Consider the following 56,087-nt stretch of genomic DNA (forward strand, 5'->3'; position numbering starts at 1 on the left):
GTCCTCTACTAATTTTATAAGACGAAAATTTAGAATGATTTCTATTAATTTCACTAAATTGGAAGTTAGAGCAATTGGTCGAATATTATCAAGCGTGTATCCGTCACCACTATTTTTAAAAATCGGAATAACTTTAGCGAGTTTCCAACTGGAAGGTACCCACGAAAATTGAATAGAATAATTTACTACGTCTAAAAGATCATCTGGGGACTCCTTGAATAAAATTTTTATCATTCTTGAAGTTACTCCGTCAACACCAGGGGCGGCATGTGGCATACTTTCCACTGCTGTGGCCAGCTCTAACATAGTGATCTCCGTAAAATCATCGGACCGTATGTGTAACTTGAAACATGGCGATAACAAGGACCCGAACCGGATTTCTAAACCCTTTACAATTTCTTCTACCATTTGCGTCATCTCTTCACTAGTGAAAACCATCGAGTCAATGTTACTCGGACGCAAAAGAATCTTTCTGCCACGAAGAAAAGTGCAAAGCGCTCGCTTGTTTTTAGATTTAGATAGATATTCGAAATGTTTGCAATCATAGTCGTATTTTGCTTTAGAAACTGCATGTTTAAATATAGTTATGTAGAATTTATAATCACTCCAATTTTTTGGACACCTGGTTATGTAACATTTTCAAGGCTGCTTCCCTTGCTTTATAATCGCGTGAACAGTCAGTATTCCACCAAGGGTTGTAAGAGTAACCATTATTAGATCGAATTCTGAATTCCGACTGCTTGCTAGATTTTTCGAGGGCTGAACAACTTCGTCTTTTCTTCACTGGACGCCTCAGAAAGTGACGAAATTACAGATCGCAAGGACTGCTTAAAGGTATACTATAGTTTACGAACGTTCGAGCTTGTTCATCCATTGTTGTGATAGAGTGGACTATTTCAAAGAGCAGCGGGATGTGATCACTTTTAGAGGCGCAATCAACAGTCCACCACGAAGACACAGAGACTACGGCTAGAGAATGTGAGATCAATTGCAGACTGATTTTGGCCACGCACAAATGTAGTTGCCCCAGAATTTACACAAGAAAGGTTATTATCTAATGACCAATTCCACAAGCGTTTACCGCATGAATCTGTCTTTAAACCCGATGAAACATGATGCGAATTGAAATCCCCAGTAAGTAAAACATCCCGCCCACACAGCTAGCTAGAACGCTGTCAAGAGAGCGAGCGTCCTGCACACCGGAAGGAAAATAAGTATTTACAATATAAAGAGGGAAACATCCAGGTAGAGTCAGTTCTATAGCCTGAATTTCGCACTCAGAATCCATCAATTCGAATAAAATTTTGGCTTTATGACATATTTTAGTCGAAATAAATATAATTAGTACACCCCCTCTTGTAGGGCAGTTTAGTCGAAAAGATCTGTAAAATTTTAAATGGAAATGTTTCTCCGTTGTCAACCAAGTTTCCTGTAATACTATTATATCTGGATTAAGTTGGTTTGCAAGAGAAAACAAATCTGCAGGCGCTGATAATAGTGATCGGCAGTTCCACTGAAGAACCTTTAACAATCCTATGATGAAGTTGCTGCTGTCGAAGGGGACTTCTTTGATGCACTATCCTCCAAGTGAAAGTTTGGTTTCACCCCGTTTGTTGCTTTTTCAGAATCACGAAAAGCTTACTGCAGCAGATCGGATTGCGAGTTTTGAATTCAATGAGATTTATCGAATTTACTGGATGTGGGCTCCATGCATCAGCTCTCTGCAGGAATCTCAGGTGTGTGAACGTCAACTATTTCGTGTTCAGCATACTTAGAGAGTAGCCATCGAGTAACTTAAAAAGTATACCTGATTTTAAGCATTGTCCAAATATCATGAAACAAGTGAACCCGCCACGTTGCATACTGACACCTCGAGCCAAGGCCCAAGTGCGTCAGCCTTCCAACGCGTTTTGCTAAAATATTTTAAACGCAATACTCAACCTTTCAGAAAAAGTACAATCGGAATTTGTTAAAGTTGCATGGTGTTAGAATTAAATATTTTATCGTGATAGCTTGTTGATGCAGTACCTTGGCGTAAACCATTCTTCGCAGAGCGCCTGAAAGGAATTTGTGAGTTGCTGGGATGGGGAAGTGAACATACGACGTCGGTAACATACATCACCGCTTTCTTTTTAAAAACATGTTTATTGCACAAGTCAATGCGCTCTTCTTTGCAGCGATATCAACCGCGAATTTTAACGTCGTGCACTGCGGCGCAACATTTAGTTGTCGAACTCAGCATGCACATGTTATACAATATCTTTTCTCGGTCGTATTTCTGGTCAGAGGAGAGCTTAGGCTTACGTAACGGGCACACGAAGTCCTCGAATTTGAACAAAATCAAACACTCAAAAATGTACATTATTACTAAAACACCGGCGGTTAAAATGTTCTGCAGTTTACTGCGCTGGAACACGTTCACAAACATGATAAAAACAGCTAAAAATCTGAGCGCGGTGAACAACTACCATTATATAATCGAGCGTAAAACGGGCATTGAATGAAGACAATTCTGCATTGCAAAACTAAAGGGCACGATTGTCACAACAAATTATCAGTCCACGAACAAAAGGCGGTAGAAAATGTCAGATTAAAACCTATAACAAACGGTAACGCCTAACAATGCCGAAGCAAGAAAAGATATCAACAATACATTGTGCATGCCGCGGACTTTAAGATGCCTCCCAGCTGCCAAAAATACAAATACACAAATACTAAAATTACATCTAACAGATAATATATCCAATCGGCCCAATGCCAAGTTCCTAAACCCGAGTGAACTTATAACATTTCATGCACATGCACAGTCCACAAACAATGTAGAAGCAATAAAATGTCATTTTTATATAAGAATAAAAGATCCGTGTTACATTCAGATCGGAAGTGTGAACTTTGCTGCAAGCCGCTAGCAGGCGTTCTCCAGCTTATAGATTTGAAAGGTGCTGAAGTAGTGATATGAAATAAGAAGCACTTCTCTACTGTCTTTACATCCCGATTGTTGGACACGTTCAACGTAAATTCAAGGAATACGTTTTTACAAGGCCAACCCCTGAATAACACCATGACACGCTTTATGAACCCTTGCTGAAGCCGGAAAAAGTGTGACCGCAAACGCATATAAAATATAGATATATACCTGCAGATTCTACATCTTGCTTTTCAATTTCATAAAAGAGTAGACATGAAACACTGCGCACAATCGCACCCGCACCGGTGTCATCAGTCCTTATACACATTGAAGAACTATTGTACAGAGAGCACACGACAGATGAGAATGCATATATTACACTGTAAAAGGCCACATCAAAACCACGCGCACACCTCTACTCAAGAATGTGCGAAAGGTTACCACTGGCCTACCGAAAGGGACCACTATTTCATTGCAAGTTCTTAGTCCGGTCTCTTTCGTGCACACATCACAGCCGAGATTTCTTCTCTTCGGACTCGGCGACCACATTTTGGAGCTCCAAGGGACCCTTGTTAGGCACCGCGGAGGCCCGAGCGTCCCCCTCGGCGGCCTTCGCCGGAAAAAGTCCGCTTTCCACTTCCTGTTCAGAGGAAGTGGATCCGGGAATCGGCTTCTCGTCCGGATGCATTCGCTTGGACACGCACGATTTGATCCGCTTAGCTGTGTACAGTACGTACAGGGGCACGCCCTGTAGGATCGTCTGGCAGACGACGGGCACGATAACGAGATCGGCGTCGGGAAGCGGAAGTGACGCGTACAGGATGACGACGGCGATGCCGCTGTTTTGGAAGGCAATCTCGATGGCCACGGCGATGATCTGCGCTCGACTGAGGCGGCCCACGAAAGCGGCCAGCGCGCCGAATACGTAAGCGCTCCAGGAGACGAGGGCGCCGCAGAGCAGGGCTTGCCACGTCATCAGCAGGAAAATGTACCTGAATACGGTGGAATACGATGTTCACTTAAGCATTGCCGTGGCGGTGTTCGAAAATATAACTCGCATTCTAACATTACACGCTACAAGTGAGTTCTGCATGAGCGCGCAAGTGTAGGCGAACTGGAAGGTGCAAGTAGCAACTCGTAAGCACTGCGGTAACGCCGAAAGCCCGTAAAACAAAACAAAGCGCGCTTTTTGCGTGCTTTGGCGGGCTTCTTTCAGCCTTGAAAGAAGTTTTACCTAGCACTTATGGAGCAACAGAAAGTTTGATTGGGAATTTTTCATGATGGCCTAGAATTTCTTATTGACAATCTTGTTGTGATTATATTTGAGAAGTTATTACTAAATAATTGTGCAATTAGTTAAAATACAAAGAATAGTCTGACCTGCTCCACGCGACGGCAAACAACATTACCTTGGTTCTGTTGAGCTACGTGGAACTCGCATATTTTTAAAATTTGGCACAAGTTACATGGGATACCCTGCATGTGGCCATGAGAACGAACAGCCACTAAGAGTACTAAGTAGGTGGTGTCCAAATCTCCGCCAACGTGACGACTGCCTCCGGGTAATAAAATCTGACCTCGAAGACGATGTTTTTGCTGGCTGTATGCGCCAGAAGCAATTGTAGGAACCGGAAATACGTCATGAATGTCATGTTTTGGGCGTTGTCAATTGAAATTGTTGGTTTGCGAATAGCATGGTGAACAGCACACACGACAGGATAAGAAATGTTGTTGTCTTTCATTTGAACAGCTTCAGATGTTGCTCTCCGTCCCAAGGCACTAGATAAATGGAACACAATTCATATACTTGCATAAGTAATGTAACGCCTGCCTATTACGCACAGACGCGTCTCATAAGTACCATATGGGGTGTCGGGGCGATCCTCCAAGAGGAAAATTCTGGCCGTTTTCGAGCGTATGTCTTTAGGCTACCTTACTATGTTCTCCCGAAAAACCTACTAACGGCATCAATACCCAACCGCAAGTGAGGCAAACCGCAGTATGAAGGAGAAAAATTAGAAATGACAATTCCGGCATTTTTTTTACTTACTAAACAACCACATAATGTAAATTTCACTATCCAAGAGCGGGCCTAGGCTTAAAGGGATATATCGCTGAACTAAACCAGTAATACTATTGCCTATAGCTTTCTGCGGCTTAATATATTCCGCGAGTTTCAGCGAAAAATATATCAAACCGCAAATAGACAAGAGCGAGGCAATGATAAATAGTACACCGCGTAGTTATAGGCCAGGCCAAAAAAGACATGGATACAAGCAATTTGCGCTTAACCCTTACCTGTTGACGGTGACGCTTAAGACGAGGATGGCGATCAAAACGACGATGGTAATGGGCTTGACGTACTTAGTCAACGCCAGGGCCCATTTAGGCTTGAACTTATGGATGGCCATGCCGATGGCCAAGGGTATGGCCAGACCCACAAGACTGGCAATGATGTTGGAGAAGGGTATGCTTAACACGCCTGTCTCAGGAGACATGTGCCGCCCCAGGAGGAACACCCACAAAGGCATCATTCCTGCGGATAGCATAATAATCACGCTATAGAGAAAGTGCAGAGAAATGCAAGCTTCATGCAAGACTTGTATAAGAACACTTTTAAGATATCTCGCGGCAAATAACAATTCATTGGAGCAGTTGTCCTATTTCAGGCCATTTCCGCTATGGAGCCCAATGGCGCTGAAATGTGCATGCGCGCGAACTACTGTCGAGAGTGGGTTAGTGGAAAAGCACGTCCGCTCCGCTCTCCTCGTGATCATTTATTAACCCTTAGAGACCCCTTGTAGGTGAGCATGCGTAAGAGAAAGTCGGAAACAGTCATGTGATGTGAAGTAATAAAAAATGTTACAACCCTTAACTGGATACAACTTGTAACATGCAGTAAAATAAACTGGAAACTACATACAAACTGCAAACAAATACAACACATACAAATACATACAACTACGTACAAAAATCGTGCCGTGCGAATACGTTATGGTGTACGAGCTCTGCGAGACTCGGCGGAGCCGTGGCACATTTTTCTATGCATGTGAATTAAATAAATATCCCATTGGTAAAATAACAGCGCGAAATGAAATTCTAAGTGATTGAACTGATTGCTCATAATCGGAATACATTGTTGTTGTTTTTATCACGGCGGTTTAACAATCGAGAGCTGGCCGAGTTGGCATGGATGCATGATTGCACGTAAATGGCGCGAGACACACGCGATGAAGAAAAAGACCGTCCATGCAAAGGCGCACTACCAATTGAAACTTTAATGAAAGCACACACAAGCTCTCGCACGGGACAGAAAATCATGTGAGCATGGTATTTTTTTTTTTTTCACAATGGTGTGTGTCCCTTCATTAAAGTTGCGCATTTGCCTGTACAATCTTGTTCTTCCGGTGCGTTTAATGTCATTTACAATTATACAGTGGTTTTATTGGTGACCACAATAATTGCAACAGGGTGATGCATGCGTCTACGGCCGAAAATACCCAGAGACGACTGAGAACATTGTAACTGAGTGACAAGATGGAATTACCTAGCCAGGACCGTATACCGGGAAATTCCATCTGCCGAAAATTCTGACGTTCAACTCTGATAGGAGCGTTAATTAGCCAGCGGTCCAGATAGTCAAGATACGTTTATAGCATTGGTATGAAGGAAACATAAGGAATGACATGTATCCGGATAGTTACTAGCAATGGTAACCTTACAAAATAAAGAGAGACAGGCAACATGTTATAGTGAAATAGATATAAAACCTGATTGGCCCGACACATGTTAGACTGCAGTATATATAATAAAACCTGATTGGCTCAAGCAGGCTACGTGACTATATTAGTCGCTACCCTGTTTTGAATGGGGATGCCATTAGAAATCGTCATCACAATTACTTCCTGCTTAACGTTGCGGTTAGCTAATTTGACTGGTATTTTGATAGCGCTTTCAAAACGCCACGTAAACCGCAGTGAAGCTTTATTGCGGAAACAAATTACTTTATAGCATTAATTATTCCGGATTGGTTAAAACACACACGCATATATAACCCTGCTCATTTTCATGATAAAGCTTAGTTACATTGTTAAACTACTTTTGAGTCTTCGCAGAAGCGCTCACAAATGACCACTCGAATGTGCCATCAGAAATATTCGGTGCATTCTTGCTCTGGAATCTGCTTGAAAGCGGAGAGGATTCGGAGGGAAAAACTGGGTACTAAAGACGTCTAGTCTCGCTAAAGCTCACCTATGCTGGCAATTGTGCTGACGAACGTCATGGTGACGCTGAGCGCAACATCGCCGTTGAAAATTAGAGTCCAGAGGTTACTCGAGTTTCCACCAGGCGAGCACCCAAGCATGAAGATTCCGAACCGCATGAGGCCATTTTCGAGCAAGAGCAGGCCCATGCCATAGGAAACCTGTAAGGTAGGAGAACACGCCCTCGTAGGTACAAGCCCTCCACATCTATCAGTCACTCATTAGCACGTGCGAAAAATGCTGAGTTGAAAGGACATATCGAGCACCCAGGCTTCTCGTCGTCCGCGTTATAGCTTGCTTAGGAAGAATCAAACACAGTCAGCAGACAATGGATCTAAAACTAATATAAACCAATTTGAATACCGCAGGAGCAACAATACAATATTAAGTGCACACGTACAAGTACGAGGAAACATGTTGAGCGTTAATAGATTAGTTGTGAGCTCAATACAATCCAATTGATACAAACATAAGTACAACAGTATACCTTACTAGGCAAAATATCCTGTGTTAGGTTAACTTAGGGTTCAAATGGCAATAACTTAGCTAACCCAGCGTTCGGATCCAGTTTTGTCTCGTGCTCCTGAACAATCTCACCTAAATGAGTGGAGTGCCGTTTGTTCGTTTCTGCGCAAGAAATACTATATAAATCATTATTGCTTTTCTAGTGACATTGTATGTAACTTATTATAATACATATATTTCTTGAAGGATTTGAATGCTCACTGATTCGTTTTGGTATTTTGCACAGCTGCAGGAATGTAAGAAAGAATGTGCACGATTGAACCGACACCTACTATACATTATTTAATATTCACAATAATCTTATTCCGCTTTCGCTTCCTTTTTTTCTTCTTTGGATTGGTTTGGAAGAGCCGGGAAAAAGGTACGTCAATGTTGTATTGTGACGAACAAAAACAGTGCCTTTATAGTAAACATTTAGAGTCCACCGAGCCAGAGAAAAACAAAGTTTGACAGCCTCCTGCAGGAAACTCCACGCCTGGTAAAATGGAGACCACTGGTGTTAGCAGGGGATTTTCCAAAGATGCCAACGCTAAGGGCAGAAACATTCTGGAATGATTGGAACAACTCGACGTTTCAATTATAACGGATGCGGCACTGCCCACCAGGCAGTGGAACAGTGTGAGTTCGGACATCAACTGACCTCACGATCACACAGAATTGCTAAGATGCGCAATCAATAAACACCCTACATTATTTCGAAAACGACCATTACATCATTAGCAGTACAATTTGGACTGGAAAAATGAACTGGCGAATAGGAATAGCCAAAATTGCCGATTGGGTGGCATACCGCCAGATGAAAGCCAGCAAAGCACCCCAATCGATTATTCAAACAAATGGTGTGAAAGTTTAACACAAACGGATAAAGTCACAAAAGAACCAGCCCGCATCTTTGACATACCTGAAATAGATTCTCACTTACTGCGTCTCTAGGAGCCACGCAGAGGACCAACGAAAACACTCAAGCGACAAAATCACAACCGGAAACTAAAATTACGCATCGCAGAAATCACCCGCAAAGCGGAAGAGTACTCAATGCAACTAGCTACGTGCAATTGGGGGCGCTTCTGTGACTCCCTTAACGACACACTGAGTACCGCAAAAACTTGGCACCATACTGAGAATAATCATGGAGCCAACCAAAACTAAGAACTAGGTTAACAGAGCGGTGGAACGGTTGATCCTTAAGTACCCAGGGACGATACAAAAACTCAAAGGAGATTTATGTAACAAGTGCTCCGGAACAGACCCGTCACCCCCACCCCGCGAGAGCAAATACGAAGAAGCACCTAACCTTGAACTCAATGAATCCATCTCCATCGAAAAAGTTAGAGCTGCCATAGCGAGAATGATCCTGAACACAGCGGCAGGCAGAAACCGGGTAACTAAACCCATGATTAGAAACCTAAGCGATGAGGCTTCGCAGGTATACACTACATTTATAAATTAACATTAGCAAAAGGGTGCTATTCCAGGGCAGTGGAAGCACGCTCCAATCGTTTTAATTCCCAAGCTTGGCAAGAAATTAGCAATCACTAACCTTAGACCAATCTCCCTAACCTCCTGTCTGGGGAAACAATTTGGAAGAGTAGTCCATTCTAGCTTACAGAACTACTTAGAGGACAATGAAATCATTCCAGACACCATGTTTGGAATCCTACCCAAGCTCTCAACTCAAGACATCCTCCTACAGTTGAAGGACGAAGAACTGACAAACATACCAAGATCAAGCGAACAAGTCGTCATGGCTATCGACATAAAGGGAGCTTTTGAAAACGAAAGCCACCAAGGAATACTCGATCGCCTGGCTGAAACAAACTACGGAGAGCGGGTATAGAACTATGCTCCCAACCTTTTCGTGGCATGAGCATCGAGTGACTTGTTTTTAAACCAACGAACCGCTCAGAATAAATTTGGCGCAATCGAAACTAAGACCGTCAATGCACCTAACAAGGGCTCTCACCATGGCGTAGTCATCTCGCCAACATTATTTAACGTGGCGATGATATGCCTTGCGAGGAAACTACAAGCCATCCCGGGTATCCACTTACTATACGTACACGCGGATCAGATTGCAATCTGGTGTGCCATCGGGTCACTACGTGAAAAAAAAAAAAATAACGATGACAAGCAGCTGCTTGTGAGATCGAGACATACATGCGAGCCAGAGGGCTGCAATGCGCGTCAAAGAAATCAGATTATACGAATCTGAAGAGGAAAACGGAATCGTAACGTCCCAATTGACCCCGCCTTTCAACTCGAAATCAGCCTTGCAAATGACAATACCTGAGAAAACCACAATCCGGGTACTAAGCATTTGACTGCAATCAAGTGAACACTGCCAACGCGGGCTTAACCTCATCATGACGGCAACACAACATGTCGCAGGAATGATAAAGCGAGTAACCACAAAAAGGACGAGGATGAAGGAATCAGACACTCTTCGCCTAATCAGAAGTGTAGTGGTTAGCCGCTTCATCTATAGCTTGCGGTATTACCCACTAACGAAAACAGATAGGGATGCGATAAATGCTCGCTCAAGGAAAGCATACAAGATGACCACCCTAAAAATTCCGCAATGCGCCTCAACCGAAAAACTCATGTCTCCTGGGATCCACAATACATTCAAGGAACTGGCAGAAGCTCAACTTATAACCTTAAGAAACAGACTGGCACAAATGACCACGGGTAGGAAACTCCTTGGCAGACTCGGGTATCACGCGCTCCTAGAAAAACACAACCAAGCTAAACCCATCCCCACAAGAATCAGAAACAGCCCTAAGTGGCGCACGTGCCCAGAAATATGAACCCAACTCTACATTCAGGCAGAAGAGAAGCCAGAGCTGCATACACTGAGAAAACGCACGGAGACAAACCAAACTCCTGCTTTGTGGACGCGGCAAGATACCCAAGCAGGCAGAAAAGAACGGTAGCTGCCGTCACAGACCACTTGGACAGAGAAATCTCGAGCGCCTCAAATCGCAACACCACTATCGTGGAAGCACACGAAATCGCCATAACTCTAGCTATCAAGTCGACAGAACTAAACCAACAACAAATAACCTGAAAGGGTCTGAAGGCCCTAGTGTAGAAGACAGGACAGCGTTCTTCCTGTGTTCTAACTGCTGTCCGTGTTTTTAGCGCTGTTTTTTACAGCATGGACAAATAACCATCCTATCGGATTGACAAGTGGCATGCAGAAGCTACAAAGGGGCCTTGTCTAGGGGCTCCACTCATTGAGCATTCATTCATAAATAAAGTTCTTACTTGTCATGAACCTAAGCACCCTACATTACTTTCCATTACATCTGAGAGAGAGGCAGAGAGATTAACCTGATGGGAACATCCGGTTTGCTACTCTACGCTGAAGAGAGAGGGGAGGGGGAGGTAATGTGACAGGAAAGTAGATATGGAGAAAGACAGGAAACACAGATACACAATCACAGTTGGTCACTGTCACCGCGCAGCACAGTAGCACTTGTAGCGCTCTAAATACCAGTTCAGGCTACAGCCGCTCGTCCAAGACTGTTGTCCTTAAAAACTGCAACAGTGCCCTCGTCGCCCTCCGCTGCGATGGCTTGTGATGTCGGCATTCTCAGAAGTATGAGAAGAAAACGAGCGCTTCCATTGGAGTAAATGTGATATGTGGAATAAGGGCAACTGCTATACCCTTATGTTGGTGCTTTATTCCGTAATGCACTTCTACTTATCTGAAGTGTGCCAGCTAGTCAAGGAACGCCTTTTAAGGTGCTGTTTTATTGTGATATGAAAAAAATTACTTCGCAGTTCTGCCCGAAAGGTGAAGTATCGATTGCGATAGCAAATTAGTAGACATGTAGCTATACGAAGTAAGAATATTAGTTTTATCGGCCGTATAATCTTTCAACCATTCGCTTACTAACTAAATTAACAAGCATGGTGTCACGCGCACACAGGTAAACATGAACACATTTCACTCGATCACGGCAACTCGCTGTAAAAACTCTGGAATGCGGAAGCGCGGCAGCAGTAGCGAGGGAATTGACCTTCATGCTGCCTCTCGCTTCAACGCGAACTAAGTGTCGAAAGCACAGCACATACGAAGCTACCAGCATTCGGCGCGCCTTTTCCGCGTCGCAGATCATTTTGAAGATGAGGAACGCGCGACCGCGCTCTTTGCCCCCATAGAAAATCGCTTTCAAGATACGGCGCCCGCGCGGCCGCGCCGTATACGCAGCAGCCGCCGCAGTAGAACGCCTCCCCCGTCCCTCCCCGTCCCTCCCCGTCCCTCCCCGTCCCTCCCCGTCCCTCCCCGTCCCTCCCCGTCCCTCCCCGTCCCTCCCCGTCCCTCCCCGTCCCTCCCCGTCCCTCCCCGTCCCTCCCCGTCCCTCGCGTGGGCGACGGAAGGCGCTTTCCTCCCTTGCACGCCTGAGATTTAGCCGCGATCGTCGGCCGACCCTCGCAAGCATACAGTCGCACACGCAGCATACGGGCCGCAGCGACGGTGTTATTGTGCTTGGACTTTATACGGAACAACATGGCGACACCGATGGCAGAAATTCGCCTGGAGTGCCCATATAATAAAACATGATTAATATAGACGTTGATGATTCAGCATATGACGCTAGCAACGGTTAAACAAGGATGCCGCTGGATACAATGTGAACAAAAAATTGGGCTTCAAGCCACGCTGTGGACAGCGAAGCTGTAAACGACACCTAGAACGATCGCCATATTCTTGGCTCGTCCGCCAACGCACGCACCCACAGAATGTGCAATGTTTGAGGCTCATCATAATCAGTACGGAAAGAGTTGTTGGTTTGGAGCGCCGCCCGAACAAACAGCTAAAGCCGAGCTGGCTAAATCACGCGTGCGCTATCAGTCCGGCAACGTTCACCGAACGCCGTGCAACAGAAGCCGTTTCGTACGCGGATGCCACGTGCTTCCTGGCAAGGTCGGAATACACAAAGGGCTTGCACCGGGTAGCCACAACCACTTCAAGGCGGCGCCGTCAGTTTTTCGCCGGTCAAAGATAAGCCAGGGTTCGACGATTACCGCTATAGCGAAAAACACGCGAAACAGCGTGCCAAAGGCTTCACGCGCGAGAAACTACTTTTTGACCGTTGGGACGACGGTTCGACTTCCCTGCGCTTGAGAAATGATTCCAGGGAAATGAGTTCACAAATGCATTGTTCGCTGAAACATACTATCTATAAACATCTAAAAAAATTACATTATGGGGTTTTACGTGCCAAAACCAGTTCTGATTATGACGCACGCCGTAGTGGGGGACTCCGGAAATTTGGACCACCTGGGGTTCTTTACCGTGCACCTAAATCTAAGTACACGGGTGTTTTCGCATTTCGCCCCCATCGAAATGCGGCCGCCGTGGCCGGGCGGGTTATAAACATCTCAGGTAAACTCATTACTGCGTGGTATTCACGATGAAAACAGATATAGCTTCTGAAACCGTCGTCCTGAAGGAAGAATGAAAGAAACTGGAAAATAATTTAAGATAATCAATGTCGCACAAAACATTCGCGATTATAAACTGACGTCAAGAAGCTCGGTGCAAGAGCGAAGGACGAAGTTTATACGAACTCGTGTACTACCCGTAAAAACATTTGCCATTGCTGTCAGACAACAAATTGTAGTACCCGCTACTACCGTGCTCTACCATCCACCACACGAGCACTATAACAGACACTAATGCCAGATTTACCTCTAGTAATTTTTTATTAAACTATGTGTGAAGACATATTATAGCCTCCGAGATCCGGTGGCGCGCGCGGGCCGCCCAATCTATGGGAACACGTTCCAATGCCTAGCGTACTTATCACTCTTGGTCTGATCACGTGTCGATTTGATGTAGATTGGCAGGAAAACAAAGCACTGCTACTCTCAATCATTCTTTGGCATCAAAAAAAAAAAAAAAAAGCCTGTTAGTTTAGGCTGTTCCGTAGACACATGGTTTACGCGATGACATCGAGCGCTGTCTATACCTGTGCACCTCGGGTATTTCAACGAGCTGATGTCGCCGATCTTTGACGGTCGTTCTTGGCTGGTGTTACAAAACCACTATCGCAACGCGCAGCTCTTTCACGCACCTCAGACCCACTTCAGAAAAAGCCCTTATCGTGCATAGCGTGCACGATTGATCAACATGTCCTTAAGATTATCATATATGCATATTCTCACACCGTCTATCTGAATACGTTATTCATTAGATAGCCCGAGTAAACAGGGCGCCACGGAGACTATGAGGCCGCGCTACAGGACGTGATGTTGGGCTAGGTTGTCCATGCTTGAAATGCGGTTCTGGCGCAGCAAAACTATAAGTGGAAACTACGTTTGCACTTAGTTTTGCTGCGCCAGAACCACATTTCATGCGCTGCAGGTCCTGCCGTCGTTTGCTTTTTGCTGTTTTTTTTTTTTTTCGTGGAATCCAGTTGAACTGTTTAGCTTCAGAGCAGAAACTAGAAAGTCACTGAAACTAGTTCGAGCAATAGTGTTTCATGATCAATTGGGATCACCTGCAGATAAAACAGTTATTAATCTGGTGTCAGCAGAAAAAAAAAGTTACCACGCAGTCGATCACGCCAGTCTTCATTACGCCTGCTTGTTTGGGGAACCATACACTAACACGTCGAACTTGTTTTTAATATAAAAAAGGGTCGTATGTTTTATGAAACTGCTACATGTCGGAATCATACTACCACTCTATTCATATATATATATATATATATATATATATAAAGCAGATGGTAGATGTAAATATTTCATGAAGCAGTTTGTTGACAAGTATAAAAACCGAATCAGACGAATTTTTAAGTAGTTACCTTCAAAGCTACGATTTGCGACACACTAATTGGCTGACGCAGAAACTGCGGGCAAACTATGGTGCTAGGAAACTCAATCACCAAATCCTTAACCTTCCTGTCAACCTTATAATTAAGTAAATATAACTATGCAACGGAGTTGTTTCTTCTACCCAGCTGGAGTTACATTGCGCGTTCGGTCGCGCCACGATGGCGTACACACACGTATACTTTGAACACTGTCCGATGAGTCCAAGCACACGCTATACCTTGCTTTCGCTGTGAACGCTTCACCCTTCGGTCGAGGCTGCCAGTTTTAATGCGGCAGCGTTAAGGGCCCCGTGTCGCAGTTAGATGTCCGGTGTCGGCGTCGGCGCCAGCTTCCCGTGGGCGAAGATTCCCGTATATATTTAAGGTAGGTATATGTATATGCCACACCTTGCTATATGACATGCGGTATCATCATCAGCAGCAGCAGCATCATCATCAGCCTATATTTCATATCTTGTGCTAACCGATTCCAATTTGCGCCTGTAAATTTCCAAACCTCATCACCCCACCTAGTTTTCTGCCGTCCTCGACTGCGCTTGCCTTCTTTTGGTATCGATGCGGTATGTGCCGGTTATATTGCCACACCAATCTAAAGCTTGAGTTGCTCATACCTTGTCTTACATTCTTGACAAAGTTATTCCTCGAAATTTGGAGAACGACAGCCCACAAACAAATGTCACGAAAGAAAAAAACCAGCAGCGCTTGCCCTTTATGTTAAATCTTCTCAGACTGAAATATTAAAAGTGCGAAACAATAACAGAAACCTGAAAATGATTTTTTTTTTTTTTTTTTTTTTTTTTTGCGAGGCTGTGCACTACCTCCGGGATCAACCCACGCAAGAGGCCGCGTTTCTACCTGAAAGCTCGCCTTCGTGCATAGCGTTCACCGCCAGTGTTTCTCGGTAAACATTACGGTTACATAAGCTTCAGTTGCCGGGAAGCGTGAGCAGCAGTCAGGCATCTTTGAATGCTATCGTTTGCCCTCGTAAAGGCGAAGTTTAAGCGTCCTCAATTTTTTTTTTTAACAGCGGAGTTCTTGGTCGACGCTGCACCATCATGCTGCTTGGCGTCACGCGGCTCACGTGACCTGGGAGCGAGAGGGGTGAGAGTGAGACAGGCAGCTGCGCCGCGCCGAGAAGGGGGCGAGTTAGTCAGGCAGCCAATGCGTGTTTGCGAAAAGTAGGTCAGGGAGATGCTCGGTGAGGTATAAACAAAAGAAGTCAGTTCTTACTCCGAGTTTGTTCTTCGAGAACTGGCCAAGACTACTCCGGAGGGATAAGCCATCCGACGTGAGCGCCAGCGAGAGCTCGCGCAGGAAATTTGGATTAGCGTATTTTAGCAATGCCTGGCGCAAGCAGCCAACTACGATTAAGGGCCTTCGCGAACGTGACTGACCTACAGCCGAAAGCTGCGCCGCTCGCTGTATACCACAGCGATCACAAACCCGTGGTCATGAGGTGTAAGCGGCGACAACGGCGTCAGTAGCCCACGCAACACCCAGCAACACAAGCTGCAATGGCGAGTCGAGACCAAGCAACGCAAACGGAACGCCCCGATAACGAATGTGGTACAACGCTGACTTAAAATAAAGGCTACGGCCAGTGTTCCACTCCAGGAAAACGCTAAGAACAGCTCCGCTGTTCCAACAGTTTTCACAGAGTGGAACTGGCCGTAGGTTTTCTCTCTCTCTTACGAATCGGCGAAGCCCTCATGCGTAAACATTCCCGTGTACAGCTGCCTTCGTTGTTCTTGCGCACAGCTAACTCGCATCTCATGTTTGAATAAATATGGTTTATACTAAGTTAAATGGTCCACGCTTTCACCAAAATCCATTACCGCTGTTACTTTTCAGCGCACGTTTCGGCGGTATTGAGGATAAACGCGGTTGATAGCTTTGCTGATGAGCAAGGCAACTAAGGACGCCTTGCAGTATGAGTTACTTGCGGTAGGGCGCGGGGTGACCGAACGAAAGAAGTCGGTAAAGTAGACGGGCGACTGAAGCATAAACGGCGAGGTTGAGTTGCTGCAGCACTGGTCCTGCCCACTTGTTGTTCCAACGGATTGAAATGTTAGACGTTCTGTGTTCTAATTTGTTTGGGATAAGGGGCCGAACAGCAGCTAGCTACCTTTTGATGTCGGTGTTAACAACACCCGTGTCTCTTTGTGAACTGCTTGCGTGCACTTGGTACAGTTGGGAAAGTGTGTAATGGTTTTCGGCTGTAGGAGTGCAGAATAGGCCTGCCAGTGTACGACCTTTACACCAACGTTGCTCTCAGTGCTGTACGAGTCCGCTGTATTGACTTTGGTTTTCGGAAATAATCGTGTCCGCTCACTGTAATAACATTCCGGTAGACATAACGCTTAAGAAAAGAAACCTTGTTCGAAAATACAGAGGCTAGAGCATTTCCTTCAGCATTTGAGGCACGTTAGCGCCGCAGGCGTCCGCGTCGCTGTAATGTCCCAATATCGACAGAGCATGCGCCACTCGTGCTCTGGAGACGCGGAGTGCGTTTGGCTGTAAAAAAACTTCACCGACGATTACGCCATTCAATAATGCGAAATTTGAGCGCAGCTCTATACGCGTTTTCATTTCGCGATATAACGACTGGCGCCTACAATGTCTCGTGCGGCACGTGGCAAACGGGGCGAAGTGTGGCACGACTGCCTCGCTAGTCGGTAGAACGAGAGACGCAGCGCGTGGGGCACGAGTGGGCGCGATTCGCAGCAGCCGCCGCAGACCGACCTCCGCTCATGCAGCGCTTTGTTTCCATATATGGTATCGTTGGACGCTCTCGCGCATGCCATCGGTGAACAGACGACGGCGCGCTACTCTGACGCCATCTCGTAGCAATAGTCGCCCGTCTTGCGCGGCACTACGCTTCTCTTCTCACGCTTTCGCCATACCCGCCTGCTCCGTTTCCGCCTCATGGTTCCGCTGCAGCCTTCTCCTCCGCTTCTCTCATCACGCTCTCTTCGCTATCGCCGTCTTTCATCGCCTGCTGCGCTCCGCGTTCGCTTTCATTCCTCGCTGTGCTCGTTCGCTCGGTTACGCCGACGGACGATGCCGACGCTCAACGTAGGAAAGGGCGCCTAAGAGCCGCGCTCTAAAACGACAAAGCGAAGTGGACGCACCCTAAAGGCTCCATTCAATCGGCTCGGCGATGGAGGCAGGCGAGCGTTGTGCCTTCTGATGCTGGCATGACCGTCGTGCGCATACATATTATTAGCCCCCTAGCGATCCTACCGACCTGCAGTGTGTATCCACTGATGTGATTGAAACGGACAGTGAGCGCCTGGCTGATTAACGTTATCTGTTATTTCACTGGCTATACTGACCTTGTCTAGATACTGACCTACGAGGATATAAAAAAATTGCTCGAGTGGAAGCCGCCTATACCTACCCATAGAGGACAGTGAAGCCACCGTCGGAGATTGTGTGGTGGGCAAGAAACCGGCCGCGTAGCATATCGTGCGCTTTCATCGCCGTTTTTTCCCTCAAATGCACACCATTCCTTAAGTGAAATTTGGGAATGGCCCAACTGAAATTTGAGAATGGGCAATTTTTGCAATAGGGGGTGGGCCAACTTTGCAATTGGGGATGGGCCAGCAGAAATTTGGGGATTGGCCAACTGAAATTTGGGGGCGGCGAGCATGGTTCGTACGTACAACACGCAGAATTGAACTATGCTCGTTGCAATCGGGCTACATGCATACGAAGGTGCTGCAGAGGCACCTTTGTCCAGGAGAGATCTGCAGTCGCTGCACCGCTGTCGCCGCACACAGTCCGGCGGCCGCCGAGCTTTCTGCACACCACAATATGGCGCCGCCGGCTTCACTTGAAAAGCGTGCCTTCAACTCCGGCATTTTTATTGCGATATCAATTATATGGACACTCAAAGCCGATTTCTACCATCGGTGTTTCCGTCGCCGTGAGGTTCCGTATGACTTCAACGGCAATGAAATCGTCGCCTCGTTCCGGACGTGTACGTGCGAGTGAAAGGGCGCGAGGGACGCGCGCTTTCACGGGGAGCGAACGCACGTCGGAGAGCAAACGCGCGTTCTGCGCCGTGCTCTCTGAATGGCTGCAGAATTAAGCGTTTCCTTCCTCCTTTCCATATATAGAGAGCAAACGCGACATTTCCGTCGCGCGAAAGGTCGTGGGGGGACGGGAGGGAGGGAGGGGAGGCGACGTTAAGCTGCGGCACCAATGTGTATTTGATTTATTTTTAAAAACGCATTCTGAGGCGAGAAGGTGGTTAAAGACTTCGGACGCTGCTCGACGAGTGTGCCATTCTTATCTCGTCGAAAAGCTCCGAGCCGCCCCTAGACACACCAGCAACAGTCATCAACGCCGCGCGCGTTCGGAGCGAACGCGGGCAAAACGCTGACGGCATCGACAACAGTTCTGCGCGTTGCTGGTGCTGCTGCATGTTCAAGTTTATACAGCTGATAAAACTACTGTCCTTACTCCCTATAGCTCTCTCCTAATTTGCTATCGCAATTGATGCTTCGAATTTCGGGTGAAACTGCGACATTTTTTTATATCCTCCTAGATACTGACTAACGTTAACGGTTTACTGTCGGTGTCATCTCGTGCACCACGAGGTGCGATGCCTAAAACGCCATTGGTGGCGCTCATTATGACTACAGAGTTGCGAGATTCCACGGTAGCGGCCAGGGTGCTGTTTCTTCTGTCAACGCCAAACAGTAGTTGCCTTTCGTGCTGCGTCGCACCAACACCGTTTGAGGACTACGACCTCAACGCTATCTCTTTCAATATTTCGCCCTTCGAGCGAAACTTTTTTTATGTGAAAGCTTCAAATGGCTCATTGAGCGAAAAAGCCTCGCGGCGGCCGTCTGTAGCAGAGAGACGGCCCCTAAGCTATCATTGCCATTGGCTGCGACGCCACGTCACGAGCCCGTCTCTAAGGAGCAGAGCGGGTGAAAGGGCACACCTGCTGCCTTGTTAGCGCGCCAGATGTTGCGTGAGGGGAGAGGGCGTCACCGCTACGCCAAATCACCCACGCTCTCGCTCTTGAAAGCCCATGTTATCCGCGCGTTCCTTGTCCCCGCAAGCTGTGGCCTACATTCTTAGAGCGCCACGTTAACGTCAAATCAAAACGCGCCGAGCGTCTCAACGCGCTTGCTTGTCCGCGAGGAGTTTTAACTCGAAGAACTACTCAGCGGTGCTCAATTGGGCTTTAATGTTTTGGCTGGATCCTACACTGAGGCTGCAGGTTCCATGGAACTTCCTCCGCCGTGATGCAACTTTGCTTTGTCGCCTCTGGTTATAGGGTGGCTGTTACGAAAGCGTACTCATTTCTTATGGGCATGTCCGACACACCAATCTGACTCGTGCAACTGTGAGGAGACGATCGAACACGTGTTGTGTTTTAGGGGCGAAGCTCCTTAGGGTGTGGGTCTGTCCCTCCTCTGTAGTATGTAGTAGTAGTAGTCGTCGTCGTAGTAGGTAGCCACGTCTACTTTTATGGAAAAAAAAATTCCGAAAGTTGTGTCCGTAGCGCGGAATCGAACCAGGGACCCCTCGCTTCCGAACGCGCGGCGCTAACCACTACGCCACGAAGCGCACATGGACACACGCACCACGATGATAATAAATACCCGACATTAACGAAAGACCGCGTTTCTAACGCGTTTGTGCTAGCGCGTTACGGCCCGTGTAAGAAGCTGGTGTAAGACGCTGTGGCCTCTCCGCCTTACCTCTGTATTCATAAACGCTGATTGCGTCGGCAAACGTGGTGCACGTTCCGGCATGTGTAAACGGCTGCGTAAGACGCTGTGGCCTCTCCCCCTTGCCAGAGAGTACTGCACGTTTCTAACGAGTTTGTGCTAGCGTCCCCTTAAGCGGGAGATGGTGCAATTATAATGAAGGGCGCTGTTATAAAATAGGAATGACGTCACATATGGCGCGTGTCATTGGTGGAAGTCAATCGTTCGATTTAGTGCGGCGTGACTGGGCGAATTACACGGAAGATTCTACGGCCCGTGTAAGAAGCTGGTGTAAGACGCTGTGGCCTCTCCGCCTTACCTCTGTATTCATAAACGCTGATTGCGTCGGCAAACGTGGTGCACGTTCCGGCATGTGTAAACGGCTGCGTAAGACGCTGTGGCCTCTCCCCCTTGCTAGAGAGTACTGCACGTTTCTAACGAGTTTGTGCTAGCGTCCCCTTAAGCGGGAGATGGCGCAATTATAATGAAGGGCGCTGTTATAAAATAGGAATGACGTCACATATGGCGCGTGTCATTGGTGGAAGTCAATCGTTCGATTTAGTGCGGCGTGACTGGGCGAATTACACGGAAGATTCACGGTTTACCGATGATTCCCTCCGGAGCTTCGCCCACTCATCATCATTCACCCCGTGTTTATGCGGTGTTTTTTTGTCATATTTATGACATTAAACACGACATTCTTCGGAGTGTGCTAAACCGATTAGACAGCAGACCGTTTTCAGAGACAAATATTCTTGGACCATGGCCCCACGTGTCGCAGGCTTGCAAAGCGACACGGGCATTGTTACAGTTCATGAAGTCGACTGGCCTCAGTGACCGATTGTGAAGTGTCGGAAAACCGCACGTGTTCATACTGAGAGTACTTTCTTTCCTCTATCTCCTTTCTTTTTATCCCTTTAAACCCATTCCCTCGTGTAGGTTAGCAAATCGGACGTGCGTCTGGTTATAACCTCCCTTCCTTTCCTTCTTTTTCCTCCTCCTCCTCGCCGCTTTCACAACTCATAAGATTGTTAAAGCACTTTATATGTCGAGGCGAAATCGTATACGGCTAGGCGAAATCGCCTGTGTACAGAAAACTATCATCATTAGCATTAGTTCGAGCGTCGCCACTGCTCCTGCGTTCGTCGTGATCGTCTTCTTCCACAGCTGGCTGCGTTGCTGCTCATCATTCCAGCGTAGAATTTCACTTCTGTTCTGTCGTCGTAACGGGGAGGCTGCGTTTACCGGGGTATGAGCCATTGCTTAAGGTGGTATGAGCCATTCATTGTCTTACGTAACGGACAGATTTATATTGAGGCAATAAAATCGCAAGCGGCAATGGGGGGCGAATGCTGCTAACCACAGAATAGTGTTGGCCTGAGCTCCACGCCGCCGAGCTAACTCGAGGCATCGAACGCAAGCGACAACGGTGGACTGCGGGCAAACTGTCAGTGATGTTCTCTCCGTCGCAGCCGAACGTGTGTGTAACATCATAATTGAGAAATACTTTTATGAACCCTCGGTATTGACCCAGTGATAAATTCCGGGGCTGCACGTGTCAGCTTCGCTGGTTAACTTCACGGAGTGGAAGGGCCGACGAATTGTTTTATAATTCTTCCTATGCAGTGCGCCTAACGCGTCAAGCGTCTCATAGCGCTGATTTGCACTACATAAAAAATCCTTAAAGGTGTGTTGTTTCGTCTTTTCAGACTTGTGTGCGTGACCTACTGATCAGGTTTTTGTTTTTTTTTTTTTTTTTTTTTGCTTTTGCTTTCGTTTAAGGCCCTCGGCAATGGTTTCTTCTTTAGGTTGTCTGTGTCAGACTTGTCATCTCGTGTTATAAATGAGTCGTTTAAATTAACCGCCTACTTCATGACCTAGAAACCTGGTCGCAAATGAAATGACACTTCTCTATACGTAACTGGGAAAGATTCGCATGCATTTGGCCAACCGACAAGGCCGCACGAGTAAACATTCATGCTTTATCTCACAAAGGGATGTCCTCACACCACACCGCCCACCGATGCGTACACGGAAACTGCATGTGGCCAAACAGTTGAGCCACAGTCCGGGTTTGTTCTGCAAACAAATGACGACATGCAATCGCCCCGGAAAGGAGCAGTTTGCTCGAAACAATGAAACGCTGCGGGCCGTGCATGTGGTAAGCACCGGTGCCAAGCGAGTCCTCCTGTAATCTCAACTGAGGCTGTCACTGACGGTTTCTAGCGTGCTTGAGTCAAGTTAACTAAAGCAAGCGGTGTTTCGTTTAGAACTCGTAACCGATTGAACGCCAAAGCACAGGAAACAAGATGGGTAGACATTAGTCAGCGCTAGCTGTGTGTCTTTCTTGTCCGAACGCGTAAAATGGCGAGTTGGTATGGAATTGCATGGTTAATCGGAGTGCAAACTACTGGAACACAAGCTAAGGTACGAGAAAGACAGGACACAGCGCTATGCGCCATCTTTTTTTCAACAGTTTCAATAACTAATGGTGCGTGGGAAAAAGGGTTATTTGAATGAGTCATTTCTGTCAGAAAATACGGAGTTGGGTAGGCTGGCATGCTGCCGTATGCTCACTCTTTTATCCGGAGCCGTCCACTACAGCGGCCCTCGTAAGACATTGTGCAGTTCCGTGACGTCAAACCCCATAATTTATTTGTTAAGTTAGTACAATAAAAGAGTGACTAGACTGATTTTTTTTAAGAACGCAGATTCTTCGGAGCAAGGCCTAGAAATTACATGGCGGCGCACGGAGGGCACTCCCACGCACGCAGACGTCAACGTTTGGGGCGGCCGCCTCTGTGCACGGTAGGCAACAAGTCTGTTTCGGTAGCATCTGTGCTGCTCTGCTCACTGCGAGCGTTGAAGCACGTCTGACGTTCCTGCCGCTACTGTGCACAAGCACTTTGCATGCGTGTGGCAGGCCGGCAGGCAGTACGGGATTGAGATGGTCGTAAGCGTTCGCAGAACTCGCATTGCCTCAGCCTTTGCTCAAAGATGGACACCGATGTGCATGTTTGTGCACCTTGTCGGTTTCGTACGAAATAAGGCGTTCTGCGTGCGCTCCAGCCTGTCTGAGCTGCCACTGGAATATCTAGCTTTGTATTCATGACAGACTTTCAAAACGCCGTCCCCTACCACCCTACATCGTGCGCGGTTTGTTTGTGCTTGTCTCTCTCTCCTCTCTCTCTCTCTCTCTCTCTCTCTCTCTCTCTCTCTCGCTCCCCCTACCGCTCTCTTCCTCTTTTTATCCCCCTACTCCTTCCCTCCCGGGCCGGGTAGCCAACCGAAACTACCTCTGGGTAACCTCCTTGCCTTTATTTGCATACTTTCTCTCTCTCTCTCTGTGTACGCGCACGCAGTCGAGTCGACTTTCACCACTGCGAAGACTCAAGATACGTTTCATAACGACAACAAAGAAATAACTCTCAGCTCAGGAGGAACCTCGCGCTTCTGACAAGAACCAAAAGCCTCGAGGTGTTTGAGCAAGGGTTACTCGCGACAGTATGTGTTCGCTCGAAAGAGTACTCGACACGGAGAAGCAAATGTGTAGCTTCTAAGAATATGCCAGATTAGATTATTCACAAGCTACTTGAGGTTCACTGAAGCCCTTTCGCAGCGAATTGAGAAGCTTGACAACCACTTAACAAACAATGCAAGTTCGCGCACGAAGTACTGAACATTGCCGATAACATCACGCGAAAACGTTTACTATAGAAGGCACTCCTGTAGTTTGCGTTAGACTGCACATCAAGAGCTGCGCCATCAAAGGGGCTGCTGTGGACATCGCATGTTCGCCGTATTTTCTTCGCTGTCAAACATAAATACACATACATACACACGCGGTATTGAAGCGTGTCTACCTGTGCTCTCGAGTTTTACTGACACAGCAGCATTATGCCAATCAGCCCTAGCGACAAAGGTGGTATAGCCTCTGCTCGAGCGAGTCCTGCGGGCGCGGTTTGACGAGGAATGCAATCAATCTCGTGTTGTGCAGCGTGTATACTACTGCTGGAAATAAACGGCTAGACAAATAAAAACCCAGACTCCAGAACTGATTCTCTTCATTATTTCCAGATTTTTGTTCTCTTTCTTTTAGCAAGAAGTCTGCAGCATTATTTAAAAAAACTGCAGGAAACTTCAAGAAATGCAGTATACGCTCATCCGATGCACTTTCCAGCTGGTAACCGCTGCTTCGTTCCACGCTTTTGCGGTAGCACCATCTGGAATTTTGAAAGAGCACGTATCCGCTCCCTCGGCCATCTATCTCGTTACCATACACCGCTTCGGCTACTGCGCAGCCCGGAAATGAACTTGGCGGGTAGCGACAGGCCATTGACGTCACCAGCCTCGGCCTGGTGGCCAGATAAATGGAGTAATTGTTACCAACTGACAAATGTTCCAGTCGATACAAGTCCTTAAGTTATAACTCCCAGTGCAACTAAATGTGGGTCGCCGACCTTCCTTTGCGTTACGTCTTCAGCTGAATAGAGTGTCTTGATAAGGTGAACACGCGAGAATGCGGATCTCCTGGACATCGCAGGTCTGCAAGATTTAAATCTCACTATCGCTCAGACGAAGTGAAACACCATGATGTCAGTTATCGTCCAGGGCTCAATATATCTCTTTCATAACGCTACGCGGCAGACAAGGGGCTCAGTTGGTCCGCTCAAAAGTCCGAACTCCTGCTGGTGCACCCTACGACCGGGAAACAATATGGAGGAACACCGAACGTTAACATCAAGGTGAACGGGGGCCCAATACCTAACATAGATCAAATCAAAGTCCTAGGACTCCGGTTGCATACGGAAGGCAGAAACCTCGGTACCATCAAGGCGCTAGAGAACAGCGCACAGCAAACACTGAGGCTAATCAAGAGGATTGCCAATAGACACTACGGCATGACGGAGGACAGCCTAATTCGTTTAGGGCACGCCTTCGTCATCAGCCGCGTCGTCTATATGGCACCGTACCTAGCATTTGGAGTGGCAGAAAAACACAATATGGAATGCATCATCAGACGAGCTTTCAAACAGGCAAATGGCGTCCCGGTCACAACATCCAACGACAAACCCTTATAGTTGGGGCTACACAACACGCTTGACGAACTAATCGAGGCGCACACTACCGCCCAATATGAAAGAAACACACAAACCCCAACGGGGCGACATATTCTACGGAAACTCAAAATTCGATATGAAGCGCAACACGGCACGAAACTAAGCATTCAACTAGAGATGAGGAGGGAACTTAAAAGTCCTCCACTGCCCAAGAACATGCACCTGGAGGCGCAGCTCATTTTCCAGGGCAGCTGGGACCTCGGGCTGTGGCGCCGTTGCACGGGAGAACGTGAACCACGGCGGCGCCTCGGATCTGTTTGTGCCCCGGTGCCGCAGCGGAAGCCGCGGTGCCGGGCGTCGACGCGAATCGGCGCTCGTCGGGGTGTTGCAGAGCGCTGCGTAGCAACACCACAAATAAAAACATACTGCTCCAGTCAGGTAGACTGCTCCCTCCCTGATAATGAGATTATATTTGGATCATCAAAAGTGATGCGTTTATTTAGGAATAGCATCGATTCCTTAACAGCAGCCACAGTTGTGCCTACAAGTCTGACAGGTGACAGTGGTCTGCCGTTTTCCCGTCCTTCGGCTATTCCTAAATAAACGCATCACTGTTTTGATGAACGACCGCCGCTTTGCGTCGGCGCCCGACACCGCGGCCACCGGGGCACAAACAGATCCGAGGCAGCGCCGCCGTGGTTCACGTTCTCCCGTGCGGCGGCGCTACAGTCTGAGGGCCCAGCTGCCCTGTAAAATGAATTACGCTACCTGGAGCTCCACAAGGAGCGATGAGAGGCAAGAGCGTGCCACATTGAGCGCAAATAGCATGAAAACCGGCAGCAGTCGGTAGACCCTGCTGCTCAGCTCGGACCAGCAAGGTCCAGGTCTGGGCCGTCCAGCTAGCCGAGGTAGCCGCTGAGACCCAGGGGATCTCGGCCGTCTGCTAGGCGGAGGGAGGCTGCGTCCGCCCTCGTGATTGCTGGCACCAATAAAGTTGAATCTCTATCTCTCTGTCTTTCATAATACTCAGTATACGAGGACACAGGTGTAAGTTCCGGTTATATTCCGATGCATTTTATGAAAGAAAAAAAATTCTTGACAAACAACAAAGATTGAATAGCCCGCTAGAGTATGTAGCGGATACGTCTATGGCTTAATTGCATAACGAACAAACCTAAAATCAGCCACTGGGTTGACATCCTACACACCTTTCGATCTATCGTTCACTTCATCCATCAAAAGACACTGAAAACAACTTTTTGGCTAACATCCGTAACCATATTCAATGAGGGCTCACATTTCCTATTCCTGGGGTTCACCGTACTAAGAGATTGTACACGATAACAGCGATCGCTCCCTCCGTGGCACTCGTCGATCCTAGATTAGGCTTACGCGCAACACAAACATCCCTTCACTGGACTGGCGCCTAAAGCATGGCGCGAGAGATAAGTGCCACGGCGATGTCGAGATAAGAAATTGCGGATTTGGCGGAAAGATAGGAAATTACCCTACTTGGCCCTCCACTGTTTCCTCCCGCACAGTAGTCACTAGGATGTAGAGATGGAAATAAACACCTAGCACGTGACCTCAATCGACTGATAGGGCCCAATCTTGACCCGGCAACCTTCGTTTAAATCGGTGAAGCAACGCATTGCTTTGGCAAGAGCAGTCGGCGGCTACGTATATTTCGTATCAACACTTCTGCATCACAGTGCGTGAGGGAGCAGTATGTATCTCATTGTCACTCGCTTGCTCAATCTCGCGAACACGCACGACGCACCAAATCTAGTAGTACCCTTGTCACTAGCAAAACAACCTCCCGAACTCTCTTTGCCCGGAACATTTGATATGTGACATACTTATTCGGAGAAAAATAAGGCGAACCGCGAGGCTCAAGTTCTCGTCAGCGACAACGCCATGAGGCCAACACTCAGTGAAACCATGGAACGTACAGGGAAAATTAACTTCTTTTAATTGAAACGTAGGTAGAAATAATTTTGGAAGAGGAATACGAAATTGGACGAAAAGACAGCTGGCCGCAGGTGGGAGCCGAACCCACATGTTCTGCATTAGACGTGCGATGCTCTACCATAGAGCTACAGCGACGTCTGTCCCTGCCAGAGCTAATCCACGGAGTGTTAGCCAGCGCCAATCAAGCCAAAGGCGGCGTACGCGGAACATCCTTGCAACCACAGACACCATGTAGTGCATTAACCTAGGAGCAGGCAACTGGCCAACAGACCATTATATGCTACCTCATGAAACAAGGCTGTCAAAATCGAGGCAATCGCCACTCAATGAGCAAGAAAAATAAGGGGAACGGAGAGACTCGATTTTATTCTTTGTTAGTTACAACCATATTGAACCAACAATTAAGCAAAGGGAAACACAGGAGCAATAACTGTTCTCTTAGTTCAATAATTAAACTAAGTAGACATTTTTTAGTTATTGTGCCAAAATACCTTAGCTGACCATCTATTTTTCTTTATACTCCTCAGTAGTGATTTGTTTTTGTTTTGTTTTTTCGAGGCACATTTTGTACAGAGCCCTTCGCTCATAATGCGTGCGGCGTTGGTGACTGTTGCCGGAGCCTCTTATATAAATAGGCACTTGGTGCCGCAGCTAAACGTCGCCTCCCTTCCCTTCCCTCCCCCTCCCCCACGGCCTCTCGCGCGTCAGAAGAAGGCGCGTTTGCTCTACATATATGGTGATTGTAAAGGAGGAAAGAGACGCTTACTTCTGCAGCCCTTAAGCGAGCACGGCGCAGAACGCGCGTTTGTTCTCCGCCGTGCGTTCACTCCCCGTGAAAGCGCGCGCCCCTCGCGCCCTTTTACTCGCACATACAGCGTTCGGCGCGCGGCGACGATTTCATCTCCATTGACGTCATACGGAAACGGAACCTCACGGCGACGGCGACGCCGACGGCAGAAATCTGCTTTTGAGTGTCCATATAATTGCTATCGCAATAAAAGAGAAGTACTGCATTATGACACTAACGCGCACCGACAGTGAACGCTTCGGTGGTCTCAGCACTACGACGCCTCGATGCCAGCATTCGAAGGGACGCTGGCATCAAGAAGCACTACCAACGCCACCTAGGTGGCGTTCACCGTACTCAGCACAGCGGAGCGTGGCCTCCGCAATTAGCTCTGAAAATGTTTCTGAAGTTGATCGCGGAGGCTGCAATTACGACGCGCTGTACGCGCTGATTTGACTCGGTGACGATTCAGTTACGTGCTTTGTCTTGCGCGTTGTATTAGTGTGTCAGTTACGTGCTTTGTCTTTCGCGTTGTGCTAGCGTGTGCAGCGTAGTGCAGCTTCGCACGACGGTTGCTCACATCGACGTTGCCGTGCCACCAGTCAGCGTGGGTGCATCAACGCCTTTTAGCTAGGTGTGCAATGTGAAGACACGTTTGTGTTCTATTGTGTCGAGGCACATATCGCGCACATTGATGCTCATGATATTTATAGTGCTAGTACTTTCTTATTGCCTTCTTTTGTAATTAGTGCGAATTATTTTTTTCCTGATGTTCTTTTCGACTATGCCTTGCTTTACATATTGCTTTTTCTTTTAATGCGAAAGCACTATATGCCCCAGGAAGCGGGAAATCCGGCGTCTGGTGTCAAAATCCGATGGTACCAAAACCCACGTGACCAAGTCATGCCGTCACGTACGTTTCAATGTCAATGAAAACCGACCTGACCCACACCCAAAATTTGGGTGGCCCACCCCCAAAATTAACGTTGCCCAATTCGAAAATTGAGTTGACCCACGGTCAAAACCGACCTCAAATGGCTCAACCTCACTTGGCTCAACCTCACTTGGCTCAACCTCACTTGGCTCAACCTCACTTGGCTCAACCTCACTTGGCTCAACCTCAAAATTGACATGGCCCAATTCGAGCACATGACTAAGTGATCACGTCATGGGACATATTCACGTGACCAAGTAAGAACCTTAAGTTGCAAGGTCACATGACCAAGTGATGACGTCATGTGACAATGTCACGCGACATGGACATCGATATAGTCACTACGCCGATAGTGCTTTCGCATTCAATGCACGTAAGGAGACTTGCGTGCCTCCTTTCCTCTTTGCTTCTCTTCTCCGTATCTTTAACTTCCTTTTCTGTCACCTCCTTCCGAAAGAGTAGACAGGCTTTGCGCCCCTCTCGGTGGAAGTTGCCAGCCTGCTCCTTCGTTCTTTCCCTCTCTCTGCATGCGTGTGTTTTCATATCAATTAATAACTGCAGGCAAGCGCGAAAACAAACGTTCTGCGGTACTTGAGTACTAGTGCGGTGTTCAACATGTACTACTAGTTCAACAAACCAGAATTTGTTTCTGTAGCCCACACAAGGGGGCCACACTGTACAAACGTAACTATGGTTCTCACCAGGGGCATGAAGAGGAACTGGCAGGCGCAGCCAAGGAGCGGAGGCAGCGGTTTCTTCAGCGTATCGACGATGAGCTTCAGATCTATCTGGCAGCCCATGCTGACGTAGTTGATGGACACGATGATCGCGATCAGGTACGGGAAGGACTTGCTGAAGAACCGTGGGGTTGCGAAGCACGGCGACCAGGTAGCTGCTCTCCGTGCAGTTCGTCTCCACGTCGTCCTCCAGCAGGCACGTCTGCGTAGGTACCCAGATTAGGTCAAAACATTTGCCGTGGTTGAACGTGGTTAAACCAACTTTCTCGAGCGATAGCACGGTTTCGCTTGCTTTGAGAAACGGCACAGACGCTGTTCGGCGCCAGTCAGCCTCTACCGCATCTACAACTGCACCACAAGACAACGCACAATACAGACGCTGCTCGGCACGGCAGCGCAGCGAGTGAATTGACCTTCATGCTGCGTCTCGCTTCAACGCAAACTAAGCGTCGAAAGCTCAGCGCATACGAAGCTACCAGCACTCGACGCACTTTGTACACAACGCTGATTGCTTTGAAGATGAGGCCCGCGCGACCGCGCACTTTGTCCACATCGCAAATCACTTTCAAGATAGGGGCGCCCACGAGGCATACGCAGAAGCCTCCGGTAGTGGCAGGCTAAGTCCCAGTTTGACCTTGGCTGAGCTTGAAGGTCGCATTTACGGAACCAAGCGTTTTCTAGGTTTGTACCTGGAGTAGCAGAGCTATCGCTCAAACATTATTTGACGGGAGAGAGGAAAGAGTGACTAAACGTTGTGCAGTTGCCTACCCTACACGTGGAGAGGGGGACAACAGGGCAAGTGTAAGAAAGAGGAAACTGGGCAAGTGTTTTCATCATAAGCGATGTGCACTAGACAAGACGCATCACAGTCAGACGAACAAGACAGTCTATTTGTCCATTTTGTTTGTTTTTTGTTAGTGTTGTTGGAACAACGCTAGTGAATTATTCTCGTTTATTTCATATATCGGCGATTTCTTTCCTATTATGCTGTTATATACTACCTTGCTACCATGAGATATGCTATGTTTTTTTTTGTAATCAGCTCGGTATGTTGTTAAATTCGTGTTTTTTTTTTAATATGTACTGCTTCATTGCTATGCTACTGCTGCTTGACTTGTTATCTATGATAATTGTTTTGTGCACGAGGTGACCTCACTCTACGTACTAAGTATCTGTAGCATTACGAAGCCTTCAGTAATAAATTCTGATTTTGATTCTATAGACGGACACTCAAATTTGTTGTGTTCACTGTTCCGGTAGTACGGAAGGGCTATCTATGGTTAGAAACAAATAGCATGAGACCGCGATATTCAACATTGATTCACATGTCCTTTCACAAGTCGCTGCATATCCTGTCGTACTTTTATGTCGCAGATGTCAATACATGTATTAAAGACTGCCACGAGGGACTGCTACCACTGATTCGGAGTTCTGGTCCTCAAGTGGGTGGTATATTTCTGTCGCTCCAAACCGCGGCACCATGCGGTCAAGAGGCCACATATATACAACTTTTTTTGTACTACCCTGGCACAAGTGTCCCGTGTTATCAACCGGCCCCGGCGCAGAACATCGCGGAGCTCGTACTGACAGGCGCTTGCCTCCGATATCACCGGCCTGCTGATTCCAGCATGTGGGTTCAGGCGGAGTGTCACGGCAGAGCCCTATGAATGTTCCAGCATGACACCGTAAGTGGTTGTACCATTGCTTTCTTTTCCTTTCTGTTTTGAACTACATACTTGATGGCAGCCCTCTTGGAATTGGTTGACAGGTCGGTTGACAAGGTTCTCGCGGTTTGCTGCGGCTTCAGCTCTCCTCACCTCGCTCTCCCAGATTCTGTTGTATCCTCAAGTGCAACTTGCCAGATCGCGAGAGCCTCGACATCAAGATCTCTTTCTCTGGATTTCCTTGGGAAACTACACACTGGCGCTTTGTTTTGAGCCGCGCGTAGATTGCGTAAGATAAAAGTGTCCTCGAGTCGCGCGCTTGCAAACACTCCACAGATACGCAGGTGGGAGAGTGCCTTCTCCGTGACCTGTGCCACGGGCGCGCTACCGATCCCAGGCCGCGTGTACTCCGAGAGAGTTTGTTCCTCCTCGGCAAGGTCGGGTTCGTTCGCACAGCTTTTTCGCTAGCCACTGCGCGGTGTTATCTCGCTTTTCTTGGAACGTACAATAAGCGGCCGGATTCGCCCCCTTGAAGACAGCAGCTCCGGCCAGGTCGCTCACGCGAGTGAGCGACGCCTCTTTTTTTTTTCTTTTTTTTTGTTAAGGAGGCACGCGAGAACCAAAGGCAGGATGTTGCTCATTTCTGTCATAAAATGACAAGCCGTGGATAGATTTCCGTAGGCAACACCGTGGCGATACTTCGTTTCTGTTTTCTATAAAGCAAAATATTAATAGTTAAGAGTTAACCCTCTCCTAGTCTAGAGTAGCAAAGTAGAAGCCTCTTTTCCAGTTAACCTCGCTGCCTTTCGAATTTCATTTCTTTTATATGCACCCGACGGGTATATGTAACGCGCGGCTCATATCATAACTTTTTTTAATGTTTCAAGAACTCTCCGGTACCGTCTACTGGTGCCCGCACCGCCTTGTTTATTCACGTCGATAAAACACGAGATAACACACAAGGTTCAAACAGCACCACTTCAAACACAATTCATTACCCACAACATTAAAAGTATAGTGCCATACAACAAAATATGGCACCGTTTATTACAGTACCTCCACAGCTATCTTGGTTCTCCACAAGAAAAGTAGAAAGTTACATATTAAGAAAGGGTCCAGGCAAGGAGACACAATCTCCAATCCTATTCACTGCATGCTTAGAAGCATTCAAGCAGTTAGACTGGGAAGGCTTAGGAGTGAGGATCAGTGGCGAATATCTCAGCAACCTTCGGTTCGCAGATGACATTGTCCTATTCAGCAACAATGGGGACGAATAACAACAAATGATTGAGGACCTTAACCGAGAAAGTGTAAGAGTGGGATTGAAGATTAATATGCGGAAGACAAAGATAATGTTCAATAGCCCGGCAAGGGAACAAGAATTCAGAATCACCAGTCAGCCTACAGAGTCTGTAAATGAGTACGTCCATCTAGAACTCACAGGGGACCTTGATCATGAGAAGGAAATCTACAGAAGAATAAAACTGGGTTGGAGTGCATACGGCAGGCATTGCCAAATTCTGACTGGGAGCTTAACACTATCGTTGAAAAGTGTACAATCATTGCATTCTACCGGTGCTAACATATGGGGCAGAAACTTAGAGGTTAACAGATTATCGAGAACAAGTTAAGGACTGCACAAAGAGCGATGGAACGAAAAATGTTAGGCCTAACGTTAAGCGACAGGAAGAGAGCGGTTGGATCAGAGAACAAACGGGGATAGCAGATATTCTGGTTGACATTAAGAGGGGAAAATTGAACTGGGCACTCCATGTAACACGTAGGATGGACAACCGGAGTTACAGAATGGATACCAAGAGAGGGGAAGCGCAGTCGAGGACAGCAGAAAACTAGGTGGGGTGATGAAGTTAGGAAATTTGCAGGCGCAACTTGGAATCAAATCAGCTAGCGCAAGACAGGGATAATTGGAGATCGGAGGAATCGAGACGCCTTCGACCTGCAGTGGACGATGCAGGATGATGGATGATTATTATTACAGTAACTTACGAGACCTTTATGAACTTCGGTTTTCGCAGCACCTCATCTATCGGTCACGTTACAGGTTTGTACATTAATGTGTATCTTGTCTTAACAGAATGGCCGGGCAAATAAGACCAGAAATGGAGACCATGAATTATCCTTCGCACCCGTATTGGTACTTGGCGTTTCAGTGAACGCGTAGCGTAAAAAGAAGATCGCATTAGCCACTTTTTGCACCGGCCTAAAAGCTACTTCCTGAGCTTTATCTCTTATGCCCCCACGTATGACGACAACGGGAAGGCTGTCACCGAAATGGCTGCCACACCTGCTCTCGACTCTCGAGTTCGCCGGTCGCCCCGCGTGCCGATATCGGTTGGTCGATAAGGACAACATAGGACGCGCTGCTTCTTGAACATGTCATCGCGGCCGCAAGACTGCGACACTTGTCTTGAATCTGCGAGTGGTTCGCTGGGTGTCCGACTCCCCCTCCCCCTTTGAGATGCACGCTTTTGCATCGCTGATAGCGGATATCTTTCTCAGGCCTCCAATGTTTCTTGGGACGCGACTACGTCGGTATCGAGCCCACTGTTCATGTAACAATTGGTGGGTGGATAAACTATCTCACGGAGGGCTCAATATACGAGTAGGGGGGCGGATTTCGCGGGTGAGGGCCATAAACAATCGTGAAAAGGAAACAGTCCTGCCGTCAAGCCAGCCTTGTGTACGCCAACTCCTCAAGAGACTGTAGAGTCTGCAGGGCGTCGGTATGGCGGAGTATGACGTACGTGGGTTTAACTCCCAGAGTCTGAACTATTGGCTACGAAACGCTGTAGTCGACGGCTGCGGATAAATTTATACACGCGTGACGTTCCGTAACCTGCACCCAAATCGAAATACGGGAGCACTTTTTGCACTGCTGTACAGTCAGAGCGCAGCCACCGCTTGCGGGAATCGAACCAGCAACCTTGTATTGACCAGCAGCCATGAATTTGGGGGTGACATAGTCCATGTTTCCACGTAGCGATACGTTCGTTGAGAATGTTATTTAATGAGCGATGCCTTTTTTGAAACGGCGGGTGGATGTTTACTAAGATAGCGATGTTTTCGTAGGCTGTTTTGAGAAGGGGTTGAGCGGAAAGAATTAACTGGGCCAGTGGAACTTGGCCGCGGTCACAGGGCTATAGAGTCTGCGTACGAGGCCGCTGGTTGCGAGTTCTAAAAATAAAAAGAACGCCTTAAAATTAATTTTAAACTGGATCGTTTATATTATATGTTAAATCATTTTATACGAATAAATGGTCAAATCTTTAAAACCCACACGAGGAATATTTTTGCTTCAGCCGCTGGAACACATATTGGTATGTTGCAAGAAAGAAAGAACGATATTCAATAAATATTTCAATAAGAAATATGAGTTATATAAGAAGTATAAGTCGCGCCGAACTGCTACTTTGTTGGATATGCCTCTTCGAGAATATACTTTGGTGAGCAATTACCAATTTCGGCGTAGAAGCTGCGACGTCTTTTGATATCGAGTGCCTGCCAGCGTGTCACGCCGTTTTCGGTGAGGTACGCTTCCTTAACCTGGCACGCGCAGCGGTTGCGGGGTTCTCGAATTCCGTGCTAAGCAGCAAGCCACCTCAAAAGAACTACGAATGAAACGTCACTCCTATTACTAGCAAGCCTCAGAGCGCCCTAAAATTATCATAATGGCTTTCCGAGAGATGCGTGCGTCATACACTTATGACGCAGAACGGTGGGAGCATATTAAGCAGAACATTGCGATGTCTTTGGCGCTCGCATCGCACAGACAACCGGGTAATCCAGAGCGACGGTCAAAACGTCGCGATGTCCTGCGCACACGTGACCACCTTCTGGATAATGACGTAACAACACACACACTTCCTGGGAAATGACTGCGAAACTGCTTCCATTGGAAAGCTTATAAAGTAAATTATCTACGACGCTGGTCATTCTTTTTTCTAGGGTTCCCGAGGTCCGAAACCTTCATTAAACGCCAAGTGTGAACAGTAAAAAATGTCGTCTCAGTACATCTTTATTGCCATGGTCACTGCGAGTATGGCTCATGCCATTAAAATATTCACTGCCCCTGTGCTCGCCAAAGCGCCACGACTACAACGTTGAGAAAAGGCCCAGTGGCATATTTGCTGCGAACTTTTTAAACATCATCTCCAATCAACCAAAAATCAGCTGCAATTAGTGCGCAACGCCGTTTCTCGTCTGAAGCAGCTGTAGCCGTTTCTCTGACAAGAGTTTGCTAGAGAAACAACCGTCCACCCACCAGCTGTATACACGAGATTTTTTTTTTTTTTTTTTTTTGTAAGGAGACGTTGACGTCTTTTAGAGGCGCCGGCTCCTCATCTGCTATGACGTAGATGTAAAAAAAAACACTCATCGAGAAATAAAATATGGCGGCACAGAAAATCACCTAATCCGGCAAATCGTCTCTGCGGAAGTACGCAAGAAGTTTCATCAAAGGAAGCAGGTAAAGAGAGTTCGTGGGAATATTTCGCAAGCTCTCAGTTTCACAAGACGAGTCGCCGAGTCCCGACACAAATAAACTTCAGCCACAGTAAGGAGGGGAAAAAAAAGGGCACGCAGGAGCACCTTCGCTTGACAAACGGCAGCGCCCACAGGACACTCGTCGCACCTCTTAATGAACACTCATGAACACGTCTCTGCAATCATGGACTTCGGGTATTTAATACAAGTAGAACAAAAGTAGACGCACACGCTTGAATGAGTATTCTTTTTGTCCCTGTTTTCATTGTTCCACCTACAGTCAGACTTTTCTTAAGCAGCCAAGAAAGCTCTTTCGGGATCTGCTCGTTCCGGAAAGGGACTCTCGAAATACTGTGGTTACAGTAGAACTGAAAGTTGGGAGAGTTGGTAATGTTTCATTGTTTAATTGAGCGCGCACATAGGAGGAGGGAAATGGTAGAGTTAAACAAGCGCTGACCCTCTCTGTTCACACTCTTTTTCGGCGCTTGTTGACTCTCATGTGTCCCTTCCTCTCTTGTGCGTGCTCAGTTCAGCAAATAAAATGCTGAGTTATGTGAGTAACAAACGTAGCAAATATTTTCGGAGTAAAATACTTTCGGATTCAGCGTCAGAGGACTCGCTGAAATCTGCCAATTTCGTTCCATCCTTTGATTTCAAGTCTCACGAGACTCCCTAAGTCCCCTTGTCGAAACGTTGGCTGCAGGCGGAAAGCTTGTATTCTTCCCCCTCCGTCGTACTGTTCGAGTAACATACAATCATCATCATCGTCAGCCTATACATATGTCCACTGCAGGACGAAGGCATCCCCCTGCAATCTCCAATTGCCCCTGTCTTGCGTTGGCCGATTCCAACTTGCGCCTGCAAATTTCCCAACTTCATCATACCATCTAGTTTTCAGCCGTCCTCGACTGCACTTCCCTTCTCTTGGTATCCATTCTGTAACTCTAATGGTCCACCGGTTATCCATCCTACGCATCATATGGCCTGCTCAGCTCCATTTCTTGCTCTTAGTGTACATTATGATATACAATAGAAACCGGTTATAACGAGCATGCTTATGTACCCACGACATTTCGATAGATCAGTTGATATTATGCACCCCAATTCGCTTATAACGAACGTAAGCGAACTTTTGCGATGCGTTCGTTATATAAGAATTTGCTGTGTTCAGTGCGGAAAAGAAGCAAGAAAGGAATCCGTTTCTAGAAAACAAGACTGCGCGTAGTGTAGGCCGTAATTTCTGCGTGTGCCTTGAACTGTTTCCCAGCGTCGCTAAAAAAGCCACTCTCGATGAGCGATACTGGCTAGACCTGGATCCAATTGGCTTCCTTCAATGTCGGCAAAATGCCGGCGCAGAACGTCCAGCGCAGAAGTGCGCCCCGAAACCGTCGGCTGAGTAGGCTCTTCACCTATAGCCGCGGACGCCCCGAATTCGATACATCCAATGTACAGTTTCCTAATGATGGCGTTATCTTACACGAGTATACGTCAGCAAGTTTCGCGTGTTCGTAATAAAGAATAATTCGCTTTGTCCGGGTTTAACAGTAAACTTAAAGAAAGGCGCGGCTTTTTTTTTTTTTTTTTTTGCGTGTGTGTATGCGAAGGTAAACTTTGTATTCGACCTGCGCGCTTGGCAACAAGCTTTCGTGAACCAAGTACAAATGAACCACGGCAAGTCCGAAGCCAAGAATCGCACGTTTCATTTTTTTTTTTTTCGCTCTCGTACCGGTTGTTTTGAATGTTATCGGTTAGCGAGCCCCCTTTGTCTGTGGTCGCTATCTATTCCTCGACTTCCATTTTTATCGCCTTAATCTATGTCGTTACGGACACCCTGCTTGCGCAACCTTTGTTACCGCTCTGGAAGTTTTACTTTCGTCTCTCTTGAAGAGGCGTAACTGGCGAGAAACGGCCGGGTTTTTATCTGCGGTACGCCTGAGGCAGCGCATTGTTTGAATGGTGAGATACAGGACAGGAAATATCGTTTTTTTTTTTTTTGCTGCACCATAGTTGCTTTGAAACGTTAGTTAGGATGTCGAAGCAATAACCGCGAGGTTCACAGGACGACGGAAGCTCGAAATGCTCAACAACGGTTGATCAAGTGATGCGTCAGGCTCGAGCCAACGCTTCGACAGGGAGACGTGTCTTGCTCAGGAAGTGTTCCCTTCAGGTGGCCAGGTAATTCTGTCTATCTGACATTTAGTTTTTGCCCCATGTCACGCATCTTCGGAATCATGAAAAAGCGCGGACCTGCAGAACAGGTTAAGAGCAGTCATACGGCGCCTGAGTACACTTGATAAAAGGTGAAAAAAAATAAAAGTGTGGCTATGTTATGCAAAGCGCTAATAGTGCGGGCTGTAGGATCTACGCAACCCCGTCGCTAATGTATTGGTACTCCTTTCTTCAAAAAGCAAGGGTGCAAGTTGTTTACTTATGCAAAAGATTTATGTCCAGGGCCCCGTGAAGGAATTAAAGGTGAATCCACGGTAGCCTAGGACTATTTCGGAGACCCTTGCCCTCCTGAAAACTGAGAGGCACACGTTCTCTCTCTCTCTCTTCTCTCTCTCTCTCTCAGCCACATATACGGATTTTTTTTTATTATGAATATGGATAATGGGATTTTTAACGTAATGGGCTGTAAGCCTGTGAGGAACGCCGTTATGGAGCGCTCGGCATTAGATTTGTCAACCCAGAAGTTTTTTGACGTGCACCGGAGGGCACGTTACTCGGGCGTCCTTGTATTCCGCCGCCGTCAGAATGCGGCTGCCGCTGCCGGGAGTCGACCCCGCGACCTCGTGATCAGCAGCTCAACGCCATAGCCACGCAGTCACTGCGGCGGGTGGTAGTTTTTTTTTTTTTTTTTTTTTTTATGAGCGAGTTACATTACTACCCTCACTCGCCCCATGTTTGTCACCTCAGCATCGGGGGCGGTGAAGGGGGGGGGGGGGGGCAAAAACTGATCGTCCGGTCTTGAGATATTTTACGGGGATCATCAGCACTTGACCCTAACATGTGTGCCCCACTCCTGATCAACGCTCTAAGGGATCAAACAAAAAAAAAAGTGCTGAAACCATCGAAGATGATTGTCAGTGTAAGCGAACAGCGTGAACGAACGAACGATTTTCTTTGCCGAGTTCGTCCACCAATCATCGACCCCCGACCAACCAACAAAACGGGCGAAAGAGGCAATAAAACCTATTCGATTTTTATTTTTATTTTTTTAATGGCGGGAGCCTTTCGTTGTTCACAGCGCACACGGACTTAAGAAAAGAAGAGACAGGCAGAGCAAAAGAGCGCCGACTTTCAACTTCTTTCATTTGTATGAAGAACTGTATACGTTGGAAAAGAAACGCAAAGGAGAACGACTGGTGTCATTAATGAACGGTCTTTTCTTTTTTTAGGAACCTGCTGACAACTGCCTCAAAACCGAGCGATATAATCAAATTCGTGTTATTAGCGTGGAACGGAAAGTGCATTTTGAAAACTTTAAAGCGCAACGATAGACAGTACTGGACAGAAAGAACAGGACAAGGCGGTGACGTCAGGTGCACTGACGCGCATATCAGCAAGGTTACTTATGGCAGCTTCGATTACTTCACGACTTTTCCGCGATGACTGGGTTGCTTTAGCGAGGTAACTGGGTAACTTACGAAAGCGACGCTTTCGCAAGTTAGCGAGCGTTCCGCAAAATAAGAATCGCATCGGTAGCATTAGCCCGGCTTTGTTAGGAGCGGTATGGAATTACAATCCGGTATGCCAAGTCTACGCGTACTTTACGAAATGCTCGAGGCTGCCTTTGTCTATCGGTGTTAGCCATTGTGGCACAAACGAGACGGATCTAAAGCTCCATTGCGAAAAAAAAAAGAAATTATCAGACATTGTAAGCGGCAGTTAAGAAAAAGGTATCGCGCAAAAAACAGACGCGCACGAGAGGGTATCGACACGGACAAACGCAACCTGCAATTGAGGCTCTGTGACAGGATGAGGCAAGACAGTTTTTGACGTGCTCCTCTATTGTCTCCTTCTAGTAAAAGAAACTTATTTCGCCACAGTACTGCCACCCATAAACGTTATTTTAGCGTGTAGCTTGCGGCGCTTCAGCTGCTCTGCGTGGGCGGCCGCAATAAGAAAACGAGTCGTGTCATAAACGACGGAGTTTAACGTCCCGAGACTAAATCTACTACAGTGATTTACGAGGCGCGCCGTAGTGGAATTAACTCCGGATTAACTTAGATCACTTGAGGTTGTTTTACGTGGACCTAGATCACGGTATACAAGCATTTTTCATTCCGCCCCGATCGATAAGGTGCCGAAAGTTGAATCCGCGCTCTACAGCGCTCTGCAGCGCCATACAGAAACACCACTCAAGACAACGTGCCATAGGCGCCGTGTAAAGGGCTTGTCCTGTTTGCATAGCGAATAAATGTTTGGCAGAGACACCTAAGACCGCAGTGGGAATGCGACAGCATTGTAGTCGCTTTGGGGAAATGTTTTCACTTAGGTATTCATCCGCATGTCGTCGTGCGAATGCCCGGCGTTCCTTTTTTCATTTACACCTCATTTTATGCACTGATGTTTTGGCGCCGAGAGTCCCATTGTTGTCGTTTCCTGTCCGGCACGTGGCTCCTACCCACTATGGGGGCATAGCCAAGAAATGGCTACGCCGATCGTGGCGGTTCCATTTCGTATTGAAAGGTCGTTAGCGCTTGATCGAAGATGATGGCGACGGTGACCCGCACACCATAAAAAGTGTTGCCCGATCTTTTGAACAGTGGGAAGACAAGATGCAGGGTTGTGTAGAAAGGCACTCAGAAATTTTACGCGAGCCCGAACATTTCATGACTTTTTTTATATATACTCTTCGAAAAGATACTCCGATATCCTGAGTCATTACAGACTGGGCAGGAGGATCTACCCACCCCCGCATCCCAAGCTAACAAGAGAAGAGGCAGTGATCTTCCGCAAACTACAGACAGGCACATTCCCGCACGGCACCCTGCTACACGCCATGTACTACCCTACGAGCTATACTCACAAAGGCGCCTTCTGCTCTGCGCCCAATACCCTCTACCACATGATATGGGAATGTCAACAAAACCCATCGACACCACCCATCACCGGACCAACCGTCGAGCAGTGGGAGGCCCAGCTGACAAGCCCGAGCCCTGAAGACCAGCATCGCCTGGCGAGCAGGGCCAAGATATCGGCTCAGGCCCACGGCATCCTGGACTAGGGACGCCGCCCACCTCGGACGATTTTAGCGTCTGCTCATTTCCCTAAATAAAGTTTATTCCTCCTCCTCCTACTCTTTGCGTCGTCGGCCACTTTTGGTACCATGCTTTGGTCACGTCGCCGCCGGACTGTCGCGAGATTAGGCATGTAACACTTTCGCATTATTATCAGCGTAATTTTATAGCTTTCTTCGCCTTTTCCCCCGGGGCTTGTCGTTTATAGTCGTTCCGTGGCCGGATATAGTGTTTCGAAATATTTGTAGACACCTTGGGTCGCTGGGTACGCGTACCACTGCGCATACCCCCGAGCAGACAACTTCGGCACTGCGTTTGTAAAACTGGGTATGCACCCATTCTTGTCCAATCCACCAGTATGGATTTACCACTGTGACACGCGAGGGGTAAGAAGTCCCAAATGTATTTAGATATGTGCCGAACTTCTTTGCGCACGCGCCTCCCATCTACATTTTTCCACGGCAAAGCATCACAGGTCACCTCCGTCCTCGTAACGCATACAGCTAGCAGCTTCAGGCGGCGAGTCTGCGCTCGTGACATCCGCTGTATTGCTGCTGCCGCGCCAACAAGCTTCGCGTCACTTCGATTTCAACGTCGCGTTGGATGTGCGTGTTTATTTTTTTAGCGCGATTAGGCATTCTTACGACGCTTCACGCACTTTCCGGTATCTGTCAACCTATCTATATACGCCTCTAACCGATTTCCCGCCCACCTGGGTTGTTGGGTATATCGGTGGTGTAATGGGTCGGCCTGCTGTGCTCAGGTCACGGGGTTCGAAACCAACCCTCTGACCAACTTGGGTCACTGTGTGTGTGCCACGGGACATACGCCGCAATTCAGTGACGAAAAATACTTCAACATTTCTCTGGTGCTGGGCGGAACGAACCCGCGTGCCATATATATTCAGGCTATCTTGTTTAAATATACGTTCTCGTGCACACCGCGTGCGGGCATTACCGCGGCCGAGCTGAATGGCGCAGCGCGGTCTCGGCTGTGAGAGAGGGGCCTGACTGCATGCAAGCCTCATACGTGAATCGTTTCGGCTGTGGCACTGTGGTGTGTCCCTACAATTCTTCAATGCTAATCGCATTAACGTAGAAAATTCGTCGTAAGATGACTGCTCACGGATTTTATTTTCCTTAGTGTCACGCGGTCGTTTCCCTGGGGCTATGAGAAATGCCCCGTTAAGATTCGTGCAGGCGACGACATGAATATGCAGTGACCCATTTGAAGTGAAACTGCAGCAGAGCGCTCAAATCCGCAACGGTGGAGATTTGCGCAACCAGGTGAAGTGCGGGCGTCTGTATGCAAAACGGGAAGCCATACTTCAATGATGCGATTACCGTGCACTCGATATCTACGAGCTCGGCCGCGGGTCGCCACATTTCGCCTGTCAAACAGCGGCTGAATGCAGCAGAATTAAATTGTGGGGTTTAACGCATGGAAGCAACACAGTGGATATCAGGGATGCCATAGCGGTGGACTCCGGGATTATCTGGACCATCTGTATGTTCTTTAACCTGGTACTAAAGCTAACTACAAGAACAATATTGCTGGCCGTCCCTTCAGGAACGAGACCATCGCGGAGGGGAATCGACCCCACGACTTAGTTCTGCACGGGACATGGCCATATAACGGTCCGTCATAATACCTGCTTCGCACTGCGGTTTCTGTTCTCGTCGGCTACGGTCATTGCGGTCACAGTCAAGTGTATATACGATCAGCATCTTTCTTGTGTTATCTCGTTGACATTTTTACCGGTGCTTTACCGTATTTTACCGCTGCTTCACCATATGCTTCTTAGTTTTATTTTCTTCAAACAAAGACCATTTTATTTTTGTTCCGCGCAACTTTGCGTGGCATTTCACTTGACAACGCGACAATTCGTAACGAAACGCCCATTTGTGCCGTGCTCACCTTGAAAAAGATCTTGGTGTAACTGACGAAGACTCCGCGGACGGTGAAGTTGAAGCCGGTGCCGTTGGCCTCGGCCTGCACGTACACCTGCGAAACGTCCACCGTGGCGACGCTTGTGTCGGCGCTGGTCACCGATATCGTGCGATTGCCGGGTGTCGTGAAGGACACCCGCACGACGACTTCTTCTTCTTCCTGTACGTCGATGCGGCCCGGAGGCGTGAATACCAAGGCCTCGGTGTCGTTCGAAACACGGTCCCTGTCGTGCACGGCCCCGCCCGTAAAGTCCTGTCCTGTGGCAGAGGTGTAGGTTGAATTCTTTGCCGCGTCGCTCTTGAGATTTGTGTTGCCGTCCTGACTAGAGGCCAAGCCCAGGACGAGCGTCCAGGACAGGCCGCACAGGACCAAAGCGACGGACCGGTGGACGTGCATCGTGAAAGAAAAAAAGAGCTGCTTGACCCTCCGGCACCCGGAGGGGAACTGGTTGCACGATGCGACGTTGGCGTCTGAAAAGGACGATTAGGCGGCGAAACGTGTCGATATCGCCGATTCGCTTTATCGGCAGCGCGATAACGACGGCCACGGAGGGGGGAAACCCACCAAGAAGGCGTACCGTCGGCTTGGGAGATTGCTAAGTTGGTCTTAGCCCTCTTAGCCGGTAGCACGTGTCTTTACGTAACATCGAATTCAAAGAAAAAAAAACTGCAAGATTGCTTGCCGTCGCGAGCTATAGCTTTTGATAGCTAAGGTAGCTGCCCCGTCTGTCGGCGACGTTTTCAAGTTAGCGTGCTGTTATGTAAACGCATCTAACCTCTCGCGTAGCGAATAAACAGTCATGAAATAATCGACGCGAGGCTTCTGTAGTGACAGTTTTGCCCGAGTGCAATGCTGCTAAGCACGAGGACGCGAGTCGGACAAAGAGCGACCGCAGGCGTAATTTTTTGGGAGCGAAATGCAAGAAACGCTGGTGTTCTTAGATTTAAATGCACATTAAAAAAAGCCAGGTGGTCAAAATTATACCGGAAGAAGAATGCTTATTTTGCAGTGCAGAAATGGAAAGAGGGTCGAAAAATATTGGAAGGCAGTTCAACAGGTTGAACGTCTAATTGAAGTCGATGAAAGACGTCTTCCTGTGCGAGCTGTGGGTGAGAATGGGGTGTCCTAAACAGTGTAATTGATTGTTATAGCTACGCTGGAGCGACAGCGTTTGATCGACGTCAACTGGAGGACAACTTTATTGACATCAGTTATCATCATCATCACCATAATTATCATCATCATCGTCATCATCAGCACCACAACCATCATCCCCGCCTCCGTAATACTCATCATCATCATCATTATTGCCACCATCAGCGCGCCTCTAAAATAAATTATATGGTTCATCATCATCAGTTTTGAAACATTCTTTAGACTGCAGTATCTTCGGGATCGGCCTACGAAAGAGGCTAGAGGCTAGAAACAGGCATTCCCGATACGGAAAAGTGGTGGTAACTCAGCAAGGAAGACGTTGCCTTCAACAAACGCGAAAGCACTTCGCTATTGGAGTTATAGTGCCCTTCACAAGACAGTTGGGCATGCAACAAGTTGTTTAAACCATAAATTCTGCCCAGCAGGCCCTCCAATGTGACGTCACTCGAAGCCCTATTTGTTGTTTTGGGATCCCATAAATCAATCAATCTTCTCGAGTAAAGTGGGTTGGCTTTTTCTGTTCTTTCGTTTCTCTTTATTTTTTCTAGCTGCTGCTATTGACGACAGAAACCAAGTTCATCAAAACGCGTTCAACACAGCCAGAAATCGAATCGAACCTGTCACAACGACATAGTCGCTTAGTAAAAAAAATCACAGCATATCCACGAAGTGAATGATGATGAGTGGGCGAAGCACCGGGGGATCATTCGGGTAAACCACAGCTACGGACGAGAGATAAAGAGAGAGCGCGTCGGGAACGAACGCCCTTGTGCAATGCAGCGCCCCTAGCTACAGACGAGAAAGAGAGCGCGCGTCGGGAACGAGAGAAAGAGAACGCGCGTCGGAAACGAACGCCCTTGTGCACCGCAGCGCACCTAGCTACGGACGAGAGAGAAAAACGCCGGTAGCGTTCTCCGGAAGCCGGAAGCTGGCTTCCGGAACCGGAAGCGGAAACGGAAGTGAAAACGGAAGTCGGCTTCCGGTTATACTATACATATACATATATATGTATATATGCGTATACATACATACATAGCGGTCTCCATGCCAATCAGAGCTACGGACTTACGCCATCTAGTGAACACTTCATAAAACTACAGGTGGCTACCACTTACGCCATCTATTGAGCAATTCATAAACTAGAGGTGGCTACATACTACTACTACTACTACCACTACTACAGAGGAGGGAGCGACCCACACCCTAAGGAGCTTCGCCCCTAAAAAAAGCTATATGCTTTCAGGCTCCTTCAGGCTACAAAAGTCAACTGAAAGAGTATCCGTTGTTCTGGCGTGCTGTTAAAGCCACCTATCGCTGTACCCATAAGACGTCAGCATAAGCGTCTGATGTCGCAGAAGCAAGAAGCAACGTGCAAGTGACTAAAGTAATGTTTAGTAACCTGGCCAGGGAACAATACTTCGTGATCGGAAGTCACACTTTTGAAGCTGTACACCATTCAACTAGGCCAAGTAGTCACAAGCGGGACCCAGATCATATGAAGGAAATCTCCAGATAAGTAAAAATGAGCTGGCGCGAGAAATGACAGCCATTCTCAATCAAGTACTAAACGGCTACGACCAATGCTAACATATACATGTATATACGGCAGTGACGCTGGGAAGGTAACACAGAAGCTTTAAATGAAGCTCAGGACCATGCAACGAGTGACTGAGCGAAAAATCGTGAGTCATTCCACTCTGTGCAGGTGGATGAGCAGCGGAGCTGTTTAGCACGTAGGCGCGTTGCTCCTCGGGTGTCCGGAATATACGCGGCCTTCCCATCAAGATAAAAGAGAAGTGACATTCAAAATGGAGAACGGCAACTTGTCATTTTCGTTTTTTATATACATTCGTGTGAACGACGGGACCGCCGCCCCGCGGAGCCAGAGCAAACTAGACACGCGAGACTGTTTCGACGGCACCGCCACCACGGGAGAGTAGAAGGAAAGGAAACTAGATGCGCAAGCGCTTGGAACGCCGACAAAGAGAGGGCGGTGCGAACGTAGACATGGCAGATGCGGGTCACGCAGCGGCAATCTTTACTATCTACCGGGGAATCTACTGATCTTGAAAAGGGTGCCTATTGATAACTAGTCTACTCAAAATGCATATCGGAGGGACGCCGACGAGCCAGCTATTGAAGAAGATGACGACGAGTGCGTTCGCGTGGGACCCGAGTTTTCGCGCACGCAGAACAAAAATGCACGGAAGCCTAGACATAATCAGCTTCGCTGTAAAATGATAAGCGTCACGTTGAAAGGCAGAAGGTTGCGCGGATTCGAGAAAACGCGGGCGCAGCTGATATTCTAGTAGAGATTAGGATGGAAAAAAAAAGCCAGATTAGCAGGTCATGTAATGTGTATAGTGCAGATAATCGGTGTTGGAGTTTCCGACTGGCTGCCCAGGGAAGGGCAGCACAGTAAAAAACGGCCTGATGAGAAGGGTGAATTTGCACGCACGAGATATATCGTGGGACCAGCGTGGATAGGCGCAAGAGAAAGGGTATAACTGCAGATCGTTGAGAGGTCTTCGTTCTGCACTGGGTGTCAAATTAGATAATAATGATGACTATGATGATGGTGGTGGGGTGATGATGGTGATGATAATGATAATAAGGAGGATGAGTATTGTTGTTGTTTTGTTGGTGGTGGTGGTGGTGGTGGTGGTGGTGTTGTTTAACTGCGACAGTATATAGGAAGTGTGTTACGACTTATGCAGGGACGCGATGGAAAGTTGTAGCCCAATATACCTTCCGTGGTCGTTAAAGCGCTGTGCTGCTAGCATTAAGCCGCAGGATTGAAATCTGCGTTCCCACGGGTCGAACTATAAAAAACGCCCCCTCATTTAAGCTGCGATGCAAGGTAAAGTACTCGGGGTGGTGAAAATTAACAATGCGCTTCCAACTGGGCTCGGTCTAGTTAACTTATTAACTTCGAGATACAGCAGGTCATTCGGCCCTAGGGGCATAATGCTCGCGTATAAATAGGTAACCAAGAACGCGTAAAGTTGCATAAACATTGCAAACAAGCTTTCGAGAAAAAAAATCACAGCATATCCACGGGGTGAATGATGATGAGTGGGCGAAGCTCCGGAGGGAATCATCGGATCTCCCGCTTAAGGGGACGCTAGCACAAACGCGTTAGAAACGTGCAGTACTCTCTAGTAAGTGGGAGCGGCCACAGCGTCTTACGCAGCCATTTACACATGCCGGAACGTGCACCGCGTTTGCCGACGCCATCACATGACTGCTGAGAGAGTATACCCCCCGTATTCATAAACGCTCCTCGACTTGAACTTGACTTGCCACCGCCTTGGGCAGCGCGTTCGAAATGCGTTGAAGGTAAGGCGGAGAGGCCACAGCGTCTTACACCAGCTTCTTACACGGGCCGTAACGCGCTAGCACAAACGCGTTAGAAACGCGCTAGAAACGCGGCCTTTCGTTAATCTTGGGTATTTATTGCCATCGTGGTGCGTGTGTCTATGTGCGCTTCGTGGCGTGAACAGATGGACGTTATCTTCTTACTCGGGCTGCATGCAGTCTGGCGTTCTCTGTTGGCATATAAACACTGTGATGTTAAAGGCCGATCTGTGCATGATTATTTTGTTGAAATGGTTGTGAAAGTACGTGATGTGTACAAAACGACTGACTGTCATGAAGATGTGATATCAATGTGGGATGCTTTAGCACTTATAAAACGAGTGTGATCTGACAAACTCCTGTTCAGGCTTGTAGCCAAGCTGGAAATAAAGAAAAAAAAAAAAAGCTTCGTGGCGTAGTGGGCTAACGCCACGCGCTCGGAAGCGAGGGGTCCCTGGTTCGATTCCGAGCTTCGGACACAACTTCGGAATTTTTTTTCTCATTTTTCTCAGACTGGTTACACACTACTACTACGACGACGGGGACGGAACGCGTGCCGCTATAAGGAGCTTCGCTCCTAAAAAGACGCAACATATAGACCAATAAGAGAAAGACTGAAGATCGTCATGAACTATGACGTTATACTCGTATACAGCTGACAAGAACTACTGAGGTGAACAAGAACGTAATGATATCTAGAGAAACTAGAAATTGAATCGCGCGCATAGCAAGTTGAGGTGTATCGGAGCTACTGTTCCTCTAATGTATCGTTAAAATTGTAGCTGCCTTGAATGACTTCATCCGGAAAACAGTTCCATTCTTCAGTAAAGCGAGGAATGAAGCTGCTCTAGCACAGCGAGATTTAGCAAAGAGAGCCCACTCTTTGCCTTACATATTTCTCACGGCCTGTTCTATACGTTTTCACGCGAGTTTGAGACCGTAAACCACAATCTAGCCGGTATACTAACGCGCTCAACGCAAAGCGGAGGCTTCCACTCCGAGACACGCTACCCGACAGCCCGTTCTGCATTGTTTCAGCTTGAACGAATCAATCTAAAACATTAAATCCAGCAGATTTACGGCCCTCAACCGCGACCTGATTATAAGGCCCGCCGTATAGTGGTAGACCCCGCATTAATTTGTATCACGTCGGGTTAATTTTATTATGTGCACCTTAATCTGAGTACACAAGCGTTGATTTTTTTTTTTTTTTTTTAGTTTCGCCTTCATCGAAATGCGGGTGCCGCGACCTAGAGCTCAGCAGCTCAAGGCTAAGCTACCGTGGTGGGTAACCAATTAAGCTATCATGTATGACGAACAGCGCCGCGGGAAGACAAATACAACAATTCTGCATACCCCACCGCTCACCCAATCCCGTTGACTATCATGGATGCCTTCCAACTCGTCCAATTCGCAATGCTCTTGCAGGGAAAGATACCAATCGCCTAACAGCTGATTCTCGTGAAGCACGGGCCTCTCGCGCATGGCCCCCGCACAACCGGAGCTTCCGGCACGACCCGGAACTTCCAATGACGTCTCGTCTGACCGGCTCTGTACGAACGCGTGTTTAAGTGACAGCATCATGTACGTCACGTAACGCCATATCGCCCCAACGCGTTGCCGAAACGCGTCGTATCGACGCGTGTAGCGGTTCTCCACCAGCGCAGACAATGGCTACTCGCCGGAACGGACTCCCGCGCTCGCGAAATGACCTTATCTCGCTCTCTTTCAGAAGCGCTCTTTTCCAATAGTTATGCTTGTAAAAGGTTTATTTAGGGGAGAGCAAGTGGGGGAGAGGGCGAGTGGGGGGCGGGGGTATTTGTTGCTCTCCTTGCACACTAGCTATCTCTGTTTTATCTTCATGGCGTGACGCTCGCCGAACAAAGTGCGTATTGAAGAGTAACGGCTGCAACTCATTCAGATGTGAGGCAGACCTGGAAATGCGCGTTGCAATTTCCTGACGGCCAGTGTTATACTGCTTGCTGCCAGTTGTGCCAATTTCTACGCTCCGTCTCACTAACTCCTCGCGGTGCAGCGAGAACTATACGAGTCCAAGCAGAATCGTGGTTTGAGCTTGTTGGTGACTCATATAGATCTGTAAATCAATGGCACAAAGCAAACGCACACAAAGAATGCGTACAACATGACTCAGTTGGAAGGTGGCGCCCTGTCCTGTAGTGTGGGCTCTTTGTCCGCGTCGGTTTTTCGCCGTTGTTTTCCCGAACTTACGGGTCCCGTAAGCCAACCAGAAAATAGAACCTTATAAGACGGGCTCGCCCACTGTCTGCCTCTGATCCCGCTCTGCGTGACGCCAAATGAGCTGAAGCTTAACGGGAAGATAACAGAAGGATTACGGAAGGATTAGCACTGCACAATGTGAGAGCTTCCCTTTCTATCCGGGAGCACGCAGCCGGCTTTCGATGCTGACTGGCTCACACGAGCCCTACGCCAGCGAAAAAAGTACCAGGTGTCCTTAGCTATCGCCTAAGGAACGCGAAGGCAAAAACCTTGCAAGGCCTACTGCATTCACCATAATCCACCCTAATAAACCTTAATCCACCCTATTCCTCCTTGATCCACCCTAATCCAACGTAATAGACCCTAAACCACCTTAATCGACCGTAATCCACCATAATCCACATTAATCCAGCGTAGTGCACCCTAATCCACCTTAATCGATCTTAATCCACCTTAATCCAGCCTAATACACCTTAGTACTCCTTAATCCAATCACTAATCAATCATTAATTAACTTTGGTAATCATTTATCATTTCTTATATACGGCTGGGCATGCTTTAGTTCGCTTCTGGCCTTCTGACCTGGGTTCGCTTGCAGCCAACGCCCCCCCGCGCCACTGCTGACCCACGCACTCCGTTTTTCTGTACCTCACGACGCCGCCTTGAAACATAGAGATCTAAGGCTTTCTCTTTAAAAAGTTATTGAGAACCGACCCCAGTTGCAATCCAAGAATGCGTTTTAGCATGCTTTGGGTGAAGTTGTTTTGAGGCATCTGTGTTGCCCTATGTGTTGTGGGTGGTGCTCCCCTTAGTGTCTTACCCGTACGCGGGAGCCAACGAGTTCTTTTTTTTTTTATTTTTTATTTCGAAAGCTTGCCCTTAGTTCTTCGTGCGCCACTTCCTCAACGACGAGTTCAGAAACTCATGCGCCGTCCGCGACCGGAGGCGCAGCGTCTCAACGACGGCGTCTCCAAGGGCAAGCAGTCACGAGAGAAACATGCGATAACGCTGCTCTTACCACCGCGTCACTGGTACCGTCACCGGTGGTACCGGTACCACTGGTATAAGCGGAAAACGGCACCCGTGGAACCAGTGGTACCAACGAAACCGCACGCTAGTACTGTGTGGTGTTTACCAGTGCGTTAGACCACGCTATCTTCGGGTGCAGCCTCTGAAAGAGGTTAGACGGTCGCAAGAAAATTGCAGTTGGTTCAGAAAGAAAGCCATACGCCGCATACCAATAATCTCATATGAAGATATGGGGATATCATATCAAAACGCGCATGTTTTCGTATATCATACACGGTACGTGGGACGTGCCCCAAATGAGACGCAGCTTGCCATTTCGTTCGAACGAAGTCGCGAGCCAGTGAACGGACCCCGAGTACTTCCGCTGTCTTTGACGTATCTTAGCTTCGCTGTCTGATACGTCAAAAGACAGCGAAGCATACCAGGGGAACACACCCTGTGGTACATACCCAGTGGTCACAGTGGAACTGATATTTAGACTGCACTATCTCCGGGATTGGCCCACCAAACAGGTTAGGAACACATATACCCCATACACAAAAATGGTAACTTGCCAAGTCTTCGTCTTTGAAATAGAAGTTTCTCATTCATTTCCTAGAGCAATATTTGCATTTTTTTTCGCCAAATGAGTGCAAATCAGGTAGGTGTTTATAAGAGTAATTGATGAATCTAAACTGAGTTCATCTGGGCATTTTGTAAGAAAGCCAGTGGCATCTACGTCTAGCAACAATACCGCCGCGAGTGAGTTTGTGTTACCAGCGCCTTGCTAGTGTTACGAATAGAAACGCTCCAACCGCGCCGAAGAGCAATCATATTGCACTACAAATCACGTTTTTAATTATTTTCGATAACTTTTCTTGCCACGTATAGAATAAAGGAGGCGTGTGATCGGCGACAATTGGTTTTCCGAATGGGTTCAGCAACACCAATTTTGAAAATACTGTAGAATACTCTGCGTTAATGTACTGCTCCTGGCCGAAGCAGCTATGGAGATTACGTGACATAAGAAAACTCGGCAAATTTCGTTTTAAAGATCGGTTGTTAATTATTTTTAGCTGATCGGTATGTTAGAGATCTTGGCAGATGTATGTATCACACTTCTGAGTATCAGACACGGTACCAAGTTATCCCATATTATCTGGTCTATTAGCCCCAAGCGCCGAACAGAGGCACTGCGAGCGCCGCTCCTATGACGTCAGGGCCAGGACTCGCCTCTATCGTCTGCTAGAGTCCGGGAACTGCATGCGTGTGTCCCATAGTGTTTCAGTTTGTTCTGTCTAGTTTTATGTGCTAGTACACTTCTCACACTACTTTCATATAACTTTTTCGGTTGGTTTCGCAAGTAAAATTCATAAACACGGCTCAACAATCTATTTCTCAAAGGTAGCGTTTACAGTCCTGGGGAGGTATTCCGTAAGTGTCCATCTAGTGGACATGTCCATTTTGTCTGCTGTTGAAGTTCTGATTGGTTGGGCTGGGGTGCGCATCAGGAGGAGCCAGGCACCACAGCCTGGCTTCAGCAGCAGACGAACTGGACATGTCCACCAGGTGGACACTTACAGAATACCCCCCTCCCCCCTGGCCGACGGAGCACGGTCCAGCACGTTACGAACTTTTCATGCGTGGTTTTAAAACATGAAGTGGCAGTTCAGGTGGATAAATAAAACGTAACAGTGATAAATGGGATCGAATATTTGACTAGCAGACAAGAGGAATATTTACTGCCATGCTACCATCATGTAACAAATGCTCGCTGCGTATAACTTCTACAGCATTTGCCGTGATTTTAGCCCGCTATAGCTTATTTTCTCACGACCAGTGTACGTGGTAAAGCGCCCACTTTTCGCATTTGTTGACTGAAACGTCCAGCAGCAGCATGAAGACTGAACTAATACTGAAACTAAGAAGCTGCCAGCGCCATCTACTCTGGAACTGCTTACCAAAAATAGGTTATCATGACAGGCAGTAAATAAAGCGAAACGAGTTGGAGAGAGATAGAGAGAGGGATACATGGAAGGCAAGGATGTTAACCAGTCAACCCTACGCTGGGGGAAGGGAGAAGGGGAAGAGAAAGAAGGGAGATATAGAGAGGCGGTATAGAGAAACTGTCAGTTATTGTCAGCGTAAAATAGACACGGGCCAGTATTTCTTCCCTTTTTATTGCTACAGGTTCAACTTGGGTCAGTGATTTACAGACTTATGTTGTTTCAGGAACACTTATGGCAGGTACATTTTGCAAACCTTGCCCATCTGCTAGGCCCAAGTGTTCAAGCTAAGTATGCATCGGTTGCAGCCAACAAGAAGTCGAGGCCGGCCTCATAGTTATACGGGACACCCAAAAATTATAATAATTTCCTAATGCGTTAAAAATTAAGCACACTCGTAGGAAGCATGGGGGGGGGGGGGGGGTATTCTACTTTAGGCGAAGTTATACTGACGAAGTAAACAGTTTTGTTGGAACTGCACAAGATTAGTCATTATTCATCCGAGGTTGTGCTGCCTCAAGATTTCATCTTTAGGCAGCACAAGCTCAGTTCTACTGCTTAGAGGCACTACAACTGGCACTGTAAAAAAAATGTGTTAGCTGGCTCAAGGTCCTCAGCAAACGGACGAGAGAGAAGCGAAACGGCGCGTTGCGCGGAACTCGCACGAAACGGTTGCAGCGCGCAAGCCATTGGCTTCGGCTGCGGTCGGACGATTTGTGGCGAATCCTTGCAGTTGCAGAATGTAGCTCAAATGCAGTTCCAATCCAGCTCAGGTCCTGCCCAAATCCGGCGCTTATTGTAGCTCCAATTCTGCTCAAATCCTGCGCTTGCTACAGTTCAAATACAGCGCAAGTGAAGCTCCACTAAGGTTAAACCTGAGGAAGTGCGAAGCAGTGATGCGCCGGTGCTGGAGTAGCGCTGGAGGGAGTAGCAATCGAGCGCTTGTGGGGTGGTGGCGCCCTCTCTTGCGCTGCGCTGGTACCAGTCTGTCTAGCGTTTCAGAACCGATTTTAACGAGTTTCTGCTAATTAATGCGCTAAATGCTTGATTATTCCTGTTCTTTAAATTATTCTGAATCGTATTAGTTTATTTTGAACCAGTTTCGATCAATTCTGCACTCGTTTTCACCCTGTTTTGAGCACTTGTTTTTGAGCTTGATCACGACAGATCACACGCGACGGACGCCGACAGCCCGGGCCCCTAAAGTGCTTAACACTTAAAGGAAAACTGATTTGTGGTTTTCAATTCGATGTTGTAATCAATTGATGGCTTTCGCGAGCAGTAGGTACGTCGTCATTACGACGGCCGGTTGGTGCCGTTGCGAAAGGGTTATGTCACATCGTTGAATAAAGGCTGCGGCATTATATAAACAACGCCATCATGTTTAATATCTTCGGTGTCGACCTTAAAAGGAATCTTTAGCTCGAGAGCTGCTATCTATATGTATGGGAACGGAGAAATCGCATTGTTCGGCAACCAATAAACCGATATTGTCGAGGTTTGTTGCAGTTAAAGAAGAGCGTCAAAAAGTCAGTACCTGTCAGAAGCAAATTTTCAGTTTATTTGGGCCCGCAATCTTCTTCTTAGCAAAATACTTTAAATTTGAAAATTTCAAGAAAATCAATGGCCAAGTTTACAACTGTGTAACTCAGCAGTAGAGAAAAACGACATTCCCATTGTGTAAACTGCACCTAATAATACATCTAAAGGGTACGAAGACGGTGTATTTTGCAGTGCTCTGAAATATGTCGCTAACTTGTGAGTACGGCTTTTGGCAAACCCTCGCGAACACAGTAACGCTTCCACCGAAACGGTAAACTCCTATGTAAAACTTGCCCGCTTGAGACATTCTAACAGATTAAGTTTACAGAACCGTAATATAAGGTCTTTTTTTATTTATTGTAGAATTAGATTAGTAAGCTGTGTTTACATTTCTTAGCATCAAAGTTCGGCAATTCTTGTTTAAGAAATTCGAGGTGCTAAATTCGAAATACTGTTTCCTAGAGTTGCTAGTGTTTAATTTAAATTTTGCGTGTATTCGCTTGAAGAATTCCGCGAATACACGCAAAATTGCCGCGCGAACTCGCCGCTCGAGGCACTTTGCGTGTATTCGCGGTCTTCTTTCACGCTCGGAAAAACACTTTTATGTAGCACGTATTAAGCAACAAAAAGCTGTATCGGGAGTTTTTCGTGTTGCTCTACAATTTTCTCACTGACACTTTTCATCTAATTAAAGTATTTGAGAAGTTGTTAATTAATTAGGACTAATTTGCAATTAGATAGAATGTAAAAAAATAATCTGAGTATCTCCACGCAACGGCAAACAACGTTACCTTGGTTCTGTCCTGATCCTGATCATCCGACCTTACGGTCCTTTTGCGTAGTCTGCTCTGCGGTGGCCCAGATCGCATTGATTCCGTACAAACATCGGTGAGCGGGTTGGTGAACGTGTATTTTTTTTCTGCCCCACACAAGCTTTGATCACTACCAAGGAGAATCATACCTATCAAGAAGCAAAAAAGGTCAGTGTGAAATAAATGCACCCTAACCGATAGGTGGAATGTGCGCGGGAGCTCGTCTACACAATTATGTTGAGCTGTGGCGCATATTACGTGGGCCAGACTAGCAGGTGTTTAAACTATCGCCTGCGAGAGCATGCCAACAATGTTGGGAACGCCAAGGGAAGGTTTTTTTCGCCCTACATTGTAGCGCGTGCAGGCTGCGCCCCCGCGTTCGAGCAAACAAAAGTAATTTTTTAAGCACATGGACGATCACATGCGCATCCACGTCGAAGCAGCTAGCAGTGGCACGTGAAGGATACCCATGCATAAGTAAGCCTTCCCTGGGCTTATCGCAAAAGACAGCTGGCATTTCTAGACAACGTCAGCGCGAACAGAGGGCGATGATGGTATCCCTATTTTTTTTTTCTGTTTTTCCGTATAAACCTTTGTATCAAACAAAAAGATTTGTTTGGCAGTGAGCGCTCGTCCTCGTCTTCTCCGTGTCCCTCTGTCCTGCTTCGAGCAGCACCACTTAACATTATGGAGAACGAACTAGCCAAAACCACTACCTTTCGATGATGCAGTCAGCCAATGCGCCTGTGAAACGGGAACCTCGACGGTGCGGCTTTTTCTGTCATTGAAAAAATTAGCCCCTGCGGCCCCCGTGCGCTGAAGTAACTAAACCTTTATTCTGACGGGCT

The 56,087-nt window shown here is 47.5% G+C and overlaps 1 protein-coding gene across 1 annotated transcript; it reads right to left on the reverse strand.

The window, feature by feature from the left end:
- Window positions 1-2,125: 2,125 nt before the first annotated feature.
- On the reverse strand, window positions 2,126-43,822 carry LOC119433865 (ileal sodium/bile acid cotransporter-like). Its single transcript, XM_037701144.2, is given in 6 exon segments — window positions 2,126-3,900; window positions 5,207-5,444; window positions 7,160-7,331; window positions 29,726-29,869; window positions 29,871-29,963; window positions 43,089-43,822. Coding segments are annotated over 6 exon segments (1,560 nt in total). The 5' UTR covers window positions 43,518-43,822; the 3' UTR covers window positions 2,126-3,416.
- Window positions 43,823-56,087: the final 12,265 nt, after the last annotated feature.

The sequence above is a fragment of the Dermacentor silvarum genome, chromosome 11 (assembly GCF_013339745.2).
Source record: "Dermacentor silvarum isolate Dsil-2018 chromosome 11, BIME_Dsil_1.4, whole genome shotgun sequence".
Classification (NCBI taxonomy): Eukaryota; Metazoa; Arthropoda; class Arachnida; order Ixodida; family Ixodidae; genus Dermacentor; species Dermacentor silvarum.